Raw genomic sequence first — 58,468 nt, 5'->3', positions numbered from 1 at the left:
GACTCAGAATCACTGAGTCCCTGTTTCCTGTGTTTATGTTTAACGATGAATGACGGAGATGCCTGAGGCACTTGAAGACTGTTGCACATGCTCTTTGGTAGCCTGTTCATGTGTGGTATCTTCTCATTGAATGTGCACTTTTTGATTTATTTTGTTTTTTTCATCACAGTGAGGAGATCAGAGGGTTATACATATGTTAAGTAAGAAAACACGTGAAGCGACATTTGGATGATTTGTTTCATTGTACTACATGTTTTCTTCATTTAATCCTCGGAGGAGAAAGTCAATCGTTCTCCATAGTTGTGTTGGTATAGTAAGATGTGATAAACTTCACACATATGCCTTATTAAGAGCCAAGAGGGACTCCAGAATTGTTTTTCTTGAGTTGCACTAAATCTAATCCTTGTAGAGGTGACAAAAACATTATATGCCCTTAAAATGGACCGTATACCTCTTTTGTACCATTTTTGTTATGTCATATTGTTATTTAGATTATCCATATATTTTTAAAGACATCTTTGGTTGTAAACAGTATCAGACGTTTTATTTTTTATGTTTCTATCCATACTTGTTTGTTTAGAAAGACGGTGTGTGCTAGAGTTTGAGCTACCAAAATGTGAGGTAGAGGGATAATATGTACCAGTTTAGAAATAAATCCGATTTTTCCCATTTGCTTTGAATGTGTTTATTTACGCTCCTGTGTCACTAAATGACAACTCTCAAAAGGAAATGAGCGAGACAGAACGAATGAGTCAGAATATATTAGTTTGACAAAAAAAAAACCAATATAAATATACAAAAAAAAAAAAAAAACATTTCCCACTTTACTGATTCCTCATTTGTCAGTTATGGGAACTATGACCTAGTATTGATACAGAGAGTTATCTAAAATAAAAAAATAAATACATTTTGTTTATGTGGGCTATGTTATCCAACATGGTGACTCACCGATGTCTAAGAAACAATTAAAAATCAAACAAAAATCCAAATGGATTCAGTAAACCACCAACCAACAGACCTCCAAGACGGTTTCATCATTTTCACATCAGCAGTGCTTATAAAATCAACCATACATTACATCATCCAACACTTAGACATATGGTGTAATCCTGACATCAATGGAAGAAGTACAGAGGGATTTTCCTTACAGTCATATCATGTCACAAATTTATTGCAGCTGTACTGTTCACCTACACATTTTCAGAATTGCCCAATTAGACCTAGACTGTGGGGGGAATGACATCTCCTTCATTCTCCTCTTAGTTTTCAGGTACATAAACTATGCTTTCTTTATCTTACCCAATCAAATTATTATTTGTTATTCAAGTATATACTATATTTTCTTCATTGTTTCAATCATATTTACAGTGTATCATGCTCAGCAAAGAGTGACAGGCTAACAAAAGATCAGATGCAGCCATATCGGATTGTTATCTTGGATAAAACAGATCAAATTAATTATGATATGCGTTATATTTCAAATTACCCCATACGTTTTGTCTGTAAGATATCTATTTGAAAGATAAATCCAGACAAATGTGGTTTAAGAAGAAGAACAGTGCCTGAGCAGCTTTTCTCCTCTGGTATTCATGTATTTTCTCCTTTTGTGACATAGATGTGCTTGTCCATGTGCGTACGTGTGCACATGGTTGCTCTTCATATTTTCATGTGAGCTGAAGTAAGGTCATGTGAATTCTTCATTATTGTTTTGCAGCATTATTCTTTTTGCAGCATAATTTCTGTTTCTCCTGATAAAACACACATCAAACAGCACAGCAGTTTTCAGTAGGTGACTGTTCAGAGATGAAATTGGTGGTGTAGGATTTTTATTTTATTTTTTTGTGTTTGTTTGTTTTTCAGAGGGGCACACTGAGATCCACACCCATCCCTCCTGTTGCACGAGTCTTCTTGTACTACAGATGATGTCATCTTTGACAGGGGAGGGGAGGAGGGACCTGAGTGACTCCAGCGCCTGCAGCAGCTCCATCAAGTCCGATAGAGGTAACCACAACAGCACCGGAAATACAGACATTAGCCTTCAAAATAACAGCGTTGCACTCACTTCTGGGATGAACACTGAATTGGGGATCACATTTGATCTTCAGTACTCTTGAAATTATCTGCCCTGAGGACCTTATTTGACAAATCATGTCAATTACTGCTGATTTCACGTCAATAAATCAATATCGTTCCACTGCAACACATAATGCTTTGAGCAGATTTCACTTTTGGATTATCAATGTTGTCACAGTCGTTATTTTCTATTGATCTGTACTGAAAAATCATGATCACCTCTTGTGACATCACTGGTTTGGTTTTAGCCAGAAATTAAACATTAGAGGGTTTAGCTGGAAAGTAGAGGCCAGTGTCCGACTCCTACCTATGAGTAACAGCTGATTCATCGGCCACACTGATGGCCACCAGTGACACACCATGATGGCCATGACATGGTGTGGGAAAGGATTTACTGACTAGTTCTCAGTAATTAGAGTCTGATTTATCATGTTTCTTTGCCATAGCCAGTGAATTGAACATGGTAACCATTAGTCATGATTGTTTGTTTTAAAACTTTATAAATTGTAACAATTCAATACACCCCATGAGAGACAATGCAGAGACAGCACATAACATTTACATGGGATTAAATAACAGCCAAGATTAAAAGTAGTTAGACAGAATTAATATAACATTGAAATAAAAATTAAAAAAGAAAAAAAAAAATCTCACATAAAGGAGGGATATAAATAAAATAACACTATTATGTTGCCTTGATTTGCAGCACCAGCCTTATCCTCGCAGACCCCCACCCTTACCATACCCTCTTTTATTGTGAAGGTGTGAGGCGGAAGCGCTGGGCTGCGGGCTGAGCTGCGGTCGCTGGTGTCGGTGGGAGGATCTCCACTCGCCTGCCCCGGTTTCCAGCAGCCTCTCAGTAAAATTAGCGAATACTGCAGCAAGAAGTGAGCGTGTGTTTGTGTGTGTGTGCGTGTGTGCGTGCTACGATCCGGAGGGAAGAGCGAGCGGGGATTAATATTTATAGATAAAAAAAAAAAAACATCTCATCTTGCAGGAGACAGGTAAACAGAAAGACCCAGGCTGCAGTTTGACTCTGCTCTTATTTGACACTAATTATAGCTCACTTAGTTGGCTGAGGGAACAAGGTGGTGGCTTGTCCTCGCACTAACACTCGCCTTTTTTCCCGCTTGTGTTTTTAATAGTTGAGTGTGTGACGGTGTGGTGCTTGTAATGAAGTGTGTCCAGTGTGTTTGTGCTGTGTGTCCAGTGTTTCTGTACAACTGTTGATAGCTTCGTTGCTTGTAGTTTGAAAGTCACAGCAGCAGATCAGATCCTGTTGGTATTAGGATCCAAGTGCTGCGACCTCAATAAGCAACTCCGCATGGCAAATCTCTTAATGAGCCATTTCTATTCCTGGGAACATTTAATTTCCTCATTATTAAGACTCCAATTTCTCATAAGGCGTTGCTTCCACTGCCAATAATGATTTTTACAAGCACAACAAAACATGTGGAGCATGATCTGAGAACACAGAGCTATTTGGACTTAATTATGTCATAGAAAGATGTAAATTGAGTGCTAATTTTGGTGTCCTTCATAATTTAATTTTCACAAGTGTGATCATCCTCCTGAATGTGTTCATATTTATTAGAAAGCATCAGTGCAGGATGTGTTCTTGATCCAGTGTTGTTGTCAGTTTTATATGGTGGTTCACAGGCAGAACAGCTTTTAACACTTAAGGGTAGGTCAACAATCTTATTGTAGAAAAAAGCCACTTATTCTCAGGTCTCAGCCTTTTATATGAGAGTGTTTCCTGATTTTCTCTGAGTGACATTTTGGTTGGACAAAACAAGAAATGTGAAGATGTCAGCTGTGATTGATTTATTTTCTGATATTTTTCACAATGGATCCAATTTTACATCCAGCTGTAAAATTCAAAGATCCTCAAGTCAACAATAGAAAACGGAGAACATCAGGAATTGTGACCAAATGGACCCAGTCATGTTTTGATTGGAAAAAGCTAATCCCAGTTGACATAGGGTAAGGGCGGATACACAGGTTGCCAGTCTATCACAGGGCTTACATGTAGAGATGAACAACCTCACAAACTGTTCACACCTACAGCTGACTTAAAGCCACCAATCAACCGAACTTACATGTCTTTGGACTGTGGGAGGAAGCTGGAGAACCCAGAGAGAACCCATGGAGATCGAACCCAGAACCGTCTTTCCACTGTGCCACCCAAATGTGAAATATTACACATTTATCCTTCCAGTAGCCTATTTCACCAAAGGATGTTAAAGAGTGTGTATCTCCTGGTGCACATTGCCTTGGTAAGGGTTAGTTGTTTAGTGAGTCAAAATGAGATACTACTCACTGCTACTAAGTACATTTTTGGGTTTCTCCTGATGATCTGAAGAGATGATCATTGTGAACATGTCAGCTGGTTCTCCGGAGAATGGTTTCACTATCTCCTGACATTGCAAACCAAACAAATGACCAATACATTTTGGCATTTAGCATTTTAATCATCAGTTAATCAGAAAACAACCATTAGTTGAAGCTGTGGAGTGCACAGACCCGGTGCTTTCTCCTGCCCAGGCTCAGTTAATCTGTTGAGCCATTCTTGTCCACTCAGTCCTGTTTATTCTCTCCTCATGACCTGGATTATTTGCCCAAAAGTGAGCCATGAGGTGTCAGTTCTCTCTGAGCCACGGGCTGAGTCCTCTTGCCTCTGCTTATGAGTTTAGTCACCGCACAGTTCAAGCCTCTTGTCTTGCTTTGCTTCCTCTCAACAAACTGTAAAAACAGGAATATCAGTGAGTGTCTTCATGGCTGCTGGACAGAAGACGTGAAGGTGACCAGGCTGTAGGTCCATTCAGCCGACACCATCATCGGTCAATCTGTATAGTTGTGAAATTTGTCTGGTAGGTCCAGCTATCAGTACCATCCGGAGAGATTAGTGTTTGCTTAGCATAAAGATTGGACCCAGGGGAGAAAAAGCTGGTTCTTAATTCCAAACAAAAACCAAAGTGTGATTGTGAAAATATCAAATTGTGGTCGTATGAGTAATCACAGTATGTGTTGAACTTCCTTGTGGTCGGGGAACAGTGACTTCCTGGAGTCATGTTGTTGTCAGGTTGCCATGAAGTCAGCAGTCTTCTAGATGCTAAGCTAAGCTAACTGACTGACTGCAGCTTTTACAATATATGCCATACAGCAAGCATTATTATATTGTTGTATTTTGAAAAAATGTTGTCTATTCCTTTAATACAAAGAGTTTATATTATGCAAAAAATCTCATCAAGTTACTTTTCTATTCAGTTTAGTCTGTGTAAAACTCTTTGTGTGTATTAATAGGTTGTTGTCCTTATTTGAGAGATCATAGATGGTTTTATTTCATGGGCTGGTTGAGTGTTGGGACATTTGATCATTTCCAGTGGGTGGACCATAAAGTCATGACTCAGTGAGGCTAAGGAGCTGCAGTGTTTGTAATATACGCCCAAAGAATGTGAGAAGCCGACCTGATCTGCTGTGTATATTCCTGCTGTTGTGTAAGAGAGCTCAGCACTCACATTTCAGTTTTATGCATTTGAGTCCACAGCTTACTATATAGGCTACCAGGGAATGTCTACACATTTCATACGAGCAGTTACGAAGCCTGCTTGTCAGATAGTTTTATATTTTGGGTATCTGGGGTAACTGTCTTTATTCTGCATGTGATCTGTTGTCTGTCTCCTGCTGTCAGATTTAGTCAGATAAGTTGTTTTTACATTGGGGTTAAGGTGGCGCAGACAGCTGGTGTCGCAGGCTGTCTGCTCTGTCTCAGCCACAGCCTCTGCCAGTTTATGAACTTTGGCCCATTTCTCAGACTGACTTGCTGCAGAGGTGAGGTGAACGCTCATGCTCTCACTAAGGTTTTTTTTGTTGTTATTGTTAGTTTGTGCATCTTGGAGAAAAGAATAGGGGGGAAAATCATGGACTCAAAAATGAGTTGTGGTTGCGGTGCCAAAGATGCTGGAGGAAATGAAAAGTCAATTTTTAATTCTCATGTAAAATAGGTTTTTCATTGTTCCTCAGGGATTCAGGCGAGACTCGAAACCAAAGCCTTTAAGTACACCCAGAGTTTGCAACTCCTGTGCAGTAGCAGCAGCAACAACAACAACAACCAAACAAACCAGGAAATAACTTTCCAGTATTGACATCAGCTGATCTGTAACTAACTAGTCTAGTGCTGTTGGTCGAAGTAAGAGGTGCAGCCCTGTGAGGCCTGTCCAACGAGCACAGACATCCTACTTGGACACATTTCCTGTTACATGTTTGCAAAACCTTCAGACCCAAAAAATAAAAAGTTGTCATCATCGTTATGTCAGAAACAACAGGTCTGTTGTTGGTTGGATGCTTGATGTATGTTGAGCATTGTTGTTGATAATAAACTCATGAGGATTGAAAGGCAGCTCTACCTCTGCTCAGAGCTGACTCTGCTCAGCTTGTTGCATAACTCCCATTGGCCCCTAAGCCTCAGGAAACCTCCTTAGAGAGGGGGGGCGAGAGAGGTTGTGTGTTCATTAACCTGGGGCATTGCTCAAATAGTTGCAGGAAGAAATGGTGCTTTGCTTTACTACTCATTTGAATTGCTCCAGTGTTGTTTTTGGATCAAGTTAGTAAGTGCTTGGGATATTTACCTTACCCTTTTCTCACTTGAATGTACCCCTGGGGCTTTTCTACTTTCTTCATGTGTTGGTGGTCTGGATCTATTATTGGTGCCATTTTTTTTTATCATAGATTAATCTGAATTACTTTCCTGAATAATCATTTAGTTAATAAAACACAGAAAGGTTGTCAAAGAGGCTGTTAAAGTTGCTTCCTTCACAAGTTTGACATCTTAAATTTAAAATCCTTGATTATTAAATTTGTGATTACTTAAACCAGAACAAAACATTACAACTGGCTACATTCAAATGATGGAGCTGCAGAAAAACTCAGTCTGTATAACACATTTTATTTCAGGTTATGTGCCAAGAAAGTTGAAACTGCAAGAAGTGAGTGAGGAAATAAATTCTAATATCAGCAATAGAAATGGGGTATTTTTGCTGTATGAAGTATTAGTGTCTCAGAAGATAAAATGTCAGCTTTCATCACAAAAATATATGACCTAAGTCAGCGCCAGTTCAGTCAGTCTAGTATCATTCGGTGTTGTTTTCTTAACTCTTAGTGCTTAAAGCAGAAGTAAGTGATATATTTGTGTTAATATAAGTCTTAAATAGTTGTATCTTCCGACAGCAATCACTTACATAGAGTGTTTGGACCGAAACACGGGTCTGTCAGTCACTCTGCTCTGCTGTAAGCCGAGGAGAAAACATTTATCGTATCCTACAGTTTTTATCCAATGAGGAGAGAGAACGGCATGAAGGGCTGTGTGTGCAGCCAAGGGACGCCGTGAATGTGGCGACGTAGGGACGAGGACTGTTATGGTGCGTTCAAGGAAACTCGTAGACTCGTGTTTTTCCGTCCTGTGAAGTTGTATCAGTTCGATCTGGTACGAGTTCACGGGTCGGAAGTTACGAGGGGCCGTTATAGTGACTTTCACAGGTAAAACAGGTCGGAGAAACACGAGTGGGTTGCCTGGAACGCTACAAAGTCGTAAGTTGTGACTTGAAGCTGTAATTTACGATTTCAAAAGCCTGCCTCGAACGCAGCATTAGCGAAAACGACCGGATCGCTTACTTCTGCTTTAATGCTTAGTGTGCATCTCTTTGATGTATCAATCTGTGTGTAACGCAGTGATCCCGTCTCACAGCTACAGTTGGTCTTCCATCAGACTCGGCACGACTGAAGGTTTTATGAATATGTTTGAGTATATCTCTCTGCACCAGCGGCCACATCTGTGTTGTGTTGTGTAAAATCACAGTGATGGATAAATAAAAGCCAGACTGATGTTTGCGTGGAGCTGACAGAATGATGATGTTGAGCTATTTCTGCTTTTGTCACGGTCTCCATGGGTTTGCTTTAATCTCTCAGTGACACCTCTCCGTTGGTTTAATAGTGTGTGGGGTCAAAGGTGGGCCAGCGTGTACTAGCTGCTTTTATGTGGGTGGTTCCCCTTCACGTGTTATTATTGAATCAGACTTTGATATGAGTGTGGAGAGAATGAATGGTAGTTCAGATGAACAGGTTTGATTTAGAAAATGTTGTGCTGCTGGTGATCACCTAAACTTTCCCCCCTCGGTGCGTCAGAGTCATTAGTTTCCATTAGTGCCTAAATGGAGGGTATCAGTCATGGGTAGCTGGGGGCCGGGGTATTTGTCCCAGTTTGTGACGGTATGGGACATTTTCATGCATAATTTCCTTTTGCCAATGTGTCAAGATGTTCCTTCATCGGTTCCCAATATCACTGCCACCAAGGACAATCTATGATTGTGTTGTGCAAAGAGAAGGGTGTGTGTGTGTGTGTGTGTGTGTGTGTGTGTGTATTGTGTGAGTAAGCATGCGTGCATGTGTCTCGTTGCCTCTGGCAGCCCTCACTGTGTCCAGGCTCTGCTGAGGCCTGTCCAAACAGAGCTGCAGCCAAAAGCTCCTCCCAAGCCTCACAGAACAGGAAGTGGATTGTTTTGTTTCACAGGGTGAGCCTCTGAGGCCGCGGCGCTGCTGTCTCCCACTTGTTGGCTTTGAACCCATCATCTAGTTCAAGCCATCTCTGGTCAAAGCACAAGATGCTGTGCAGTGTCTGTGGAGTCAGAATTCATCCCAGGATCAAACCCATTTAAAGCAGGACAGTGAAGGCAGGCTTTGTTCTCAGCTGATACTCTGCAGAGCAGCGTATTCACTCCACTTACCCACTTGTCTGTTATTTCATTTTATTTGTAGAAATAAAAGGAGTGAGCATGCTACCAGTAGCTGCGTTTGGTGCACAGCTACTGGTGTCCTAAATTCAAAGTCAGAGCCTTTGGAACCTTTTGTCAAAGTCTCCCTGCAGCTGTGCTACAGTTCATGGCACCAGAGGGAGTGGGCTTCTGAGCAAAAGGCAGAACATGTAATTGAACCATAATCACAATTTCTACAAGGAGACAGCAACCAGGATGTTAATAAAACTGCCAAACAAGCAAACACAGCAAAGATTTCCAGTTTGGCTGCTGGTTATGCCAAGTCTCAATACCCATGGAAACTCGTCTGAGTAATAATTTCCTCTCTTGCCTACTTCTTTTTCTCTCTACTTTCCAGGGTTTCTTTGCACAACCCATTTACCATTCACAGTTTGGATCATATTTCAGTTGCGATGAATGGATGGAGTCATTAATGAGAGATTGTTCTTCTTATCTTCCTCTACACAAGGAAGGGAATGAGAATATTTCTATACAAAATTCAGTGTTCAGCTTTTTAATAGGGCTGGGTTTAAAAAAATTGATTTTGCCGATTTATATCGATCTTCATTTGAAAGATCCGATATCCAAAAAACCTTAGATTAATCTTTTAATGTACATATGCCATTTCCTGTTTGTTAGTCTCACCCAAGATCTGCGTGATCATGCGAGACGAACCGGATGAGATCACAGAGCAGCGCAATCATAGATCTCACTCTGCTGTTTACATTTTGATGTGACCTTGATTCACTGCTGAAATGTACACACTGATTGTAGTACTTGTATTATCACCCATGACTGTACCTCAAGAGTTGCACTGTTGACTTGCGGAGTGGGTCATGTTAAATACATGTGCATTAAAGTAACAGCTTTTGGGTCAATTGTTATTTGTAACCGTTAATATTTTTAATATTGCACCAGGTTTGAGAGTTCCATCTTTGGACAATTTGCAGCCTTAGTTCTGCAAAAATCTAAAATCTAAAATCTAAAATTGGTATTAAAAGTTGTAAACATCTTACTGAACAAGTTTTCCGGTGATTTGATAAGGTATCAGCTTCAAAATGTGCGACTAAGATAATAATTTAGCACATATCCCTCAGCCCTGAGTGCAAGAAATTGTTGTGAGCCATCTAGATGAAACTGGCCACGGTAATCCACTGATCTGTTATGGTACCAAGTCGCTTATAGTTTGACTAATGACTTTAGGCTTTATCCAGGATGATTCTCTTTTTTATTTATTTATTTTTTTACTTTTCTTCATGCTACTCAATGAAAGGACCAGCATTGCTTTGCATCCAAGCAGAGATTAAAAATGGGCGTTAGGACAGACAGACTCAACTCTTTTTTTTTGCCCGCGGCTCTAAAAGATGAATTCCCCCCGATAAGTGGGTGCCCTCGTGAAGAGGATGGCTGTCAAGACTGTCTGGCAGGAAGTAGATGAGGTGAGGAGCCAAATGACTATATGCACAGCTGCTCCCAGGCAGCGGGGGCTCCAGCTCATCCATCAGCACTACTGCTGGCTCATCCCCACTCAGCCTGCTCCATCTTAACTAGACCACTACTCTAGGGTTATTGCAGAGATATTTCTTGTGCAGGGAAATGCTTGCATGATTGTTTTTTTTACCCAGCAACAACATGCAACTCTCTAAACCTTGTGTTAGAAATTCACCCTTAGCACTGGCAAAGATTTAGGACAGTGAGCTATAACTCTGTTTCCTTTCATGGAAATGAATATGGGGAAAATGATATTACTCTACGATCAAAATAATCCTAAAAAGAAGTGAATCATATGTCGAGGTGGAGAAGTGTCATAGGACAGCCCTGAGTACTTCAGCAGCTGCTCTGATTTCCTGGACACTTTCTTTTGGGAAACAAACAGGATGGAGCAGGAGCCTGATAGCACATGACTTCATGCCCCAGCCTGTCTCAACACCCCTCCTCTCTTTCTCCTTCTCCTCCTTCTCCCCCATCCTTCCTTTAGCTCTGTAGTCTAGACTTGGCACTAGGGATTCAAGGCCTGTTACTGTGGTTGTGACAAGGTGCACATCACAGAGCACATGGCCTCAGGTGTAATGTGATGCGGCGACGTCAGTCAGAAATGTCATAGTCATCTCTTTGGAGATGACATCGCTTTGGAGCCACACACGACGAGCAGAGAAAGTTTTTGTTCGGTCTTGGGTTTTTGATTTGCCTCGTGTTCCTGAGATCTCAACAAATAAGTGAAATATCCGTTGTGCCAAATACACAAACAGATGACAAAGTGTGAGTCTTTTGCTTGGCCCATTTGTTCAACATGACAGATTAAATTTCCCTCAACGGCAAAAAAAAAAAAAGTTTCTTTTCCCTTTTGTGGTTCTGCTGATAATTTTGGCACTTACACAGCCTTTGAGCATATGTTGAGTTGTTGTTCAGACACTCTTCTTTTTTTCCGACAGAGATGGCAGCCATACGGAAGAAGCTGGTGATTGTCGGAGATGGAGCTTGCGGAAAAACCTGTCTTCTCATTGTTTTCAGTAAAGATCAGTTTCCTGAAGTCTACGTCCCGACAGTGTTTGAGAACTACATCGCTGATATTGAAGTTGATGGAAAGCAGGTTTGTACTTTTGTTAATCTGGTAGAGAGGAAATCCTTCAGTTTCTCTAACTAATCCAACACCGTACTGATAGTTATAGTATTAGTAGCCTCAATTACCTCTCACTAATCCTCGCTCCCCTTATGCACTGTCACTAGCCTTCTATTCCTGCACTGTTTAAGAGTTTATTATTATGACAAAGGCAGATTTAATGCTGGAATTTCTTAGTAATAACTGGTCCTTGATTTCAGGCAGAAGATAAAAGTACATCATCTAAAATCACACTAATCACAATGCATTTTCTCAGCTTTAGTAGCATCAGCCCCTCTCCAGATTATTTCATAATGTGATTGTTTTAAAAGAAGAATCATGTCGTTAACATACTGTATCTGGTAAAGGGTAAATAAAGGTTTAACAGTATGATACAAAAAACAAAAACAGGGAGTTGTTTCGGACAGAGCCACAGTCATTAAATTAACTACATGCAAGCTGCGTGACGTCTTGAATTTGAGTCACAGGGTGTTGCCAACAAGGGTTGAGTCTGGGCTGCAGATGGCTTGTTATGTCAAAGGGTTTTGTTCTCTTGAGCTGACCACCGCTGCAGGATCACTGCTTGGCAAAACAGGAAATGACTTTACTTCCCAGCTTCCTGTTCAGACGGGGAACAGGGACGTCTCCTGGCAGTCCCCCTCTGCTTCCCTCAGGACCCTCCTCCTGCCCGATAAAACGTCTCTCATTTCCTGTCTTGGTCACAAAAGAGGGGTTAACTGTTGTGTTCTGGACAGGAAATATAAAGCTGGACATCGTTCCAGGGGAAAGGGATAATTTTGGCAAAGATCTGACAGACAGGCGGCTTCTTTAGATATCCTCCGTCCAACTCTCTAGAGGACGGCTGTCCCACAAGAATCAGACTATTATACAACCAGCTGGATTAGATTTGTGATCCCAGCCCTCTAAATTGGGTTTGTACCCCCCTTGAAGGTAAAAGATGTTCTCCTTCTCTCACCCTCTGTGAATTGAGCAAATTCTAAAAATAGCACTTTCCCCCCTCTTTTTTTTTTTTTACCTTCTCAAAGTTTGCAGCTTTACACAACTCCAGTGGGAACGTAACTGCTCCGGTTGCTCATACAGCATCAACAGTGTGCAGCCACCTCCCACCCTCTGCCTCTGCAAACTTCTATTTTGGGTAGTTGACTGATGCATGTGCCTGCTGTGGGCACACCATGATCTATTGTCATGCTGTGGTTCTTGGTACAAAAAAGGTTTTTTCTACCCCTGAACACAACACAGTGGGTCATCTTAGGTACGGAGTGGAGTGAAAGCTGGCTGCTAATGCCCGTGCAGGGACAGAAGGTATCTAGTTTGATGCTCAGTAATCTCCCACTCCCTAATTGAATTAATCAGTGGTGTGATGGGATGAGGCCAGTCCCCAAGTTCATTTCCACAAACCTGGCAACACGACAGACCCATGAAGCTCTGATTAGCTGATGAGAAGCAAATATCTGGACAGTGAAATATACACACACACAAAAAGCAGCTCAGGTAAAACATACAAATCATATGTTATGATCAAAGTGGAAGAGGACAATGTCCCCAGGTTAATTGAGGTGAACATTATTTACTTCCTGTGTGTGTTTAAAGCGTTGCCCTTTGGGAAAATGACTGCCTCGAGGTTCATACACCATCTTCCAAAACAGTCACAGCTCTCAGTGGATAAGAAAAGAAATGTCATCAGCTAATGATGTCGTGACTGGTTAAATGTTGGTTTATTCATCTGGAACAAGGAGCAACATTACATGAGCTCTGGGTAAACAGCTGATTCTTATATTAGCCCTAAAGGCAGCGTCCTGTTACAAAACTGTCAACAATATGATACTTATGCATGAATCACAGAACAATAACCTAAATGAATCCACCTTCATGTGCAGAGTCTACAGTATATATGTGTGCATGTGCCTGGGTATGCATGTATTTGCATATTTCCCATCTTTTATGAGGTGTTTGTGTTGTTGTCCCAGGTGGAGCTGGCCCTGTGGGACACTGCAGGCCAAGAGGACTACGACAGGTTGAGGCCTCTCTCCTACCCGGACACAGATGTCATCCTTATGTGCTTCTCCATCGACAGCCCCGACAGTTTAGGTAGGAAACTGCTGGCATACAGTAGCCTATTTTAATAATAATAATAATAATAATGCATTTAATTTATAAAACGCTTTTCATAAAGAACATTTTATAATGTTTTTATTTTATTTGAAAAACCTTTATCTGAACAGTTAAATTAGATGAACCTGGCTAAGATGGCAACAGTGCAGACAGTGGATATGTGATAATCACACAGTATGACAGATTTAAAAAACTGCTATTTTGTTTACCATAGCTTTTTTTTAAACACAGAATCAAGGCAGCTCATATTAGCCAAGCAAGCTGTTTGTTAAATGCCTTAATGGACTTGATGGGAAGTAGGATTAGTGCAGCTAAAAACATCTTTGCCTGGAGCGGCCTGCAGAGCCATCCATCATGAGAAGTGTTCCGCGGAGGGTGGTTCTGCACCGCCTGTCCCCTTTTTAAAGCAGCCCCCCCTCTTGAGCATTTCAGCTTACTTCTCATCTCTCCCGGGACAGAAAACATCCCTGAGAAGTGGACGCCCGAGGTGAAGCACTTCTGTCCCAATGTTCCCATCATCCTGGTGGGGAACAAGAAGGACCTGAGGAATGATGAGCACACACGGAGGGAGCTGGCCAAGATGAAGCAGGTACGGAAGCCTCTGGAGGTCAATAAACTCTAGATCGGGGTAGTCAGGAGGAGCAAGTAGGCACCTCCTCAATCCCTCAAAGGCCTGAGAAATGTACATTTCATGAGATTTCATGTGTGAGGTCCCATGTGAATTAGTAATGCCCCTTGTTCGTGACCTTTAAATCTTACTTTGGTAAGTGTTCAGACTAGAAACAGCCGTGTGTTAATGCAGAGCTGGCCGTGGAGGTGTGTTGCCTTGGGTTACAAGTACAAATTTTTTTTAAAAATCACCAAAGTCATTTGCAAACACTGCACCAGAAGAACTGCACAGTCATCTACCAAGACTGTGTGCTTGCATGTATTTAAATTGACGATGCATTGCTCTTTGTTGTGGCAGAAGCTGACCCAGGATCAGCCAGGCTTTTGTTGTTGTTGTTGTTGTTGTTGTTGTTGTTGTTGTTGTTGTTGTTGGTGTCCCTTGCAGTGGCACCCCCACTGTGTTAATGCTGTGGTTTCATTGAAGTGAATGAGAGAACAGTGTCTTTGTCTGGTCCATGCAGTGCCATTGTCTGTCTGTCTGTCTGAACTGCGCCTGATGTTTAGACGTGTTACATTTACTGCAGATTTTAGATTTTAGACTTAGACTTAGACTTTCAATGTGGAGGAAAATGACACAAAAACCTGAGGTGAAAGGGTGATAAAGTAAAAAAAGGGTTGACAAAGAAAGTGCAAACATGGAAAATCACATAAAATTATGAATCAGTGCTTTTTTACTAAAAAAGTTATGAAACAGGGTCGAAAGGAAACTAATTTGTTTTAATAGAACGTAAATAGAAGATGAACAATGACATCTTTGTGCCATTCCTGAAAATTAAAAAAATTAAAAAATAAATAATCCTACCACACTCTGAAAAAGCCTCCACTGGCTTTTTCAGTCATAGTACAATGACAGCAACATATTGGTTTTTCTGTATCACAGAACAGCATGTCGTGCCACTGTGGGCCTTTTTCTGTCTGTCTGTCTCCAGGTCCGGCTGATAATAGGAACATGTTGACAAAGCTCTCCAGCTCTTTCAGACACCACTGTCAGCTTTTCCTTTTTGTAGAAATCAGGAACTGTTCTGACAAAGAGTAGCACTAAGTCATCAGTTCAAGTGTTTTAGATGTACATGGTCACGCAGACACTGAGGGCGCAACATGTTAAAGCTGTGACGATGCTGGTTGATCGTCTGTGTGATGAGGTTTAGGTGCAGATTAAAAACTTAAAACACAGGTAGGCCTACATCAAATTGATCTTATTTGCATTTTTAGGGGACTGTTCAAAAATGATTATGTAAAATGGTAATACTTTGGAAGGTTGCGTATAATTGAGTAATTCCATATCAAAGGCCAAAAAGAATTAAAATCCAAATGAAGCACAAAATAAAGAGCTGTTTGGTAGCAGAAAGAGCCGAGTCAAATGACAGGCTCACATAAAAGAGCTTGAGATAATATAATATAATATAATATGATGTAATGTAATTTAATTTACTATATTTTTTCTATTTATTTAGACTTGTCTTATCTTAATAATCATCTTTTTACAAGATGATCTCTTGATTGGATAGCTGAGAGTGACAGAAAATGGGGAGGCAGAGAGGGGGGGAATGACATGCAGCAAAGGGCACCAGATTTGATATTCGAACCGGGACTGTAGCCTCTGCATATGGGGCACCAGCTCAACCCACTGAACTATACGGCAAAATATGCTATTATGATATACATTCCTGATCTATGGTTTAATAAACCAGGTTATTTTATCACTTCTTTTATTATTTCAGGTAATAATGGTAATCATGTATGCAAAACATTATGAAGTATAAAATAAAAATTTTAGTCCCTAATAAAAGTCCATCTCTAACTGTGCAGGAGCCGGTGAAGACGGAGGAAGGCCGGGACATGGCCGGCAGGATCAGTGCTTTCGGCTACCTGGAGTGCTCCGCCAAGACCAAGGACGGCGTGCGGGAAGTGTTCGAGATGGCCACTAGAGCGGCCCTGCAGGTCCGCAAGCGCAAGAAGAGAAGCGGCTGCGCGCTGCTGTGAGCAGTTCAAACACCGCAAAGTCAGCTGACCAACAGGAGAAAAAAAAACACATAATACATGAAAAAGGACTGACCTTTTACCAAATGTCATCTTTGTACTGTATCTCTCATTTCACGATAACAGGCAAGCAGATGAATTGAATGCAAACACAGCTAATACAGGATATGGACGTTGTCTCTATTACAACTGTGGTTAGAAATTGATGTTTAAAATTCCTTGTTGATTTGCATTTTTTCCCCCAGAAAGCTGTCTTTACACATAGAATGTTTTCCTACTTGTTTTTTCTTTATATTTGTAATGTAATGAGGCAGTGATAGATGCACATATTTGTATGCAATATTGTCCTTCAACAAGCTCGGGCGAGCAGCAACCTTCTTAGCTTGTATAAAGTCTTCATGAATAAGTATTATCTGTCATATTATATCAGTTCTGTTTATCATGGTAGAAGTCGTCGTGACAGAGACCTGATGACCATAAGCGCTAGTGCCTTTTTTTTCTTTTTTTTTTAAAGTTTGTACACCACCATCTACTTTCCATGTTTGTCAGCAAGCTAACATTTCAGCTGAGGGCCTCTCCATTGTACTGTAGCTCATTTTACACAGTGTTGTCATTGTGAAACCTGAGCAAAAGCCATAACCAAGGCTTTCAGTGCTGTTGACAACTTGTCAAGCACAACAAATGGTTGCTTGTGTCATTTTTTTTTCCAGCGTTCCCTCGACATTCTCTGTTTCCAGTCCACTCACATCGAGGATAAAGAATGTGGCTGTCTATGTAATGTGATAATGGTCAGCAAAGTAGTGCGTCTGTATGAGAATTAACATCCGATTCTTCACGGGGCATCCCTCATGCTGTTAAGTGTTGCTTATCTGTGCAGTGGACCTAGATGTAGGGGTTGACAACTGGCCAGTCGAGACACAAGCCAATATGACTCAACTATGCACAATAGCTGTTAGGACCAACAGGGAGATGACACAGCTGAAACACTAATGACATGGAGGCAAAGGTCTGTTGGAACCTCCCTTGTTTGTTTATTGCAGGTGACCGAGTTCAAGCTCTTCATCTGCTGCAATGCAAAGGAGCCGGCCACGCCCACTGTAGGAATCTGTCGTGTGTGTCGGACGGGTTGGCCCAGTCATGGAAATGATGTCTTCTTATTAGAGCTGTTAGCCTGTCGTGTGTGGACGTTTCCAGTCGGACAACATTCTTTGCGTGTTTTAGCCGAGCTGAGTTGTGTGTGTGAGGAGTTTGTTTTTCCCCCTGGTGCCTTCTTCTGGTCTGGTGTGCCTTTGGTTGTTTCTCTCCCAGACCAGATAGACCAGCTGCACTATGCCAACCTGATACTGACTGACCCTTGTTTTGCGACCTTTCTGACATGTGGTCACGAAGTGCAGATCTTTGGATGGCTTGAAAAATAGCAGAAGGTGTCATTAGTTCACTTAAGTGTTTTCCCTCACAGCATAAGTAGGATGATTTGTCATCTTCATTATCTGGGTAGAGGAGCTTGATTGCACCAATTTGCATCATGCAGCTTTGCATTGAGAAAGAGTCATGGAAAAATTACAAACTAAGAACATTATACATTTCATCTGTCTGCAGTCAGAGAGATGCTCTTTGGTGTTTTAGAGCTGCCAAGAAATGTATTTCCAGAATTCAACAAGATGGAGATCAGGCTTATTGGTCCATCTTCATCTTTAATCAGTGTTTGTTGATCTTTGAATGAAACAGTTAATATTTTATGCCCAGTATAAGTAAAAAAAAAAAAAAAAGAAAAGTCAAAGGAGCAGAAGACTGTTGAGGGTTTACTCTTAATTACTCTTGCTGAAGCTTTTACAGACTCATCAGAGACCACTCACTGGTCCCAGCTTCTGCTCACGTGTCCTCTCTGAACGCTCGATTGTAAACTTGACCTGAACGTTTAATGGCTTTGATATAGAGTGATTGAAAGGCCCCAGCGACTGTCCTCAGGCACAGACTCTCCACTGCATTCCTTTTCTCCACCTCTGTTGTTCTTCCATGTTCTGCACATTCCCTCGGTTGCATGTTAGTGTTGGTAAAGAGGAGGGTGGATGTTGATATGCGTGTGGCGAAACAATATCTTTGATGTTGCATGAAACCTACAGACAATGCCAGGATGGGAACCAAACCTACAAGCTGGCAAGGTCTCTGTGTATTATAATATAACGCATTTATACTCTCTATTGGCCAAGCACATATGCTTTAAGTGAGTGATCCAGTGGAGGAACTCGTGTTTTCCACGGCTCAGCTGAGGTATAGATGTGAATTTAGTTGTTTTTATTTTAAGGAGAAGAGGGGGCATTGATAACAATCACACAAAAGCACCATATAAATGTTGTTACCTCAGATTTTTGTAGGGCAGATACTACGTTTTAACTTATGCATTATTGTGGACAACTAATAGCACACACACACACTGATGAGGCAAGATTTAACAGATTCAGATCCTTTACGACTTCATAGTTGCGGCATGGTGTTCACGGGTCCCAACAAGCTCAATGCCATCAAATTCCTGGGAATTAGAGGTCGGCAAAGATCATAGTCTAATAATTTTCACAGCTGGAAGCACAGTGTAGTGATGAACGCAGAGGGCTGAGTGTAGAACTTATTACAAAGAGCATGTACAATACAGCTGTTAATGTGTATGCAGATAATGTTGCGCTATATCAAAACTTGTCCTTATGTTGATGCATGCATGAGCAAACCATGGGTCTTTACAGTGTGCACACATGCGCACACATGCGCACACACGAAAGCAGCCCACGTCTTTGGGAACAGCTTCTTCGCAGTGTTGTGTACATTTTCTCTTTCTCTGGATGTATTTGAAATCCTGCAGGATCCAGATTTCTATAAAAGCTCATTGTAATAATGCTTTGTAAACGGAAAGGTGTTGTGGTGAATGTTTGATCTGAAGTGAACATGGACATTGTTAATAAACTATTTTTGAGACGAGACTGACGTGTCATCATCGGTCAATTCTAGCAGAAAACATCACATGGTTTCATGGTCAGTTATGACAATGTGCAAATCCTTTTATTTATTCACTCCAATCAGAAATGGAAAAAAAGAAATGGAGACCAACTAATTCAGTGCATAACCAGTAGGACAATCAGTGATCAATTCCTGAGAGATTTTACTATCATTTCTAAGTGAAATGCTTTTGTGCAGCAGTGTTAAAGATGACCCAACCTGCTTTAAGCTGCAGCTTTATTAACTATAAGACACTGAAGAGAGAAAGCAAAATGTCAAAGACCAAAGATTCACTGATTCACTTAAGCATTGTCATCAAAAACAGAGCAGCGTTTATTGCACCAGAATATGCAAGTTGCTTTTAGAAAGTTTATGAAAATGATATATTCTGAAAGAATAGATGCCAATTTGCACGAAGAGGGGGAAAATGAAATAGGTTATGTACCCTGTACTCAAATCTAAAGTCTTTTAAGGATTTCACTAATAACTGTTTAGTGTGTGTTGTTTTAAAGGAGATTTTAGTGCTCGTTTTTCCATCCTGGGTCCACGTACTGCTGCAGGGGGCTTTCCTCTGCTACTGGACCTGAGACACACACAACAAATGACAAACAAAATCACAAAAGTCATGTTTCAAGTGGAAACGACCATAGCTGCCATTACAGACCTGTTTTCTTCATATGTAATTAACTAACTCAGCACTTTTTCCAACTGTAGCTAGTTATTACATTTCTTGAGGTAATTTGTGTCAGTGACACTGTGCTTATATGCTAACATAACATATATACAGTATATATGTATATTATGCACTAACTTTCAGAATCCACGTTTATCTTCAGAGTTGCAAGTCTCGACACAACTTCATCTTCATCGTCTGCATCTTTTAAGTCAAATCCTGTGTAACCCTTGCTTTCGATGCAGTAGTTGATGAACCTGCAAATGAAATGCCACAAATGAAATGCCACAAATGAAGTACAACAAGAGCTCAGTGTTGAATTTGGGGAAAAAATTAAAAACATTTTCAATAAATCACATCACATTTGAACAAATGTCTCTTGACTCTGTGTCTGCAGCTGAGAAAATGCTGTTGTTGCTGTATTTTCTGAGATTGTTCTGTCTCCTAACGCTGCTAACACATCTCCTGTGTCCAGCTTTGACTCACTTCTCCCAGGTGGGGTTCTTGTTGAGGATCACAGGGTTTCCCACAACGATCAACAGAGACCTGGCTCTTGTCACAGCCACATTGAACCTCTGCAGAGAGCATGGAAAGAAAATAAATTAAAAGCTGGATGACAAAACAATGACAAAACAAATGTAATGATCCAACTGGCTGCAGCAAACCTTTTCACTTGACAAGAATCCAATGTTGAAGTCTTTGTCCATCTTCACATAGTTGATGCTGCTGCGGACAGTGGAAATCATGATGATCTTCCTCTCTTGTCCCTGAAACTCCTCCACAGACCCGACCTGGAACGGTCAAAAAATGTTGTTAGGCCAGTTTAGGAAAGAGGGGTTCCTCAATTTTTGCTCCATTTCCATTTTACTTGCTTTGAGCTCTTTGAGATCACTCAGAGGGCGCAGGGCTGGGACAGATTTCAAGGCTTTCTGGATTTTCTCAACCTGTTAGAGAAGCAATCATATCGACCGGTTAACATTTTTACTCCTCATCTACGACATACATACACACACGAGATGCGCACTCACCTGTTTCCTGTAGGGGGCGATGATGCCGATGTCTTTTGCGGAGAGTTTGGGTAGGCCTTTCTTTCCTTGCGTCTCCATCAGCTTGGTGAGGTAGTCGACCAGAACTTCGATCTCGGAAACGTTGAAGAAAGACGGGCTATTGGCCTCTCTCTCATCTTTCCCAATCACTCCATGGAAGATCACTGGGAAACCCTGTAGTGATGTGAGGGTGAGGCAGCTGCCATGTTACTGTTAGCCATGTGGTTTACATGCAGTTTGGTGATTTGTGTGTTTTGTTTACGCCTCATCCTAAAAGATCAGAACAGCTCTCCCAGGACTGAGACTTTCAATTTTTTTTTAATATAATTTCATTTTTGCCTTTTTTTTTGTTTCCAAACTAGGTTTCTTTTCCCTAATGAGATCTAATTTGTCCTAATAATATTTGTCTTGCTCCCTGTGCCTTTCTAAAGCTGGTTACTGTCTCCAGTTCATTTAGATAATGAGTCTTGATGCTTTATGACACTAATTACAATTACAGGGACACTCATGCGATTTACTATTGCACTTCCATAAAGTTCAGGGACTACAGAGAGATTACTAGTCAGTCATAAAATATGACAAGTACAGATATTGAATGTGGAGGCACTGATCTAATTTTCAGAGTTCTTAGCTGTGAATCAGGATGAGTTAGATCTTGAGATAATGTCTGATTTTCTGTAAAATTTAAAATGTCCTTGCCACCAGACCTTTTTGGGAAGGTACTCCCAGTCGCAGTAAGCCTCACGGTCCCACTGGTCGGCGAACACCTGCAGCTCATTCTCATAGAAAAGCTGGTTGGGGATTTTCAGAATGGCAGGATGAGACCTAAGTAAGAACGAGAAAACAAAAAGCTCAAGAGTTTCATTTAAATCTGTGGAAGATGGGCGTGACGGGTAGAGACGTACCTGTAGTTTCGCAGCAGTTTGGTGACAAAGCGGGTGTCGAAGTGTCCGGACTCTGAACTTTTCTGATATAAACTGTTGCTTGTCGTCAGCCTCTCCAGCAGAGAAAGCCCTGAAGATCATTCCAACAAACAAACAAACAAACAAACAAACAAATAGCACATTGTACACATTAACACGGTCGCCAAGTACAACGGTGTACATCAAGACAGAGCGATGTCTCACCGAGTCCGTGCTGCAGAGCGTGAGGAGATCGAATGATCGGTCCCAGCTGCTTGGGGTCTCCTGCCAGGACCAGCTGACCCTGCTCTGGGTTGAGCAGACCTGCAGCACCGAAAGAGCAAGTCCCCCAGTGAGAAGCAAGACAAATCTGTTTCATTAACAGTGTCAGTTGAAATCTTGACCTGTGTGACAAGCCCACAGAGACAAATCTGCAGCTAGCCAGGTTCAAGGTCTATAAATCACCAGTCTAACAGCTACACAGACTTCCCACAGCCATCAGCAAGATTGCGGCTGCAACTGCAAAAATGGACATATTTACAAACCCAAAGCGTTGTCCTCCACATTCCTCACATTCCTAGTTTTGTCCCTGACCTTATGAATTGCACCAGCAGAGAGGCTGTGACCCAGTCCGCTCTACCACTCTCTCACAGAACTGTCCATAAATAGAGGAATTGTTGTTTTTCTATTGTAATTGATGAACTTTGGCATAGTCTGAAATATAATTTGATTATTTAAAGTGTGAAAACTTTACCTTTAATGTCATTTTTTTTAAAATTTTGGTTAAGATTTTTTCATTAAACTCAAAGAAATATCTGAGAAAGAAATCCTGTCTGATGTCAGATCGGCTTGTTCAGTTGCATCTTTAAAATACACCTGTTCCTAATTTGACTGAAAAGGATGTGGGATTTTGAAGATTAAAGATTCTACTGAAAACAAAAACTTACACTGGTACAATGATGACTCAGATATTCAGATTTACCTGCAATAGCAATGACGCACTCCGGCTCCACTGCCTGGCCTCCCTCATCCACAAACACATGAGTGAAATGACCAACGGGGATTCCTCCAGACACAAGTCTGAAAACACAAACACAACAAAAACACAATTTTACAATAGAAAGAATCAAAGCATCTTTTATGTCTGAGGATAATCATAAAGAAACTGGCTCTTACCGTCCAGCTGTGATCATAGTTGTAACTATGATTGTGTATTTCATCAGAACTTCTTTCTCTGGATACACAAAGCCGTCTTGTTTCTCATCCCAGTTGCTATGTTTCTAGATGAACCAGAAGATTCGACAGTAAGTGAAAAAAACAAACTTCATCTACATTCAAGGTCAACCTCCTGTTTGTAAAAACAGATGTAATCAGTCACCCATTCAGTTCAAGCCAGTAAACTCACTGATGAACACTGTGATTATGTGGAAGCTGCTAAAGATGCGGGGAGATACAGTACCTGCTTGAGTTACTGACATGTAAACATCTTTACTTTCGGCTTCAGTTTTTTTGCCAACACTCTAAAACATCACAGATCCAACACACACACGGATAAAGATTATGTTGATAAGATACAATTACTCGTTGCCACAGGAAGGTTCAAATCTGCTCAAGGACAATTTACAAACAATCAGTACGTTTACATGCAGAGCTTAATCGAGCTATGCTCAAAATTCGATTTTGGCGTCAAGTCGGACTTCTGTCCTTGTCTCAATATACATGCAACTGAAAAAACCGAATAACTGACGGGGTCCGCCCCCTCATGCGGCGTCACCCGTTGCTTCAGCGGGTTAATACGCCTCCTGTCCTGTTGACTTTTCTGTCACCTCGTAAAAAGCTGAATATAAACAACTTATACTTAACTTATAAGCTTAATAATAAATTCTCAACTGCAGTTCCCGACCAGACGCGCCAGTCTGGGCTGGATGCGCGCTGAGAATAGGATACGGGCTTCCTTTCTCTCTCTCTCTCTGTCTCTCTCTCTCTCTTTTTAAATAAAACACTCTTGCTGGTCGCGCTGTGTGAAATGCATTGAATCGGCGCTGATGTTGGTTTTTTTTCTTTACTTTGCCGGGTTTGGGCGGCTTCTCTGCTCCACTTTGTGCCGTCTCTACGGTTGTGGAGCATGCGCACATGCATTGTCCAGTTATACTCCGACTAAGGTGTATACATGACGGAGAAAATCGAATTCCAATCGCATTATCTGGGTGTCTTAATCGGAGTTCTCAACTCCGATTTCAGTCGGACTAAGGTGTTTACATGCACTTCAGTTGTCCAGTTATAGTCGGATTAAGGCAATAATTCGGTTTTTTCAAGTGTCATGTAAACGTACTGATTGATACCTGGGTTGGCTTGCAGCCTGTAAATGGATTATCCTGTGCATATAAAGGGAAAGGCAGCTGAAGCTCACCAGCAGGTTTGCCGGGACACTGTTGGGGGCTCGGCTGCTGGCGTACATGCGGTAAACCTGATGAGGATCCATGTGAGCCATCAGTCTCTCGCAGAGCAAGTCACATGCACTGTTTGAAGGTGCACAGGCCAGGATGTGAGCTGACGGATCTGCCTTGCTGACCTGGCAACGCGAGCAGAGTGGATTTCATTACTCAGTACTTACTGACATATGAACAATTGTGTTGTTTTAAGCAGTCAAGTCTAGGAAACCACTGTATAATCATGCATGTTAATAACACATTTAAGCATTACTGAAATTGTCTGGGAACTGGAATGACCACTTGGTTGATCTTAGACACCCATTACAGCCTATTATTCATTTCCCTGATTTGCATATTTTAACATGACATAATATAAATAAATGCCCCTCTTGTAGCTGCCCCTTCTTTCATTGTATGACTAAATAAACCTGTCTCTTCTGGGTGGGGTCTGATCTGACCTGATATGACTCACATTGGTGTCTCCATAGCAACAAAAGCAAACAATAGAGAGCCTAAGCGGAAGCAGGAAGTAATGGTCACCATGGGACCTCAACTCTGAAAAACTCGCCATTCAAATGAACGGGACTGAAAATTTTATTTCGTGATCCGTTTGAATTGTGCCATGAGAAAAAAATATGTCCTCTACCTGTTTAAAACATCACGTTTCATCCCGAGAAATCAGCAGTTTGTTGTTAAACTATTGTAAAATAAAATTCAGAAGAATCCGTAACCAGAAAGACTACAAGTCGCGTAGGTGACGTCACACACCAAATGCCGCCCTTTCCCGTGTCAGTTGGTGACGTATTTTTTGTGGGACACAGATCTGTAGTCCGTGGAGCGGTCTTTACACAAAATACATTCTTCTGTTGCCGTTTTATGATAAACGGCTGATTTCTCGGCATGAAACGTGACGTTTTAAACGGGTAGAGGACATATTTTTTTCTCATGGCGCAATTCAAACAGATCACGAAATAAAATTTTCAGTCCCGTTCATTTCTATGGCGAGTTTTTCAGAGTTGAGGTCCCATGGCGCCGTTACTTCCTGCTTCCGCTTAGGCTCTCTATAACACAATGGCTGGTGACAGATGATCATGATAACCATTTTAAAATCTGGTTAAAAACAAAAACAAATTGGTTGCACGCATTAAGAAAAAAAAAGAAGAGAGAACCTGGTTGCAAATAAAGATTATTTTCATAACTGATCCATTTGCTTATTATTTCTTGGTGGCTGCTTAGAAAAAAAAACTGGAAACTGGAAAACTGTTAACAAGAAAACCATAACAACAAAAGGTGATGTCATACATTTTCTTCTTCTGTCTGAGAAAACCTTGAAAATATTTAATATTCTATCATCACACAGAAGAAACCAAAACCAGATTTTTGCTTTAAGCAGAAGGCAAGGAAAAATATTCTAGCTCTGACTTCAATTCAACTTTAACACTATAAATATGTCTTTACAATACATTCCCTGAGGTGTTAAAAAGGTCAATTCAGTGCTTTGTAAGAACTGTCCACGTTGTGTTTAATACCTGCTTCATAGCCTCAACCAGAGTGATTGTCTTTCCAGTTCCAGGCGGCCCAAACACAAGATGAGGAGCTGGTTTGGACGAGCCGGCGACGATGCGCTGGACTGCAGCATGTTGCTCTGGGTTGTTTTCCAGCTGACGGTTAAACATCCTGTAGAGTGATGTGACAGGCAGATTGCACACTGGTGATATATTTAACACTTAAACAGGGATGTTGAATAGAGACTGAGATGTTTTTTGGGATATGTTTAAATGAAATCCTTTCATGTTTAAATTAGTCTCTGTAGCCAGTGAACAGATAAGAGGACATAAGTCTGTTACTATCAGGTCTGAGCAGATAACGCTGAACTTTGACTGTTCCACAAAACAAGGCTTTGTATCGCTGAACCTCAGCCAACACAACATTTCACCACATCTACTTGAGGTCAGTTTAACCAAAGAGAGGAGCCACTCCAGTGAGCAGGGTGGATGAGCACCCAGGGAGACCTCACACACTCCTCACTTAGAGTTCCTATCGTCTTATACTGTATCACTGATGCCAGATAGTTTCAGCTTCTCTGTGGGATACACTATTTTAGGATGATTGGGTTTGTGTGTTTAAAGTGTATTAATAACACTGTGTCTTTCATTTCATGTGTGCATGATTTTTGTGTGTTTGAGGAACCAGACCTGAGTTTAGGCATGGTGAGATTGGCCACCGCTGCTCCAGATGGGAACAGCACCTCTTCAAGCTGATGCTTGGTTGCCAGGTCCACCGCCCGATGCTGCAGCTTCAAGGGGAACCGGTTCAGAGTAAACTCCACATTAAACTTCATATTGCTGATGAATATTTGCAGCAACCTGACAGAGCAACAGAAAAACAGAGGGACATGTGGATTTAGTCTTTTTTTTCCCCTGGGATTTTCAACTAAAAAAAATCCTTAGTCCAGTTTTTACCTCTTGGAGAAGCCCAGCTTCACACTATCCAGCTCCACTCTGTGAACGTATCCGTTGTACACAGTGATGGGCTGGACTGTGTCCTCAGATTTGGACACCCTAAGACAGTCGCCTCGAAGTACAGACGGCCGATTCTCAGCAACACCAGGAACCTGTTGCAGAATATCAACATTGCTCTGTGTTAAGTTTCAATCACGGATCATTTTTGAGTTTACAGTAGATCAGCAAGCACTGAGACGCCAACTACATACTATTATTATTATCATTATTATCATAAGCAACAAGAATAAAAAAAGTAATTGAAAGGAAGCAAAGAAACAAGACAACAGGCCTTGTGTGAAAACCAGTCAGGCAAAGTTTTGTTCTTGGGCAGGATTCACCAGGACTCTCTTATGTTTATATCAGTTTTCACTCAGATATGACTGATGTTCATGAATGTCATATGATTGATGAACACATGGACAATCTGTCTCCACAGAGAAAAAACCTTGACATATACAGAGGCTCAATCTAAATGAATTTGAAGCTGAATTATTTAATTCTTAAAGACTTTTTTGTGAACATATTTCACAACTGTAGTACATACAGTAGGTACTTCAGTAGGATCTTTATGCAGGTCTACTGCAGGCTGTAGTATTGTCATCCATGTGACATTGGCCACTTCAGAACGATATCTTTGTAATCAGTTGCTGCTGCACTGGTAACACATCGTTACCTTTTTTAATTTGTTCCTGCTAGTCTAATACAACTTTCTGACTCTAGTGACTTAGTTTTTGTTGCTGATTTAAATGTACTCCGATTGAGATTTCCTCACTCTGAGTGTGAGCAGTTTTCTGTTGCTTTGGTCCTGAGTCATGGTTTGATTGCGGAGGTCATACTTCCTGATGTCCACCTCCATCTGGATCTCCTCCAGGTGCAGCAGCAGGTGAAATCGGTGGGAGTAGTTCTTCATCTTCAGGGAAGAGTGGAGGAGGTTTCTGGACACACAGACGGCAGAGCAGACATCGTGTTCAAGAGCAGATCATTCATATAACTCGTCAAAGGCATGGTTATCTGTCATCAGTTCTCTCACTTCACTGATGGAAGTTTCTGCCTGGCATTTGGCGAGAGGTACTGCGAGTCCTCCATCCTCTGTTTAGCCAGTTCCTTCAGGTACAGAGGGTACCTGTAGTCTCCTAATTTCACTGCTGTCCTTAGATACTGCACAACAGAGCTGCAGAGGAAAAAACACAACACAATACTCATTATTACTGTATTCAGCAAGAACAGAGCACAATACCAGTGGCTGGTCTGGGTCAGTTTGTTGATCAATTTCAATTAAAAGTGAATAAAATCGCTTCAAACAACTCCCAGATCAAACACTTGAACAGGGGTCTGTGATAGAAGATGGATCATTTTTATTTTAAGGCGGTAAGAAGGCGTCTTTTTAAATAATTGGTCATAAAAATTCCTTTAGGTTAATTTATATGGTGAGATTGAGGGTGTTTTACAATTCATTTTTAACTTACTTCTCAGGAGGCACTCCCTCCACTATCACTGTTTCCACTGGCTTGTATGTGACCAACTGAAATGGTTTGTAAGGAGCCACGGGCCCCAGCTCCACAGCCAGTGGTGTTCTGGCATTAGCCTCCATTTCCCTCACAATGCAGAAGGGCGCAGATCCAGGAAGATCTGGGCAGAACTCAAAGTACATTGTGGCAGGGAAATATCCATAATGACTCAGTGTGTACCGAACCATGACTTCATAGCTTTCCCCTGCAGACAGAAAGGGAAGAAGCAAGCAGGAGGGGGCTGTAAGCACCACTTCAGTATGTTTTCTGTCAACTCAGAGAGAGAAAAAGACTTCTCACCAGGACAGAGGAAGAGAGGACAGGCTCTGGTCACTCTCCTCTCATCCTCCAGAGTGAAGCAGCGAATCCTGTGCAGGGCAGTGTAGAAGGTGAAGTAGATGCAGTTGGTGCCCTTGTTTTCGATGAGGAACTTGACCACAAACAACTCCCTCAGACGCTCCACAGTGAACTGGACCTTTCCACCGCTCGCCACGGGGTCTGAGGTGATCTCGATGCCGCCCTTGTCAGCTATCAGCATCTTCCTGTGAGAGAGAGACAGAGGATCAAGCTGCAGGATGGTATTATGCTATTATCAATTGATGGTGAATCCTGGTGGTTGACATATGGCACATATCATGTATCTATAGCTTTTCTAGATTAACTCTGAACTTATATGCCATCACTTTCAAGCCCTTTCCTCTCTAAACTGTCGACTGTGAAATTAAAGCCAAAATATGTGACAATTGTTTGGGTAAGAATTCAATTTGGATCACACACAAACTACTTTTCCTCAAGGGTTTCAATCAATTATTTTTTTTAATGTTACCGAGTGATCTGAATTATTCTTCCTTGCTCGAGGACAGAGATGACAACTGATGACATCAACTATTTCTTTAAAAAGAATACTTTGTGATAAGGAAAATTAGGAGAAATTTATAGGATCTCAGCCGCAGAATGACTCATCAGGGTTTGACGCTTCCCCACAGGGAACTCTTATCCATTCATTCATCTGCTGTGCTTTACCAGAGTAGCAACAATTAATCATCTAATAGATTAGTTGATCAACATTTTTGAAAAAAAAAATTTTTTTTCAACTTTTCAACAAGAGATTACCTGCCCCTCCCCCTTTAAAAAAAAAATGTAGTTGTTGCATCATCTTTGGGTTTTGGACAGTTGCTCACACAAGGTTGGCTATCTGAATACATCATGCATGTTTGCGGTTATATGGACCGAATAATCAATTGATGAATCACACTGCCACCCTAGTTTATACCCATTTATCCTTTGCAGAGGGGCTGGTACCTGCCCCACCTGTCATTGGACAAGATGTAGGGTACACACTGGAAGGGTTGCCAGTCCCCTGAAATTAAATTGTGCCAATGTCTTGTTCTTTCAAACTGCACACCATCTACCTAAGCATAGAAACTAAAACAATGACTTTCACTCGTTTTAGCCTGAAGCTTTCACAGACACATGAACATACACACTAGAAAGGCCCGAGCCAGGTTTGAACCTTCTTGCAAAAGTGCAAACCAAACTAACCCAAGCGCATCTTCAAAAGCCACCAGCATGAGAAAACAGCCCCTCCCACTCCTCTCCTAGCCTCTTCACCCCTCTGCCGTAACACCTCTGGGAACAGCTGTTGTTTCTACAATGCAGTCTGACTCAACACATATCACAAAGCTCCATGTTTCACGTGTTACAGAGCTCCGGCTTTGTCACTGTTGTACAATTGCCCCAGAGGAGTCAAATTTAATCTTTTTTATGAATGGGACAGGTTGTAAAAATCTACCTGACTTGAGCTTGTTGTCGTTAAGAGTGAAGCTGTTAAACATGTCTGAGGGGCTGCAAAATACAGTGACTTTCATTCATTTATTTAGCTTCCCATTATTGTCTGCATTAATCATTTTTTCCTTATGTTTGTTAAATGTATGAAAATATTGAACCCAACCCAAACTCAATGATATTCAATAATAGAAATAAAAACACCCTTGGAATTGTCAAAGTGGAAACAGCAAATGCAAAATTGATTATATCAGCTAATCACTTAATCCATTAATTGTTGTGGCTCTATCAGTGTCCCCCACAGGGCCCACAGTCCTGGACTCACCTGTCCACCTTTAACTTGTGGAGTACCTCTGTGGCCAGCTTCTTCTTGGGGGTCAGCACAGGTGTCACCGGGGCGGAGTGGGACGGCGAGGATGTAGGCGTCTCTGATTTCTGAGGGTCAGAGCTGGGAGACTGAGGTTGAGGGGCCCGGGGCCTCCTCCACTGGTCACAGTACACTCGCACCTGCAGCAGAGATAAGAGAAAAACATGATGCTTCCTCATTTTGGCTCCTTTTTCTTTTTCTTTCCGTAGTTGCAGCACACACAAAAAACAACAGAACATATTCAGACTCATCTCCACACTCAGCAACTAGACAGAGGTAACTGTATTTACCTGTGGTCTGCCATTGATGTAGATTTTCCCATTTTTGACGTGGACTTTGTTGAATTTCTTCAGAGCATAAAACACATTGTAAAAGTTGGCGTCTTTTATCCCTTCTCTGGAAACATGGCAACACAAGACAGACAGACAGAGAGAGAGGAGAGGAGAGGAGAGGGGGGGTCACACAGTCCAGTCTAACAAATACAGCTGAGACGTTGACACATGCGGCGGCCTCACCTGCCCTTAAACTCAGAGTTGTAGATCTCCCGCAGCTCCTTTTTGCTGCTCGCTGAGGCTCTGTCTCCCAGGTATTCAATGAAGTCCAGTCCGGATTCAAGCGAGTCCTTCAGGGACGACGGCATGTTGTCGCGCTACAGGCCGCTGCTGTGGCTGCCCGAGAAGAGGAAGTTCATCTGCTGACTAACTCTTTATTACCCCTCAGTATCCTCAAGTATTAATTTGGCTGTTTGGTGTCAGGGACAGTGGGAGCGTCCCCATATTTACGCATTTTTGCGCGACGTGTACGCATTCGTAGTGTATGGGAGTGCAACGTTTACGCAAAGCGTGGATTTGTCATTCGTTTTTTAGTGTTGAAACAACAAAATAATGATTTGTAGATCAATTATTTGCCACAGTTTCGCGCAAACCTCTGGCTGGTGAACGCTCCCCAACGAGCCCCAGGAGGGAGCGTCGCCATTTTATTTTACCAGAAGGAAAATGAAAACACAACACCAGAGGGAAGCCACAAACTGATGCTCTAATTCTTCACCCCTCGTTATCTGCTTCGCAAAACAAACAAAAAATCTGTGTTAACGTTTTTCTTCTGATCACATGTGACAATTACAGAAATCTCTCAGACCTGTTTTTGTTGACAGCCCCTGGCCGTTATTACATAAACGCCGACAGAGCAGGTACAGAGCTCTTCCCCCGAAAATGGGTCGCTTCCGGCAGTTGAACACCACGTAGGGTTTTATAAAAAAATCACACCTAGTTGCCTTAAACGCTTATTAGCTTTTTATAAAGTAAATTAAAATCAGGGAATTCCTTGCTGATTCGACAACGGTTTCATAATAGCTGTTGATTCATTTGCAGTGGCGGCTGGTGAAAAATATTCTAGGTGGGGCTGTTTGTCCCTTAAGTTTTTGGTGACCATCTTGATAAAAGAACCCCATACCAATTTTTAGGGATAAACATTAATTATTTATTTGCCTTCATAAATCAGCAGTTTGACAGATAATGACAATGAACAAACAGTAGTCTTTCACTGGTGGCACACAGTGGACGTGGAATATACAGCAGTGATTAATGTTAACTATAGACGAAGTGTGACAGGAACACTATAGGAGGAGCATAACGTGATTAAGTTTAGTCTGACCTGATGTGAGATGTTAACTTAACTGCTGCATTATCAGGTTTGATGATGAGTCTAACTGTGAACGTATTGGTCACACCTGTAAACATATTGAACAGTGCTGCAGCCTGATGCTCCTCATCACAGACGTCCTGTCACAGCCTGGGTGAGTAGTTTCCCCTGGTGTCACTCAGGAATAACAGTGTCCAGTCCAGTGTCCCAGAAGCTGGATGAACTAATAAAAACGCTCTCGGACGAGCTGTGAACGCACCGCGGACGAACCAACAGCATGTAGTCCAAAAGTTGTCTCCGAGCATCAAGAGAGAGCAGTCTCTGACGTGCCGGTTAACGGTGCTCCGGTCCTCCGGTGCTCCTCTCACACACTACGGCCTCCTGTCACATCATAACAGCCTCCCGCCACCGGCCCACAGAGTTTTATCCACCTGTTCATTGTATTTTCTCACCGTGAAACTGTGTTTTTCATCCAGCTGTGAAGCTCTGCTGCTAGTCCTGACTTCTGCCTAGCTTGGCTAACGTTAGCTGACAGCACCGTTCATGTGTCCCTTGAGAGTTCATGTTTTGTAATCCGTTCAGATAAATAGGTCTAACTCCAGTAACAGTCCGTGTGGTATCTGTCCTCACTCTTTTAAAAAAGTAAATTATACGGGAAACAGAATTTGAAACAGATGAAAACTCCATAGCCATCCTGGTACCGAGGACAGCTCCTCGGTTAATTCCCCCCTCGATTTCTGGTTGCCACGGGAGACCAAAATGTTTGGTTTGGGGCGATATTTTCTGCGCCCCAAAAGCATAAAATCCGACGACGCTGATTGGCTAAATTACCTGTTGCTCCGTATATTTTTTACTTAGCAACAGTCACTGATTGGCTGAGCCGGTACACTGCTCGGGCGACTTCTCCAGCGCCCCAGACACAGAGCGATAGATATAACAGAGACAGTAAATGAACCTGTAGGCAAATTAGCCTCTAAATAATGGTTTTATTTTATATACAGCTCGATTTTAAGAATTCCTATCACATTCACAGGTACAATAAGGAAAAAATATTAATTTTAAATTATTATTTTGAAAAAAATAATAATCATTAAAATTCGCTTTTCATCAGGGGGGGCGGCGCCCGAGCGCCCTCTATTGACCAGCCGCCACTGGTTATTAGTGAGGTTAAATAAATTTTAAAAAATCTTAGGTGAACATGATGATAGGCTACATGACAACTGAGTTTTTGTTAGTTAGCGTACTGATCGGAGGGAAAATAACTATTTGAGCATTTGAGTTAATAAACAAATGAACAGTGGCGGCTGGTCAATAGAGGGCGCTCGGGCGCCGCCCCCCCTGATGAAAAGCGAATTTTAATGATTATTATTTTTTTCAAAATAATAATTTAAAATTAATATTTTTTCCTTATTGTACCTGTGAATGTGATAGGAATTCTTAAAATCGAGCTGTATATAAAATAAAACCATTATTTAGAGGCTAATTTGCCTACAGGTTCATTTACTGTCTCTGTTATATCTATCGCTCTGTGTCTGGGGCGCTGGAGAAGTCGCCCGAGCAGTGTACCGGCTCAGCCAATCAGTGACTGTTGCTAAGTAAAAAATATACGGAGCAACAGGTAATTTAGCCAATCAGCGTCGTCGGATTTTATGCTTTTGGGGCGCAGAAAATATCGCCCCAAACCAAACATTTTGGTCTCCCGTGGCAACCAGAAATCGAGGGGGGAATTAACCGAGGAGCTGTCCTCGGTACCAGGATGGCTATGGAGTTTTCATCTGTTTCAAATTCTGTTTCCCGTATAATTTACTTTTTTAAAAGAGTGAGGACAGATACCACACGGACTGTTACTGGAGTTAGACCTATTTATCTGAACGGATTACAAAACATGAACTCTCAAGGGACACATGAACGGTGCTGTCAGCTAACGTTAGCCAAGCTAGGCAGAAGTCAGGACTAGCAGCAGAGCTTCACAGCTGGATGAAAAACACAGTTTCACGGTGAGAAAATACAATGAACAGGTGGATAAAACTCTGTGGGCCGGTGGCGGGAGGCTGTTATGATGTGACAGGAGGCCGTAGTGTGTGAGAGGAGCACCGGAGGACCGGAGCACCGTTAACCGGCACGTCAGAGACTGCTCTCTCTTGATGCTCGGAGACAACTTTTGGACTACATGCTGTTGGTTCGTCCGCGGTGCGTTCACAGCTCGTCCGAGAGCGTTTTTATTAGTTCATCCAGCTTCTGGGACACTGGACTGGACACTGTTATTCCTGAGTGACACCAGGGGAAACTACTCACCCAGGCTGTGACAGGACGTCTGTGATGAGGAGCATCAGGCTGCAGCACTGTTCAATATGTTTACAGGTGTGACCAATACGTTCACAGTTAGACTCATCATCAAACCTGATAATGCAGCAGTTAAGTTAACATCTCACATCAGGTCAGACTAAACTTAATCACGTTATGCTCCTCCTATAGTGTTCCTGTCACACTTCGTCTATAGTTAACATTAATCACTGCTGTATATTCCACGTCCACTGTGTGCCACCAGTGAAAGACTACTGTTTGTTCATTGTCATTATCTGTCAAACTGCTGATTTATGAAGGCAAATAAATAATTAATGTTTATCCCTAAAAATTGGTATGGGGTTCTTTTATCAAGATGGTCACCAAAAACTTAAGGGACAAACAGCCCCACCTAGAATATTTTTCACCAGCCGCCACTGCTAATAACTTTTTGTTTTTTCCCCAAATTTCCCCAATCAGTCCACAAACGAAAAAAGAAAATGCACAGAAACAGCAGCCTATAATATTAATTTAAATATTTTCCGAATGGACTTATAGACAAACAGCCATATAGCCTACTTAATATGGCGAATGTAATTTTAAGTGACATATTGTGCATAGCTTAGTTTTATATTTATTCAGTTAGCATTTTACTCAGATTCCAGAGAATGTCTACATTATGTACAAATCTTTAAATTTTATGTACTTATGTACCTTAAATCTGGATGTGGCACCCAGGTTGTCTTAGAAAAAGAAACATGTCGAGTCATGTCAAACGCAAATAATCATCCATGCTATATTGTATGATTGTATTTGGTGCAACATTTTTATTTCATGAATAATAAATGTACTTACAGTTTGTATAAAAAAATATAGCAAAAGCTAAAGGCAAACAGCTGGCAAGAGGACACCAATACTTTATCAATCTGGGGAGTGGAGGTGTAATGAAAACATCTCCCTATAACAGAGAGAAATAAAAGAAAGAAGCTTCAAAAGGGAAGACAAAACCTGGTCAGTGAATGGGAAAAGAAAAAGACATTTATGCTTTTCCATGCACACAGAAATAGGAATGCAGGAATGCATAAACATGTACAGACAGGATTTTTCTCAGCTACTATAGAAACCTAGTTATTTGGCGCTGTCAAGTCTCTTTCCAGTCAGATAACATATCAAATTGCATACAACATTTTCCCTCTGTTCATAAAAAACTATAGAGGTATTGGTAAGCTCATCAGTTACGTTTTATAGAAAGTGTAAATTAGTTGCTACATGAAAGTCAGTGGGGCTTTGGGAGGATGTGCGTCCATTTGAAGCACTGAGGGATCAGTAACTGTTTGTGTGTGTGTGTGTGTGTGTGTGTGTGTGTGTGTGTGTGTGTGTGTGTGTGTGTGTGTGTGAGTGTGAGAGAGAGAGAGTTTGAATGGCAGGAAATGACCCAAACTTTCACAGTGTCACTAAAAGGCATTGTTTGTTGAAAAATAATAATAATATATGTTTGCAAATGAGTGGCAGTTACACCACTCAATGTCTTTTTAAGTGAAGGCATCCCTTCTTAGTGCTCAACAGAAGCTGTGATGTCTCTTTTAGAGGGACATACAGGACATTATGTTGCATCACACGCTTTGCGCGAGCTTCATCCTCTCCCATATCAGTTTGTTGTAAACCCCAACAGCCTCTGTCCTCTAAGCGTTCTGCATCTCTTTGCCGATCTTGTAGCTGAGGATCTTGCTCCAGTCGATCTTGGTGCGGGTGACCGGCAGCTGTCTGCGTAAGGCTTTGAAGGTGGTGTCTGACATGGTCTGATAGTTCTCACTGATGGCCACCTGTCACACAAACATAAACAAGCGAGTTGCATCCTAATCTGTCATGTCCATCAAGGGGAAATATATACTGTATATATATAATAAGTTGAAATGTGTGAGAGCGGCAAGTGAGTCCAGTTTTCTTTTGTGTTGTACATACAATGATTATTTTTGGAGTCTTATTTTTCAACTTTAAATGGTTTGACAAGTCCTAAAAATACTGAATAAAAACTGCAATGGCCAATTCATATTTGTGTGTTTGCTAATTTTCTCAGAAAAACCTGGAAAATAAGGCAATTCAACTATTATTAGCTCATTATTCCAGTAGTAAACAGAATGTGTTTTCATAGGAGAAATATGAATATGAAACTCAGACTATAAAAAATATTCATGCAAATGTGTGGTTCAGTAAAGCACATAATGACACACTCATTTTCAGTCACTCTTGATTCTTAAAGCCCACATACCTGGTATTCATACTCTGCTTTCTCGATAATTTTCATCAAATTCTTTGCAGTCTTGCTCTCATCCTGACAAAACACACACTCTTGAGTTATTCTAACAATTTTCAACACATATGAACATAAATCAAATATGAAATGATCCAATGTGTCCATATAAGCAGTTTCCACTTTTATTAGCAAAACACATTCACTTGAACTATGAAAATGGGGACCATGGTTAAAGCAGAAGTAAGCGGAATTGTGTTAATATAAGTCCTAAATAGTTATATCTTCTGACAGCAATCACTAATATAGAGTGTTTGGTCCGAAACACGGGTCTGTCAGTCACTCTGCTCTGCTGTAAGCCGAGGAGAAAACTTTCCTTGTATCCTACAACCTTTATCCAATGAGGAGAGAGAACGGCATAAAGGGGCGGTCCTCTCTGTGTGTGCAGCCAAGGGATGCGCGTGAATGTGGTGACGTAGGGACGAGGGCGGGGACTGCTAACTCCATCGGCTGACAAGAAGTTAGCCAAAACGACCAGATCGCTTACTTCTGCTTTAAACAAGATTCAGCATTTTTTTCCTGTATACAACAACTCTTCAACGTTTAAAAAATAAAATACTCACAGACACAGTAAATGTTTCCTGTATGTCTTTGTGGCTGACCAGTTGCACATTTCCATCCTCATAATAATGTACCTGGGATAAGCAGAATGAATACAGACTGAAGAGCTGCATAGCTGCCAACAGTGAAATAAAACTAACTTCCCAGCAACTCATACAATTTAAAATAATCAATCAACATACCTGTATTTTCAAGACCCCAACCAGCTCTGCTCTGGATTGCGAGATACTAAACTTCCATTCAGACCGGCAGCGACCGTTCCTGGGAACAGAAAATGGAGCACATTTGAAAACTGAAAGCAGTAATACATCACCACCTCTACACTGCTCAGGCATAAGTGTCTGAGTGAATCTGATTAGGAAGTTTTCAATTAGATCCTCTATCAATTTACCAGAAGTTTATAGGCTCAAACTTATGCCCCTCGATGCAAGCAATAATGGTCTGCTGGCCATCGATTGTCTTCCCATAAACCTGCAGCAGATAGAACACGACGAGAGGGTGATTGATTATTTATTCTTGCACATGGCAGCTACTGTGCAGGCTGGGAGAGCGGTCTTACCGTGCAGACGCCACTGGGGTAGTGGTCTTTGACGTAGGCCCTCAGGGCAGAATCACAGGCGTCTCTCCAAGACCTGAGGGCTGCCTCGCCCTCGTGGGGCTGGGGGTCACTGGCCTCTTTCTTCAGGTGGTCAAACTTGAAGGAGATTTTATTGTGAGGGTCAAAGAAGCGACCATTACCCAAGTCTCCATGCTCCGTTATCAGGACCTACATGGAAAACACATAGAGAAAACTGCTGTTTATTCAAGTATTGTCTTAATTAACACTATGATATAACCTCTGTGGTTCAGTAAGGAACCACAAAGACAAAGATCTCTCTTATTTGTCATTCAAAACATTTTATGAACGAAATTTCATTTCCATGCCTGACACTGATAAAAACAGAGAGCAATAAATAACAATAAAGATATATGAAAAATATATAAATATCCATAAATACATGAAAAAAGACCAAGTAGACGAAATACAAAAAAAAAAAAAACTTGCCTGATCATCGTATCCTTCAATTCTAGCAGGAGTGAACTGATCCATGTTGTGCTGGGCAAAGGCACTGCGTCCAAAGAGAAAACAACTCGGTTTGTTGCATGCACAGCCATAACATCAATATTTAGTCATATTATAAAACAGAAAAAACACTCACTGAGCCGCGCCCTCTCTGAGAAGGTTATCATTGTCAAGCAGCACACGCACATCTGAAAATAAGAATTAACAAGACACAAGCATGAACAAATTAGTTCCCATACCCAATGAACCACAGGTATGACTGAATATGTCAATCACAAACAAGGCTCACCATTGAAGACGTCATTGAACTCCCCTGGAGGAGCGTGCATCACAAAATTGGCTGCAATACGGACCTGTAGATAAATCATAAGTCTTCTCATAAAACTTAAAAATAGAGAGAGGTATCACATTATCACTGAAGATTGAGCGTAACCTGTTTGTTTTTTTTGTTCTTTATTTTTTTGCTTGAAAAAAACAAAAAACAGAATAGAAATGGTCTGCTTCAATCACAAGCCAATTCTGCTGCTTTGTTTTATGGGGATTAGAGTCCATTTCTTCTCTTTTGAGATACAGTTTAGCAGGTAAAATGCATGGGAGCCCTGCAAACAACCACTAGAGTGAAGCAGAGAGCAGCCTGCTAACTTTTGCCGGCTTGTTAGCTCTATTTTGGCCACTCCTTACATGGCAGGCAGGGTATAGCCCAGAGGCTTTTCTTAGTAGCCAGTATGCATGTGTAAGCATGTACTGACAAAGAGGGAAGGAGCTTTAAATGCTGCTATAATGTGAACTGTAATATGTAGACAATTAGATGAGTATTCTGTGGAGGGAGTTGCAATAATCCATCTGTCTTTATACAGTGACCTTCACAGCTTTACACAGTCCTGCACCCTGATGTCCCGTCCACATCACAGTGTAGTGCCACTGCCATCTGTCAGGCAGACAGCTCACTGAGCCTCCAGGCTGCAGCTGGAACTGACCTACAAACGGGGCTGTCCGACTCCGGCCGAAGCCAGGGGACATCATCACAATGAGTAACCTAGTTTATTAAACCCTGCTCTTGAATAGCGCAATAGTGCATTGAGAGCTCAGCCGGGCTCAGATTCTGATCCTCCACCATGAACATCAGGAGATCATCAGATAAAGAAGGGAATAGATATCTGACAATAAGTCCAAATGAAGGGGTTTTAACTCTTCCACTGCTCAGACTTGTTGGCGTTTATCTCAGAGCTTCCCTGTGTGTGTGTTTAGCCCTAGCTGATGGACCGGTCATTCCTGTAGTAGTAGTACAGGAATGCAGAGCGGTGTTTTCCCAACATGTAGCAGCTTGACGCAGGCGGCGGCAGCAGCAGCAGCCGGACACCGGTTCAAGCCCCGACAGCACCGCAGGGACACCACCTCTGCGACCGTGGTGCTAAAAGTTAGGAGCCGCGAACTGGAGAGTGATTCGTGTGACTGACTTCAAGTAGAGTTTGGCTGGAGTCCGGTGTATGTAGCCAGCGACATCAAGTCCCAGCAGCCTGGGTGTGGGTGCTGGTGGTATGCAGCCGATGCTCTGTCATGATCCGTACAGTAAATGCAGGAAGTAGCTCGACTTCCTACGATTTAGCATTAGCTCAGCATTTTTAAATTCAGTCCAAAAGCACACAGACATCGCTCTCGGACACACCTTTATGCGATTATTGATTAGACAGAGACAGAATAACAAGTTGTCTAACTCACAGCAGGTATTTGTGCTCAGGAACATCATGTAAAACAACAGTGCTACAACTCTGAGCTGTCAAACAGCCATACAGCCTGCTGAGGCTCAGCGGCCCGGGGGACACACAGCGACACGGTAACGGCTCACTACAGCACTGCCACGTCCAACACCAAAGCTTTTATGTGAATGAATGATCTGAGTGTGAAATTTATGAAGAAATACCTTATCCGCATCGCTGACCTGCTCGCCGTAGTCTGCCATCTTGGCTCAATGAAGTGTTAACAAAGCGACTGCTGGTGTTGCCAGGTTTGCTGCTGACTCCTCCTAGCAGAGCGTGCAGTGGGTGGGCTGTCCGTCGTCCTGCAGGAGCACTTTGTACATCAGCTGCTGAACAGCTTACAATATTTAGGCATATATTAATGATAGTAGTAAGTAAAGTCTGCCTTATATTATTTCATATGTGCTTTCAGGCAAAAACCGTCATCTGCGTTCAGTGTAAAAATGCAAATGTTTACATATTTATGTTTTTTTATGAATTAATCACCATACCTTTAAAAATAATACGTATCAAACACTTTGTATAATTTTGTGTAATATCAAAGTCCTTCTAGGCTCACTCATATTAGAACGTCTCTGGTAATATCACAAATTGCTTTCACATGTGAATTGAACCGTGACAGCATTCAAACCTGGCAACCTGAGGAGTTCAGGACCAATGGGATTTTCATGTTGCAAGATGTGTTTACATAAATGGACATCTCGAGACGGCTGTGGGTATGAGTTTGGTGTGTGAGGGCAACAATTCAGCTAGCTACATCAATAATACTGCATCATATAAATTACATTTTCAACTGCATGGAAAGACTTAATTTCTTTTTAGATGTTTGATTATCGTTACCCTCACTTGCTGCCAGTATAGCTACCTTAGTTCTATGACACTTCCTGAAATACAGGCTCCTCCTAAACATTTCAGGTTCAGGATGATTGAGCAAGCTGAGCTTGAGGACATTGTGACCAAACTCAAACCTAAAGGAGCTGGTCATGATGGACTGAAGCCTAGTCATCTCAAGAAATGCTTGCCTGCCATTATGAAACATCTTCTTCACATATTGAATTGCTCACTTGTTACAGGTCGTTGTCCTGACCAGTTCAAATGGGCCAGAGTTATCCCAGTACATAAATCTGATGAAATGTGTAGCAGTACTCAAATTATAGACCAATATCCATTCTGTATTGTCTGGCCAAAGTACTTGAAAGAATTGTGTACAATAGACTAACAGAGTATTTAAATGAATTCAATCTCCTCTATTCTCATCAATATGGATTTAGAGAAGAACACTCTACTGCGATGGCTCTGGTTCAACTAATTGATTTTCAACGGCATTGGATTATGAATTTAATATTGGGGTTTTTATAGACCTTTCCAAAGCCTTCAATACCGTTGATCATAGTCTTCTGGTTAAAAAATTGCAGATGTATGGTATCGGGGGAATCGAGCTCCAATGGCTCTGTGACTATCTGAACAACCGTAAACAGTTTCTTGGAATGGTTCTGATTCTAGCTATAGGAAGTTAACATGTGGTTTGCCGCAAGGATCTATTCTCGGCCCTTTGCTTTTTATTATTTATGTAAATGATTTATATCTGGTTTCAAAAAGCATGCTTTTTGTCAATTTTGCTGGTGATGTGAATATGTTTATGTCGAATCAAAGTTATGAAGACCTAATTAGGCTACTCAAACAAATGCTGAACTTACAAAAGTGAATCTCTGGTTCCAAAAAAATAAATTTCTCTAAATATAAAAAAAAAAACTTCATACATGTTAGTCGTACCAAAAAATAAGAAAAAGACATGTTTTACCCAGAAAAATCCTTATATCACTTTATTATACTTTAATATATCCTTTTCTCACTTACTGCAATCTTGTATGGCCAAACACTTACAAAACAAACCTCAAACACCGTGTTACTTTACAGAAACGATTTGTTAGAATGGTTACATACTCTGAGCCACTTGCAAGTTCAGGTCCTCTGTTTCAAAAACTTAATTTCTTGAATGTTTATGATATCAATGTGTATCAGATCTCTTTATTTGTGTTTCAGCATAGAATGAATATTTTACTTCATAGTTTCTCTCATATATTTATGTCCAACAACCAAGTCCATAGCTACGAAACTCTTCCAACCTCCACACTGCCTTCTTTAGAACTGCTCTTGGGCAATTTTCAATTCGTTATCAAGGTCCACGTCTCTGGAATCAGCTACCTGACCATCTGAAAAAAAATATTAATTTAACATCATTTAAAAAGGCTCTCAAAAAGTACCTCATCAGTCAAACCATGTACCATCAAACATAAGACAATCTATTGTCATGTTTTTCTTTTATCTCTCCCTCTCTCACTTCTTATTATTTCCTTATAGGCAATCATCTCATTCATTATTATTGTTTTGTATTATTCATTTATGTACGTATTTTTTTCCTTACTTCCTTATATTCATTCTTTAATCACTTACTTTTCTACTTATTTTTCATTATTGTGGAATTATTTCCTATGTTATTGTTTTTAACAAATTTGATCTTTGAATATGTGGGTGAGGTTTTCATATACTGTAAGCCCTTTTGGGTTTCATACCCCCCCTTTTCACATCCCGGTCATGTTGATTGTTCATGTTGTTTTTTGTTTTTTTATATGATATTGTTTGTGCTAAATTAATAATAATAATAAAAAATAAAATCGTTGTTAAGGTGCAAGGGAGATATTATGGGAAAAATGCACTCACAGATGTCATATTGAATTAAACTTGAGGCCTCTTAGCAGTTTCTTGCCTTGCCGAGCAGTGTTGCTTTGCTTATGTCAATTTACAGTGAAGAGTCTGACAGTTTCCTCATGCAGCAAATGAAACATGCCCAGTGATAACTACGTATGTCATGTTGTGCTATGGAGCATTACAGTCTGGTTGTTGTAACAGTCACTGGTCACTGGTTAGTTAGTAACAGGAGCTACATCAGTACATACTCAGCAAGAGTAGCTATATGAAGCAAGACGCAGGATCTGATATTATTTCAATCACTAATTCATCTGTAGTAGGCTATTCAAAGTCTAAATAATCTGGATTACTATAATCTGACTGTCATGTTTTTCCCTCTTTTTTTTCTGTAAAATGTCGATGAAAACAGTGACAGGTGCCGACTACAATGTCCCAAATCCGAAGAGAATGAATGCTTGTTTGTTTTATTAAACAGACAAATCAAAACCCCAAAATGTTCCATTTTCTGTCCACTCCTTTTCTTATCAAAGTGGTTTAGATGACCAAACCGAAAAATGTTGGCTATAATATTCAACAGCAACAGAATACCACTGCCTCCAAAATAGATGAACACTTCTTGAGGTTGAAACCTCTTTTATATACTGTCTATGGTTGAAACTGTCATGAAACCTGGCAGCAGAGTGTGTGCTGTGGTTTTACCACTGGGGGCGGTGGCGGTAAACAACACATTGTGGCGCGGAAGAAGAAGCAGAAGAAGACGAAGAACAGGACGTCGCCTCGTCGTTGGATGATAACGTTGAAGCTTTGTCCATGAAGTAGTACCTGACTGACTGTAGTGTAAACGGAAAATATATCTACATTTAAAGTGAGTAAATGGGCCGCTTGTTCTTTAATATACCAACCAACACACGGAGTGAAGGCGTTAAACCCCAGTGTTGCTAATGCTACGTGTGCAGCTCGTTAATATAATACATCCATGGTGCAGCTAGCAGAGTGGCTAGCATGTAGCAGCTAACTGCTAACAGAGGATTAGCTGTTCCCACATCGTAACCACACAGACGGTCCCGCACCAAGAAGGAGCAGCGAGAGTAATATGTCGTTTTTAAACTACTGCGTGATTGTAAATTGATTGAAGTCAGTGCTGTAGCACATGATCAGCCATCGGCAACACGACCTGTGAGACCGGTGTGGTGGCTACAGCCCTGACGCTATTCACCGAGGAGGATGTTATCTTACAGTCACTGATATATATTATGGCTTAACTTACAGTGAACAACCGGTTCCCCGCGTATTGCGCCCCCTCACTGGGGCAGCGTGTTATTGTATCAAAGCTGCTGACGAACCCTGACAATGATTTAAAACTTTATTTAAATTTAGAAGTTAGAGACGATTTAACCGCCCTTTTTACATCTGCACCGCGTCATAGCAGGTCCCACCATGTGTAGATTATTACACATAAAAAAATGCACCATTAAAAAATGTATAAAAGAGGTCGATCTGATCATTTTTGTCTGGAACCAAACACGCACCACAATGCTTGATTTATATTATGGCATCTCAGTGTCTCATCCAGTGGTGAAGATGATCTGTTATTGTAATGACCCGACTTCACTGTGAACACGTCTTACTCCCCTTTTTAGTTCTTGCTTTTGGAAATGATGTGTAATCATTTTCTTCCTTTCAGGCTCTTCAGGCTCGTTAAACTATGTGGAAACAGAATCCAGGGCATCTTGTTTCACGTTAAGGTATGTAAAGGGTTGCTCCCTCAAAAGCATAATGCAGATAACCTCCAGCTACAGTGGGGTCCTAACGTCTGAGACCATGTCCCCATTCATGGGAAAGTGGTCTCCCTTTTAGACCCATTGTAAAACTCTTGTGATATGATAGTTGAATGAATAGTTTCCCTTTCAAATGCCAGTGTGTGGGGGATGTGTGTTGGAACTAAGTCTTTTTCTGGAAGCATTTATTTTGTGCTGCGTAAAAACATCTGTTTTCCCTGAAGAAATATTGCTTTGAGGGACCAAAAGGAACACGCGCTCGCACATGTGTGACCACAAGCCCATGATTTTAATTTCGTCAGTGCGATTTTCCTCAAGACACCTAAACCACTTAAAGAGAAGAGGATGAACAAAATCTACATTTGTAAAAAACACTGTTTGCAGTTGTTTGTAGAGTTTTTTTTAAATGAAATCCTACAAACCTAATATCACAAAATAATTTGAATGGATATAATATTACATGAAACTTATACCATGAAACTTTTTGAATATTTGACTCTGGGATTATAACTACTTATTACCTAGAGACTACTTTTAAAGTTAAGTTGACAATTTGATAACAGCTTATCATGGAGCATCTTGAATAGATAACACTGTGTGCATCTCTGTTGGTTTTACCGCGACTTGCTCTACTTCCTCACAACTACGGTTCAACTTAGCAGTTTTGTTTTGTGTCAAATGTTAATGGCTTCGAGTTGTGTACGGTACTCTTGAAACAAATTTTTCGCTATTGTCAAAGATTTCACAGGCACCACGTCTTTTCATAGGAGCAGGTTCGTCATCCGTCGAAACTTCTGCACACAGTGAACCACTTGGTCAAATGAAATTTGACATGATATTTCTGGCCAGTCAGTCATTTCTAGAGTGGCCATCCTGCTAAAAGAACGTTAAGTGACATCTCTGCAAGGCTGCAGTTTTTTTCGGGTTTCACTTCTAGGATCGTTTCATCAGCAGTGCTCTACAAATCCACAAGTGACATAAAATTTTGGGCTGGTCATAGGACTTCTTCACATCCTTGCAGGAGGGAAAATTGGACGTTGATTGCGTCATCACTTTGCGTTCGCTTTCGTCGTCAATAAACCGTTGATCCCACGTCCCGCTGCTCTCCTCATGCCTTAATTTGAAGCAAACTGTCTCCTATGCGAAGATCAAGTGCAGAGAAAAGTTGAATAGTAAGCAGTACAGTAACAGAACAGTAACCGGGGGGGGGGATGGGGCGTGGCAAGGAATACAATATAATATATTAATGTTTACTCTGCAGATTTTGCGATTTGAGCACCACCTTTATTTCAAAATGGTCTGTTTGCTTGTTTTGAATTTGCCGCAGCATTTTCATTTTCATTGACTGAACGTTGATGTGATTTTCACCTGCAATTTGCTCCACTAAAACTCTTTGTCCTTCCAAGGAATTTGATTTCTCCTTTTAACTCACTGACATGTTTCAGGATCGTGGACGACAATTTAAAGACGCACAGTAGCAAACGAAACAAACTTTTTCAAGCATTTGAGACACACGAAGAAAAAAAGAAACCAGTGAAGACCAGGATCAAGTCATGTCTCGCCGAAGAAGCCGCAGCGCATCACCAGGGCGCTATTCGCGCTCCTGCAGTAGCAATGATCCTAGAGATTTGGAGAGAAGAATTTTTGTTGGGAATTTACCAACCTCTGACATGGAAAAGAAGGATTTGGAAGAGCTGTTCAGCCCGTACGGGAAAATAGTCGGTCAGTAATCCACATGATTTAAGCGCTAAGTAGTCAATTTGAATTCCTGACAGTAATTGAATTAGACTGTCCCTTAATGTCACAGTTGAAATATTTTAGTTGTATAGTAACATCAACTTGGTTATCATTGGTCGTGTTTTTTCTCTTTTTTTTGCCTCATGAAATATAAGCATGTACAATTTGTAATGGATGTTAATACTGTTAGGTTTCTTTGTGAAGTGGATAAATGGGTAGGTATCGAAAATGTTGTTAAACAAAAAACTAAGTTTGTACCATTTTTAAAATGTTCCTCTTCCAGGCGTATCCATGTTTCGCGGGTTTGGATTTGTACAATTTGAACGCATTGAGGAAGCCGAAGCTGCAAAGGCGGCCCAAAAGGGTCGAATATATAAAAGTTATAAACTAGGTAAGCCTGAACTGCAGTAGATGTGATTGTCTGGCTAAAGAGGAGAGGCTTTTAATGGTGCACATGCAGCAACAAAACCAACAAAAGATTTTTGGGGGACTTGATGACAAATCTTTGATTGGGGTATACCGTATTTTCCGGACTATAAATCGCGTTTTTTTCCCTAGTTTGGCTGGCCATGCGACCTATATTTAGAAGCGACTTATATATCAAAAATATAGCCTACGCTATGACCACAAGAGGGAAGCGAGGCTTTTATTTCTAAATCCCTCCTCATTCAGTAGCGCATCTTCATCTTCCTCACGTGCTGTTCTCCTCGCTGCGCTGTCGGACCTGTCTCCGTTGCGCCGGAGCGTTTCACTCCCAGTCAATTAAGAGTATTTTCACAGCGTGTTCTGCGGCCCGTCTTCAGTCTCTGCTCCGGTCCCGACCGGGCTCCGGACACGGAGCAGAGACCTAGGGCCGACAGTGCAAGGCCGTCCTTCTCTGAAGCAGAGGAGAGGTCGGCTTCACTCCCGTCAGTCTTCACAGACAGTCCACAAAGAGTTTCTGATCATATCCTCATCAGTTTGCTCCAGGCGACAGAGTTTTTTTCTTTTCTTTTTTTTTTTCTTTTTTGTCCCGGCCTGTTGTAGCTAGGCTATTTGGTTCCGGCCTTTCGCGTAAACAAAGCCCCGGCCATTATATGAGACCCGGCTCTTAATTAAATGTTTGAAAAATAAATGTGACTTATAAACCGGTGCGACTTATGTTTTTTTCCTCTTCATGACGTATTTTTTGACAGATGCGACATATAGTCCGGAAAATACGGTAATGATTTGAGTGTTAATCCTGAAAATAATCTGCTTTTTGTGGATTTGTTTATTTAGAATGCCACTGCATGAAAAAAGGTAATTTGCTATTTTAAGGATTAACACTTTACCAGTAGTAGGTCCACAATAATATGGGCTTTTATACGGCGTACTGTTGATGTAAAATACTGCATCCAGTCAAGGGCAAATCCAGCATCAGTGATTAAGAAAATGTAGTTGTAAAGTTGTTGCCCACAACTAACCACAAGGTTGTATGACCATCTACTTGTCAAAATGAGGATTGGACTCGGTGATTTTTCTACTTTAACTTGTCCTTTTGTTGACATGTTAAATTATTGGCCAATAAAATTCTGGTAAAGGCTTAATCTCTGAAATCTCTCATTTTCATTTGCAAAGCTGTTTTGGGATTTTCTTCAACATGGATTTAAATGTGTCCCTGATGTGGGGCTCCTGTCGTTTCCCGAGTCCCTGAAGTCCAAATTTCAAGTTGAAAATCGAATTTACACGTTCAAGCGTTACTAGTATTTAGCGGTTTTGAAGGGGAGAGAAGGATTCCTTCATTTCTTCATTTTATACTCAATTTCAAAGATTTGGCAACGCGATATGCTGCAAACTTGGATATTGGAGCTCAGTTTCATTTGGATCGTGGAAATGTTGACGCGACCTCCAATCTGCGTGAACAAATACGATGATTTACATGTCACTGCTATGTTCAACGTTTGGATTGATTTATTTTCAGATGTAAATATGGCAGTGGAGAGACGGCAAGCTAAACCTCAATCCCAGCAGAGCCCTCCACGAAGGTAAAGTAACGTGAAATGGGTGTGAAGAACTACCATCGCCTCTGAGGTGTCGGTAAAAAATAAAACCAAAGCGTATTTAACTTGTCCTCAACTATTTCCACAAGTGGTGATGTCTGATTGATGGAACCAACCATTTCACTAGGAGGGTTTGTGATGGTCTATGGGACAGATGACATTTCTCGCTAAACTAAAAATTCAAGATGTGTTGAAATAAAGAAAAGAGACATATGAATGTAATTTAAGTGTCTTTGTCTCAAAGATTCTTGCCTTACGGCTTTTAAATGCTCATATTTCTTTTGTGACTTGTGTATTGCCTTTCATTTTACAACTACGATGTGCAATTTTCCAGCTAAAGAAAATGCCCTGCCCCATATCCATTAACCAGGTTCATGTACTATAACATGACCACTTACTAATTAGTACGTACATTCAAACCACATTTAGTCTGAGGAAAAGCTCTCTCAAGAGCCAAAAATGTCTAAATGTAGGAAACCTTCAGTAAATAAATTTAAACTTTTTGGTAAACAAAGTCTGTATTTACAGTAGCTCACTAAACCAGATTGTGTGTGTTTGCTTGTTGCCTTAAAGCTGTGTTGAACGTGTTTTCTCCCTCAAAACAAAGATACTTTTTTGACGTATTTTGAAACTTGCGTTGTTTACAACCACATTTACTAGCTTGGACTGGTTATTGCTATACTTGTCGTCATGCTACCCACAACAACTGTTGTTGGGTGGAATAATGTAAAACCACCAGTAGGACTGCGTCTGTGTGTGATCAAGATGCAACCAATCTTCACAATTTGTTGGCCAATAGTTATAAGTCCTGTTGACTGTAACCAGCTCAGAGTTGACATAACACACGGTAACAGTGGGTGATTCAGTAATTGTCACAAAGATTTACAAACACCATTCAAAGATGTGGGATTTTCGGATGCAACATTCACATGTATCTGATCACATAACACTGCAAACGATGCGGGGGATGGTTATTGTCACTGTGAAGCGTTGAATTACACAATGTTCTGAGCCTTTACAGTACAAAGAATTGGTTATTTCTTTTCAACTTGAGTCACAGTAAGTATGCGTTCAAACATCTGTCTTCAGACGGAATAGTCTTAAAAACAAATCCTTTTTTTTCACCGGTCCTTTTTTACGGTAGTGAAACAATTTCTGCAGTCCAGCCAACAGATGAGAAAATAAATCACATTAATGTGGGAAACGAAGAAAAATGCAGTTCTTATCTCGGCTTCCATTTGGAAACACATCGGTTGGTTGTCGCCTTTAGGAAGCCTCGGTGCGAAGGACGTTTTTCATTTCTACAGTTTTGCCTTTTGGATTGCTTCATATGTTGAAATGCTTTAATCTCCCATGCAGAGAAATTTCAAGCAAAAGTACAATTTTTTTTGTCTTTGTGACATATTTGCAGTATGGAACTGTCTCCTACTGAAGAACAAAACACAAATTTGAGTGAAATTCACAAACAAATAAATGAACCTCAAATGTTTGACAACCCGATATTGTTGCGAACACGGAGCACTGGAAATTTTGGAAAGATTGTTGTTGAAAAGGCACTTACCCGAATCACCACCTGGACTGAATATGCGGTGCCATTTCCCTTTGCGAACACTGTAGCTGCTTCCTGTTGCTCTGCCTTCGTTGTCTGAAATTAATACGTTCATTAAATCTGTTCTTTCAACAGATTGATTTCAGTAAACTTACAGTAACAGTTTGTAGGCCTGTCCTCATAAGTTGAGGATAGATTTTCCTATTCTCCTCTATAAAATACTAAGCACTGGTCTGAACTGTAGCTGTTCTGCTACTAAATGACTACTTTTCTCTCAGGGCCCCATACGGCAGTTATGGGGACAGCAAGGAACCTCGTGGTCGGTCCCGTTCACCACCCGTTTATGGGCGGGATGGGCGAGATGGACGTGATGGGCGTGAAGGGCGTGATGCCCGTGAGCCTCGGGACACACGTGAGCCCCGGGACACCCGTGATGGAAGGGACTCGGCCAGAGAACCGAGGCCTGGTGGCCACTCTCGGGACCACGATTACCGGTACCGTGGCTCGGAGAGCAGAGACAAGGATCCCAGACCTGACCCACGGGATCCAGCATACAGGTAACCACCGACACCCACCCCCCACCCCAGAGTCTAGAGTTCAATGGACACATTTTGGCCTGAGCCTGAACTGTCTCCTCACAGCAGAGATGATTATGACAGATACTACCGCAGCGGCAGTGGTACGGAGGACTTCTTCCGGAGGAAAGATGAACCCTTCAGGGACACTTTCAGAGATCCCTGGAACGGACGCCGTGAACCAGAGGGTGTGTGTGTGTGTGTAAACTAAACTTCACTGTTTACTCTGTTGGTCTGAGCCAAAATTACATTTATATTGTAATTAGTTAACCCACAATACGGATTATCCAGTTTCCATTTTTTTAATGTCTCACAAGATATTTCTGTAGCTCTGGGCCTCATTTTTACTGCCAGTAACATTTTGACATTAGCATAGTTGGCACAGAAATGAAGGCACAGCATTATTACCAGATGTAACTTTACAAATGGCAACCACATTAAAAGTTTTTGGGGTTGTTGAACCATATTACACCCAAAATCATTACCATACTGGCTTTGTAAGCAGGTTGTTTGGTCAGTTTAATATAATTATTCCAATATTAACTTTCCAATCCACATAACTGCATCCACAGCAGATGATCGTACTCGACCAGAGGAGCGCCGGCGTAATGAGCTGTATCGACAGTACTATGAAGAACTCCAGCGGCGCTACGACTCGGACCGTCCCGTTGACTGCTCTGTGATTGTTGTCAACAAGGCGCAAAAGTATGTCCGCTTTCCATCCTTCGCAGGGAACACTGCTCTTGAAATGTCTCTGTAAAGATTCAGCCAGTGTTTGGCATGTTTTTATTTCATATGGCTCCTGTGTGTGTGTGTGTGTTTGTCTGTACGTCTGCTTCAAAAACAACTGTAGGGAGTATGCGGAGACGGTCGGGCGGAAGGTCCGTGATCTGGGTATGGTGGTGGACCTGATCTTCCTCAACACAGAAGTGTCACTAACCCAGGCTCTGGAGGACGTAGGTCGAGCCCGCACTCCGTTTGCCATCATCATTACCCAGCAGCACCAGGTCCACCGCTCCTGCACCGTCAACATCTTGTTTGGCACGCCACAAGGTAAAACGGCTGGTGTGGTCACTCCAACGCTAACCACTCCCCACCAAAGTGTTTTGTTTTACATCATATTTTTCATGTCCTTATCGCCATAGAACATCGAAACATGCCAATGCAGGACGCCATGATGCTGGTTGCCCACAACTATGACGCCTACAAAGTTGAAAACCGAGAAAAAGAACGTGAGGAGATTGCCAGAAAGGCTGCCAAGATGGCAGACGATGTTTTACTCAGGGAGCCTGACAGAGAGAGCCATCCCATCTCTGTGCTCACTGCCATCACGCTGCTGTCTGAAAACAGGTACCGCTTTTAGTGTCTTCATGACCTATCCAAGCAACATATTATTAAACTGGAACTGTGTATAATTTAATATGAAACGTACTGTAAAGTTCTGACACTTCACAGCATTTTTTTTGCACTAATGTTTTTTTCTCTGTGGTTCTTCGGTAGATTTGTAACCCCCGATGAGCTGGACGGCCTGATGGCGTATCTGAAGGACAAAAGGACACGGCTGGTACGAAGTGCTGCAGACCCTCTCTCAGGTCAGTCTGTAATTTCAGGGTCATATTCAGGGATGCAAACAGCGCGCCGAAAAGCGAAACTCGCTTTTTTCATGACCAATTAGGTGACTTGTGTGAATCGTTCAGATCCGAAGAGTTTTTGTTTTGGGGGGGGGGGGGGGGTCTCAGCGTCTTAGCTGGGGTCAGTAAAATGTTTTTCTAACAGGCTGACAGTAACAATCACGTGAAACTGAGGCGAACTCATTCATGGTTGTCTCTGATTATACTGATAACAGCCTACCTCCAATGTAGATGCGCGACGTGCGCTCTCGTTACCCAAAGCGGCGCGTAGCCGCGTGCAGTCGGTGTGACGGCGACGGCGTTTCCCTACGTTGCTGTGGCAGGCAGGTGTCTCCCACGGAGCTCTGCCCCGTTTCAGAGGTGAAGGAGAGACGTCGCCTCCGCGATGTAGAATGTGTTCAATTCAAAAAGTGAAACTAACACATTATATAGGCCTATATGTCCATTACACACTAAATCCCATGTCTTTATTTATTCCGTTTATTTTAATAGTAATAATTATGACTAACATTCAGTGAAGACCTAAAATTCAGTATCTCCAAAATTGAAATATTGCAAAGGATCTTTTTTTTTTTTTTTAAGCATTTTTAATATAGAAATGTTGGCCTTCTGAAAACTATGTCCATCTATAATCCATCTATAATCAATCAATCAATCAATACTTGGTTGGGGTTGAACTACTGGAAATTTACTTTTCCATGATATTGTAATGTAATCATTTGTTAATGGTGAGCACCCCCCCACCCCCCTCCCCCATGCCAGACAATTCCTCTCTTTTTTGGTCCTGACCCGTTTGCATCCCTGCATATTAAAGTGCAGTTAGTATTTGTTAAAAGGTTGCTCTTAAAACAATTCCTACATGCTAATAGGTGTATTGAAAGAACAGCTGGTGTCTGTTATCGTTTCTTTTGTCCATGCTGGTCCTGTGTAGGTGACTTTCTTGGGCAGTGCAAAGTGATAGCAAGAAATTAGAAAGAAGGTTGAGCTGCTCCTCTACATTTATTTTTGTTTTAGTGCAGTTTTCCTTCAGAAATGGTTTCCTTTCTGGTCTGAAACTGTAACTTGGGCAGATGTGTGACTTCTCATATTTCTCAGTCCTCATGAACTGTAAAGTGAGAGTCAGACTCAAAGCATTTTTATACATGAGCCACATGTGAAACAGTGGCGCTCTATTACACTGTGTTTTCCATGGGCAAAATGACGAGCAGCAACAGTCTGAGCACCCAGAAACTCCCTCAGTGAGGATGAGCATTGAGAAACGTCTTTGTGTCGTCTACGGAGCAGCATGTTCTAACTGAGCCTTTCATCCCACAGCTGCAGTCCACACTGCACCTCCCGCAGACGTCCCACCCTCAGCCGCAGGCCTGCCCCCGTCGTCCCACTCCACCATCCCGGCCCCCCCGTCCAGCCACCTCAGCCTGTCTGCCAGTCCCAGCGCTGCGGCCAACCCCAGCCACCAGCAGGAGCTGCAGGCTAAAATCCTCAGTCTGTTCAACAGCGGCACCGGAGCCTCAGTAGGAGCCAGTGGTCTGTCGTCCGCTGCCCCTCCCCCGTCGCAGGCCTATAGTTCCCTTGGACCGCCCCCCTCCCAAAACCCACCACGGCCAGCCATGCCCGGCCCTCACCCAGCAGCGGCCCAGGGATACGGCGCCCCGCCAGGCCGCATGCCGGTGGCACCAGGGGGGCAGAGACCCCCCAGCTCTGCTTCAGGGATCAACTTTGACAACCCGAGTGTCCAGAAAGCTCTTGACACACTCATTCAGAGTGGACCATCTCTGAATCACCTGGTGGGCTCCGGGGGGCCCCCGCCGCCCCCGAGACCAGCGCCCAGCATGGGCCAGGCTCCGCCCATGCCCATGTACCCGCGACACTACTGACGGGCTGAGCTCCACCCCTCCCTCTGATACGAGAGGACACAACATTTGATTCTGTGTTTACCAGCTGTGTATACTGTAGGGAAACTGTAGGGATGGTTTTGTAAACGCTTTTAATTTTGATTTTTTTTTTTATTATTAAATATTTTTATTCTGGGCATTGTCCTCAGTGAAATTTGACAACTTGTTCAGACTGATAAAATGTCTGAATTTTCAACTGTGTAACCAGATGATGAGTTAGAGTCTCCTACATTGTGAGTTCAACAATGAAGATATGGTGCATGACTGAAGTTTGTTTTGGTTCTTGATGATGGACACCTTAGTTGTTTTCAAACCGTGCTCTGTTGTGTGTTTTATAGTTTTGCACTGTCAAAACATTAGTTTTCATTGTCAATACAAAAATGTGATTAAAAACTCAAGACACAATTGCTGTAATAAAATGGTATTGGTTTATTGCATTTTGTGCTGACAAATCTATAAAATGGAACGGGTATCGCCAGAAGCCATAGAGATATAAGCATTTGAAATGTAAGATAAAACTACTTTTTCCTCTTTTTTAATGTACCATGAAACACAATAGAGAATAATACGTTTTTTTATTTTATAATATTTAACTTACACTGACACAAAAAATAAACACCTCCACACTAACTATACTTGATTTATTTACATGTAGCTCCCTCCCACCCTCGCCCACAACCACCCCTGCCCCCAGCAGTTACAATTGCACATGTACACACATACACACTCCCACAAAACTGAAAGGAACACACTACGGCTTTACCATAAGACTAGGTACAGTATCAATGAACTGATAAGAATGGAAAAATTAAGTATTAGTGAAGTATAGATACATGTCTCTGTGTAAATCATCTATATCTACATCCATTACAGTTTTAAAGCATCCATACAAAATGTTTCCCACAACTCCAGTGAATTAAAAACAAACACGCACAGTGACAAGGTTCCTCTGGGTGAAGGAACTGGTTATCAAACAAAATAATGGATTTTCAAAGGCCATCGAGTGTTTAAGAAAAAGACATTTTGGGAAATTCTCCAATTTCCAAGAGTTTCAAAGATGAAGCTCCAAATTCAGCCCTATTAACAGTAAATTCATTTTAGTGAGGGGATGTGTAGCAGACCATCTGTGGAGCCTCCACTAACTGCCTGGCAGAGGCCATCAACCAACCACCAACAAGATAAAGTCCACAATTTTGTGACATTTTTACATTTACTTATTATACAAATTAAACCAGATAAAACAAGTTAATTACTTTCAGACAACCTGATGGGACAGGTTGGATTTTCTACTTTTGCAAACACGACGCTAGTTCAGTTGTTTCCCCTACAGTGGTTTCCAATATTTGTGTTAACTCTTGTCTCCAAAGGTGACAGAATGAGCAGAATATTTCCCAAAATGCAGAACCTCTTTCTAAAGGCTCTCTGATGCCTGTGAAAAAACCCCCCACAGGATTGAAAATATTTATACACAGTTATAGAAGAAATTAGTGCTGCCTTTTCATTTAAATTTTATATTTCCAGGCATCTCTTAAGGTATTTTGGCGCTTCCAGTTAGTTATATCCACCTGAATAAATATTTTCATCTACTAACTTATAATTGCTACAATTTTTTGTAAAGGACGAGTATTTACGTGTCCGTCTAATTCACTGGAGCTCACACATTTTCACACGATCATTTATGTCGTTAACTGAAATATACTTTGGTAATCAGATAATATTTGACACAATGAGAGGACCTTGTCAATAAATCTACCATAAAAAATAGAATATTGTACTATAATAATATTCATCTTGGATACAATGATTGGCCAGGTCGAAGGAAAGGGAAAAAATAAACCATAGTGCTAGAAAGAAAGGTTTGTAACCGATATAAACAAAATACTTTTATACCACAAACACCCAATATATTTTCAATACACCTTGTTCAGGGTAATTGCATGCATGCACTGAGTTACACAACATAGCTGGAAAAGGGCTCTGCTTGCACTGCATGGATAGCCACTTGAGTTTTTTCTCATCTGACTCCCAGAGAGAGATAGACCGTGTGAAATCTTAGTGCAGCTGCTGTGTTTCTCTCCAGCATCAGGCACCTCTGTGACGACACTGCAGGGCACGATCTTAACTTCAGCTGCAGCCTGTGAGCCCTCTCTGCAATCATCTGGGATTTGTTTAGTATTTCCTCTGTTGGTGTCTTAAAGGACAGCCTCCTCACCCCGGTAACAGATGTGTTTCAGAGCCCTTAATATCCATTTAAGGATGGAGACTGAGTAATGATCACCGGCAGGTTTGTCTCATGCTACAGTTGTGCAGGCGAAGGATCTGATCTAAATCATGGATCAGCTGGGGGGGAGAGGGACATGCTGGTTTTTCTGAGTCGACTATCTCGTGACGTCCAAGCGGAGCCGGTGCCAGATTTGGAAGCGCGAGTTTTATATTCTTTGATTCTCATTTTTCAGAATTATACTGCAATCACATTTAAAATACAGAGCTGGGGTGGATTTAGTGGCTGGGGTGGGAGAGGCCAGCGCAACCTGGGGGCAGATGGGAGGTGGGATGGGGGGCGGTGGCGGTGGCGTTGGGGCGAGGGGGTTGATTTTTGGGAAGGCTCACCTCACAGATTGAGTGACAAGCACTATAAATTGAACAGTTACTATTATTCTTTTAAAGAAGTTTGGCAAGAGAAAGGAAAGAAGGTGACGCATGCGAAAATGTCAAGAAACTGCTCAAATGATGAGATGTAAACAAAAAGCAGCAGGTAGATCTCTGGGTGGCTGCAGTTCAAAACCACAGCACATAGTGGGATACAGTTTCTGTTTTCGGGTTGTAATACACTCAACGTGCCACCAGAGATCGCTGCAGGACAGAGTCCGACCAGACTCGCTGCAGACTGATCCCGTCACAGAGTGCCCCCCCCTCAGTGTAAAGTGCTTTGCTGTCTCAGCCACGTTTGGGATGAACACTAGATCATTATGGTCCATGAGACCTGGTGACAGACATTCTGATGAAATAAGTGACTGCCGACACCTCCGGTTGTTAGTAGAAAATCAAAACAAAGCCGTGACACAAATGAAAAAGTGTGAGAACAATATTGCACATAATCATACAAAACTCTAAGACTTTGTCCACAGTGATAGAACAGTGTACAACCAAAGACAACACTAGTAGGTTACAGTGTCTCTGAATTAAGTGACCCAATATTTACAAAGGTGAAATGACCATTCTCAAGGCCCATTCATACGCAAACTCAAAATCTCCTATTACGTTACATAAGACTACTTGAGCAAGATTGAAATATAACAAGTAACAATATAGTGAACTCATACTTTTTCTTATTTTTTGCAAGAGACTTGTTTTCAAGGTCTAGCCACGTCGTCCACTGTCTGACAAACGCTCGGCGAGAACATTTGACGACCCTCTTCCCTGCTCTGCACCTTGAACGTGTAAGTCATCACTACAGAAACCACTAAAACAAATATCGCCACATAGTACCATGCAAACAGCAATTATAAAACATTTATAATTCAATAAATAAATTCATTTCCAATAAACTTCTCCAATAAACATCAGATATCTTTTCTTTTGAATAAATTTAAAAGGCTCAGTTGATGCAGGCAATGTTGTGGAGACAATCCCAAAATAGCCATGTTCTTCAAAAACGTATGTGAGCGCTAAACAACCCCCTTCGTCAGAGTTAAGTGTGACAAGCTTGATAAAGAAAATCTTCACTTGGCACCCCAAAATCTTTGAAAATTAGGAGTGGCGGCTTCTTAAGTATCACAGGTGTCAAAGGTAGCTAGGTGTTAAAAATTTGCAAACAGTAAAGTTTTTAGCAGAGAATCCAGAAATATCAATCTTGAAACATATTTTGGTATTTTTCTTGAAGTAAACAATGTTAAATTAATCATCTGTTACCTTAAAATTGGTTCACTTTACTCATGGGATTAAATATGATAATAATCGCGAGAGCATTTGTTTTTAAAAAGAGAATAAAAGGGTGAAGGATTTGCTCTCAGTCGTAATATTGCATCAAGGTATTCAGTATAGTTTTCTAATAAAACAGAAAGCTAACCCTGTCCAGAGATCACAGGCCAAATGTTTACAGGTACAGCCTCGTCTTGTTAGACAACCACAACCACTGATATGTATGTCTATACCCTTTTTTACTGGATCTTTAATGTTGCTTTAGTCATCTCTATTTACAGTACAAATAAAACTATAGATACTAGCAGCATTCACAACATATGGTCCAACATTCAAGCAACACTAAAAACATTTAATACTGCTTTTAAATAGTTCTAGAAACTTATTTGTTTTGCTTTCCTATATTGTATATACTGTATATATATACGCTTTTGTTTATATTCATATTTCTACTACAAGTGCAACTGACCAAAAACTGTTTTCTTCAAGAAATGAAACAGAAACAATCAAAGTAAAGTGACAGCTGTCCTTGGTCAGAGTGAGATGATTCTGGATTTTATAAGACTTACGA

At 41.4% G+C, this 58,468-nt stretch overlaps 5 protein-coding genes and 1 long non-coding RNA gene across 17 annotated transcripts in view; 3 read left to right on the top strand and 3 right to left on the bottom strand.

Moving 5' to 3' along the window:
- The first annotated feature begins 2,940 nt into the window (after positions 1–2,940).
- Positions 2,941–19,232, top strand: LOC146987695 (rho-related GTP-binding protein RhoA-D). Its single transcript, XM_085776975.1, has 5 exons — positions 2,941–3,077; positions 11,312–11,469; positions 13,467–13,587; positions 14,070–14,200; positions 16,090–19,232. Exons 2-5 carry the CDS (start codon positions 11,314–11,316, stop codon positions 16,261–16,263), a joined length of 582 nt encoding a protein of 193 aa, XP_085633101.1. The 5' UTR covers positions 2,941–3,077; positions 11,312–11,313; the 3' UTR covers positions 16,264–19,232.
- mov10a (Mov10 RNA helicase a) lies at positions 18,553–31,135 on the bottom strand. 2 transcript variants are annotated; one of them, XM_085776974.1, is made up of 22 exons: positions 30,981–31,135; positions 30,756–30,861; positions 30,424–30,605; positions 28,614–28,855; positions 28,272–28,518; positions 27,836–27,976; positions 27,578–27,740; positions 26,764–26,915; positions 26,497–26,667; positions 25,831–25,978; positions 24,280–24,441; positions 23,046–23,149; positions 22,852–22,949; positions 22,095–22,193; positions 21,873–21,981; positions 21,675–21,792; positions 20,950–21,141; positions 20,794–20,865; positions 20,587–20,712; positions 20,408–20,496; positions 20,060–20,178; positions 18,553–19,831 (listed from the first exon to the last, which is right to left on the bottom strand). In XM_085776974.1, exons 1-22 carry the CDS (start codon positions 31,103–31,105, stop codon positions 19,767–19,769), a joined length of 3,030 nt encoding a protein of 1,009 aa, XP_085633100.1. In that variant the 5' UTR covers positions 31,106–31,135; the 3' UTR covers positions 18,553–19,766. The 2 variants fall into 2 exon arrangements, 1 of the variants encoding a protein (XP_085633100.1); XR_015035852.1 differs by having other exon boundaries at positions 19,558–19,831; positions 20,790–20,865.
- A 4,061-nt stretch (positions 31,136–35,196) lies between these two features.
- On the bottom strand, positions 35,197–40,311 carry LOC146987693 (F-actin-capping protein subunit alpha-1-like). The gene is made up of 9 exons (XM_085777036.1): positions 38,614–40,311; positions 38,461–38,512; positions 38,307–38,370; positions 37,821–38,027; positions 37,653–37,732; positions 37,444–37,522; positions 37,264–37,335; positions 36,659–36,721; positions 35,197–36,212 (listed from the first exon to the last, which is right to left on the bottom strand). Exons 1-9 carry the CDS (start codon positions 38,702–38,704, stop codon positions 36,072–36,074), a joined length of 849 nt encoding a protein of 282 aa, XP_085633162.1. The 5' UTR covers positions 38,705–40,311; the 3' UTR covers positions 35,197–36,071.
- A 3,238-nt stretch (positions 40,312–43,549) lies between these two features.
- On the top strand, positions 43,550–54,784 carry ncoa5 (nuclear receptor coactivator 5). Of its 7 annotated transcripts, none has more exons than XM_085777026.1 (12): positions 43,550–43,655; positions 44,475–44,535; positions 46,014–46,290; positions 46,589–46,696; positions 48,248–48,311; positions 50,154–50,432; positions 50,520–50,638; positions 51,026–51,155; positions 51,304–51,503; positions 51,596–51,800; positions 51,951–52,042; positions 53,396–54,784. In XM_085777026.1, exons 3-12 carry the CDS (start codon positions 46,122–46,124, stop codon positions 53,956–53,958), a joined length of 1,929 nt encoding a protein of 642 aa, XP_085633152.1. In that variant the 5' UTR covers positions 43,550–43,655; positions 44,475–44,535; positions 46,014–46,121; the 3' UTR covers positions 53,959–54,784. The 7 variants fall into 7 exon arrangements, with proteins under 7 accessions (XP_085633152.1, XP_085633151.1, XP_085633150.1 ...); XM_085777025.1 differs by having other exon boundaries at positions 51,023–51,155; XM_085777024.1 differs by having other exon boundaries at positions 50,517–50,638.
- Positions 54,785–54,885: 101 nt separating this feature from the next.
- Positions 54,886–55,407, top strand: LOC146987691 (uncharacterized). The gene is made up of 2 exons (XR_015035854.1): positions 54,886–55,088; positions 55,132–55,407. It is a non-coding gene; the product is annotated as an uncharacterized LOC146987691 (long non-coding RNA).
- A 1,639-nt stretch (positions 55,408–57,046) lies between these two features.
- The window catches only part of LOC146987689 (solute carrier family 12 member 5-like), a 225,551-nt gene continuing 224,129 nt past the window's right edge, over positions 57,047–58,468 (bottom strand). For all 5 annotated transcript variants that reach the window (XM_085777011.1, XM_085777013.1, XM_085777014.1 and 2 more), the window contains one exon: positions 57,047–58,468. This exon is cut by the window's right edge and continues 2,225 nt beyond it. The gene's annotated coding sequence lies outside the window, so the exon portion shown is untranslated.

Source organism: Trachurus japonicus, chromosome 5, assembly GCF_045865225.1.
Source record: "Trachurus japonicus isolate A0001 chromosome 5, Traja_1.0".
NCBI lineage: Eukaryota > Metazoa > Chordata > Actinopteri > Carangiformes > Carangidae > Trachurus > Trachurus japonicus.
The sequence above is the reverse complement of the archived record's forward strand: the minus strand, read 5'-3'. Positions and strand labels throughout refer to the sequence as shown.

Bases quoted from the DNA above. Each gene is read 5' to 3' on its own strand.
- LOC146987695 (XM_085776975.1), top strand. From the start codon at position 11,314: ATGGCAGCCATACGGAAGAAGCTGGTGATTGTCGGAGATGGAGCTTGC. The intron at 13,588-14,069 runs GTAGGAAACTGC...CTCCCGGGACAG, and splicing joins CGACAGCCCCGACAGTTTAG to AAAACATCCCTGAGAAGTGG. The intron at 14,201-16,089 runs GTACGGAAGCCT...CTAACTGTGCAG, and splicing joins AGCTGGCCAAGATGAAGCAG to GAGCCGGTGAAGACGGAGGA.
- mov10a (XM_085776974.1), bottom strand. From the start codon at position 31,105: ATGCCGTCGTCCCTGAAGGACTCGCTTGAATCCGGACTGGACTTCATT. The intron at 26,668-26,763 runs GTAAAAACTGGA...TTGCTCTGTCAG, and splicing joins AAGCTGGGCTTCTCCAAGAG to GTTGCTGCAAATATTCATCA. The intron at 21,982-22,094 runs GTGAGACATCGC...AATGATCTTCAG, and splicing joins CGCTCTGCAGCACGGACTCG to GGCTTTCTCTGCTGGAGAGG.
- LOC146987693 (XM_085777036.1), bottom strand. From the start codon at position 38,704: ATGAGAAGACTTATGATTTATCTACAGGTCCGTATTGCAGCCAATTTT. The intron at 38,371-38,460 runs GTGAGTGTTTTT...CTTTGGACGCAG, and splicing joins CTCAGAGAGGGCGCGGCTCA to TGCCTTTGCCCAGCACAACA. The intron at 37,523-37,652 runs GTAAATTGATAG...TTCTGTTCCCAG, and splicing joins TTTGAGCCTATAAACTTCTG to GAACGGTCGCTGCCGGTCTG.
- ncoa5 (XM_085777023.1), top strand. From the start codon at position 46,122: ATGTCTCGCCGAAGAAGCCGCAGCGCATCACCAGGGCGCTATTCGCGC. The intron at 46,697-48,247 runs GTAAGCCTGAAC...ATTTATTTTCAG, and splicing joins ATATAAAAGTTATAAACTAG to ATGTAAATATGGCAGTGGAG. The intron at 51,156-51,303 runs GTATGTCCGCTT...AAACAACTGTAG, and splicing joins GTTGTCAACAAGGCGCAAAA to GGAGTATGCGGAGACGGTCG.